The sequence below is a fragment of the Mya arenaria genome, chromosome 10 (genome assembly GCF_026914265.1).
Source record: "Mya arenaria isolate MELC-2E11 chromosome 10, ASM2691426v1".
NCBI classification, from domain to species: Eukaryota; Metazoa; Mollusca; class Bivalvia; order Myida; family Myidae; genus Mya; species Mya arenaria.
Genome location: NC_069131.1, coordinates 49145297 through 49217385, shown reverse-complemented (window position 1 = coordinate 49217385; position 72089 = coordinate 49145297). Strand labels below are relative to the sequence as shown.

General features: G+C 35.8%; 1 protein-coding gene across 1 annotated transcript; it reads right to left on the bottom strand.

Moving 5' to 3' along the window:
- Window positions 1–19310: 19310 nt before the first annotated feature.
- Window positions 19311–49629, bottom strand: LOC128206214 (uncharacterized). The gene is made up of 5 exons (XM_052908534.1): window positions 49471–49629; window positions 45728–48708; window positions 41551–43619; window positions 27105–28420; window positions 19311–26881 (listed from the first exon to the last, which is right to left on the bottom strand). The coding sequence occupies exons 2-4, from the start codon at window positions 47991–47993 to the stop codon at window positions 27107–27109; spliced, it is 5649 nt and encodes a 1882-aa protein (XP_052764494.1). The 5' UTR covers window positions 47994–48708; window positions 49471–49629; the 3' UTR covers window positions 19311–26881; window positions 27105–27106.
- Window positions 49630–72089: the final 22460 nt, after the last annotated feature.

The following is a 72089-nucleotide window of genomic DNA, read 5'->3' as shown; positions in this document are numbered from 1 at the left end:
CATGAAACGGTTATATTTTTTCCGTGATGATAACACATTGTAGTATGATCAAATCGATTACTTTGACCACGTCTGACATGCACCTTCCGAATAATCGACATATATCGTTCACCTTTGTAAAACGCTATTTGATATAATGCGTTATTGCACTCTCCAAATCCAACTGGTATCTTATAATACAATGAAAATACAGCGAAAAGCCCAGTAGTAGAAAATTCGAAGGCAAGCGCCCAGACCAAAATAAACTGGAGTCACAAGCATATAAAACAACACAAAGAAATACAAACAACACAGATAGACCACACAATCATCGAAACAGCTTTTCCGATAGACCGACGAACGTCATCATAGTGCATACGCACTATTCTCAGTCAAGCAACGCCGTTCGCTAAGTTGTGCGTGTGTGAGTCATTTGTAAACCAATATCAATTTGGCTTTACATCGATGGGTATAAATTTCCGATTGTATTCCGCTTCATGCATTTTAACATTTCTGAAAAGGAAGGTAGAGTTAAAGGATTAAAATTAATAAAGTGATTTTGCTTTTTAAACATTTAAAGTCTGTCGTAAGTAAGTATTTTATCTTATTTAAATAATTACAATAATTCTGTGAATCAGTCTCAATTGGCAGTGATTAAATTATTTAATATGGGCTATTTCATTTCTAAAATGGTTTCTGGTGTGTTTTAATTGAAAAAGAATCGAATACAGTACCGTTAAGGTTCTTATAACAGCACTTAGTTTTATATTTATGATTTTTTTTTTAGATTTCTTAAACAATAGTGGTTTGTTCAAAACACCTCATACTGGTTGGACTCCAAACAGAAGACGTTTAAAGCCAGATGCTGTTCCCAGTATTTTTGACAGGCAGAAGAAGACACCAAAGAGGTGAGAGCTTAAGAGAAAGATACTAGCACCACACGAGAACACATCAATACAGTTAGAACTTGTCTTTCACACTATCAAAGATCTCGGCTACGATATAAGGTTTCTTTATGGCCATTCTCACACCATACAAAAACATACATTACTCAAGTACTGTCACTGCCAACTTCGAAAGGCTTAAAATTCTGCCTACAAGAGTATTTTTGATATACACAGGTATATACATTCTAAATATTCAATTTCATTTAAAAGTGAGTTATTCAATTTTCAAAGTCCTTTACCATGTGCGGTTAAACATAATTCTAAAGCAATAATTGAATGATCTGATTTGTAACACAAATATCTGTTTCACATTTCTTCACAATATTTGTCATTTTATTTGATATAAGAAATAAGTCAAGTCTACCCTGCTGAAAAGGTTTTCGCCTTCACCAAGTGTAGGTTCTTTTCGCTCCATGTAATTCTCTGTCTGGATCTAGTATTTATTTTTCAGAAATAATATATAACAATATTTTCCTGGCTTTAACATTATTGTGTATTTTTTATAGTTTTTATAGTCTAAATCTGTGTTGAGCACTAAGTTATAGTCTCCAGAAATAACAAACCTAACAATATTACTCAGTAAATATTTTGTTTTGAAAATCATACTAAACAGATCTGGACAATCTATGTTCGGTGGGTATAAATTAGCTAACAGATAAGACTATAAGTATCTTCCATGGCCGAGAGTGTAAGATAGGTTCATTCCGACCCGAGCGTTGGGTGTTTTGCGGAAACGAGGTTTACCGAGTTTCCGCAAAACACCCTGCGCGAGGGTCGGGATGAACCTATCTTACACGAGCGGCTATGGTAGATGCTTTTTCTCCCACCTCAGTTAAACAAAATTGTGTAAAAATGTATTTTTTGCTGGAACTATTTTGTGCGTAGTAAAAAAAATGCGTATGGATATTTGATAATTCGTGGTTGTCATGGATATGCTCGCAGTGATTCAGGTTATGTTACTAGTCAAATCGGTCTTTAAATAGTTCGGAGGAGAGTGGAGCATTATTTCCTGAAATATGCGTGAAAACTGTTTTATGGTGACATTTGAAGCGAGAAATAGTTATTTAGCATTCTAAATATTGCCACAAGACAAGGTTTCCATGATGAAACAAATGACTGTCTTCAACAAGGGAGGTAATTACAATGTGGCGACAATTAAAAAGGAGTTCCATTCGGGCATTTTATCTTCGCCCGTGGGCAAGATAAGAATTTCTAGCATGGTTAAATTATTGGATCTACTTATCTGAGGTGGGAGAATATCATTATACAATAATTCGAACAAGAGAAATTTCCATTACTGTGCTTATCTACACTTTTAATTTTAATGTCTAAATTATTTCGAAATAGTATAGCAACTCCCCTAGCATTTACTTTCTCATGGCGGTAAAAAACATTCTGCATTCCATTCTGAACAAATTGTATTGGTTTGTCAAGTTCATAAAAAAATGAATTTCTTTAATACAGACAATATAAAAACTTGTTTTTCTCTAAGTAAATTAAATATATCAAGGCGCTTTTTTGTATTATTTAACCCTATACAGTTGTAAGAACATATGTATGAATCAGAAATACTTGGGGTTTACCAGTTAGTTTATTGTTATTTGCTTTATTATTAAGTTTCCTCAAGTTAATGCATACTTTGATAGTATTTATCATTTACGTTTTTTCTTTATTCAGGATTGTTGGGATAAAAGTGAGGTTTGTGCACGTAAACTGGTTTACCCCCCCCCCCCCGGGATACACGGGATTTTTGGCCCGAAACCAATTTTTGAGTGAAAATGGGAAAAAAAGAAATTTCTGATAGACCTGTTTTTCAGGGGAAAAAAATGAATGGAAAATTCCTAATTTAGACGAAATTGTGGCAAAAACTAGAAGGGCATATGTTTAAGAAACACCAGGAAATTTAAGTTGACCCATTTACGATATTTCCTTATTTGGGAGTGTTGGTATAAGAGTGAGTTTGTGCACACAAACTGGTTTAAACCCCAAGTATATTCACATTATACTGACCGTTCAAAGGCGGAACCTAACAATCCTTGATAAACATACCTAGTTTTTTATATAGTATATATCCACTGTGCTGTTTGTGGAGTTTTATGCTGTTGTTCCATGTTTCTTGTTTGTGATTTTTTGTTTTTGCGTTCTATGTCTTTGACGTTTACCCTGTGCCATTAAACGGGGTTAAACTTTTGGCTACTGAGCTTGTAAGTATAATGATTACATTTTCTGTTTAAAAAACTATACGAATATACATAGTGTTTAAAACTACATTTATATATTATGTCAACTAATACAATTTTCCTTATGTTTTATTTCATCCAAAGAAGCAATACCATATATTAAGATTGATAGGTTCAGATTTAAGAATAACAATGTAGGAAACAACACTAGATTGAATATCAAATGAAGCTTATACAATCCATGATGATGTCAATTAGTTGAACAGTAGGATCGATAGGTAGACAAACAGGAAATTAGATACAATGCTTATCAAATTCCTTTCTCCCAAGAAGGGATTGTATTTCGAACCAGTCATAGGGGCAAACCTTCGCCGATCTCCTGTATAACAATGAACTGATTAATTTACTAGGAAAGATAAACTAGGCATGTTTTTACATCTTAATACACAACTTGGAACACCAGAAATCGTATACGATATAGTTCTAATGTCGTTTTCCGTGAGTGACGTCAACTCAATGCTTGGTATTTGCAAAACATATGTTCAAAACGTTGAAGATATAGATATAGCGCTAACAATTTATCTATGATATTAATTAATAAAAAAAATGGACGTAGTAGATTTACCTTAAAACTGGAAAGTAAAATCATTCATTAAACGAAAGACGATAACTATCTTTGAATTAATGGTGACGTATCTTTCAGCCTTTGCGACATAATTTAAGCTGCGTGGTACGTTCACCATTATCTGCAACATTGGTGCGCACTCGGATTCATTGAGCATATTTGACATTAAAAACAATGATTTTAGCTGTTGTTATCTCCACGGTTTTGTACGGCTTCGAGCAGTTTTTTAAATATTCCAAAGTAAAATTTTACTGAAGCCGGAACAAACAAGTTACAACGTCAATTATACGCAATAATTGATTCGTAACTCTACTCTTTTTTTATTTTATTTCATTTTAAGCCTTATTCACATTCATGATTTTTAAAAAAAACAAAACATGTAAATAGTTTTTAATGTCTTAAGCTGTTGTCATTGCAAATATATTAATGGTGCAATCGATGCATATATGTTATCTAATTGACATATTTATGGCGGTCACGTGGTATATACGGTTGATCTGTAAGAAACAAAGTGTACGATAATAAGATAATCTGTTTTTGATAAGCGCTGATGATATTCCTCTGTTACGATGTTTTTTCAAATTTACAATATATAGCACACAAGGTACGCATTTTAGACTAGTTAAAAGGAATTGTTATCACTGTTATTGATTATTGTCACAATCAAATGAAATACTTAAAACTTATATGCTGTTTTACTTTGAAAGTTTCGAAATGAGCATTGGAAAAGTTATAATTATTACAACATTTCGTCGTATTTGTCATAAACTTTGTGCCCTGTGTATTCCGGACATAATTTGTACATCCGTTAACCGAAAAGTTTCATCAGGTTTACAAGCTCAATGATTTTACCTTAAGCATATGCATTAACTGTAGAAACTGTTAAATCGTCTGGTAACTATGTGAAGAATCGCTCCAAATGAATCTTTCCTTTATGTTGGGAATGTGATGACCATCATTTGCACAACTGTGCCGTTTATCAAACAAGTACCTAGCTAATTAAGTGTTTAAGATAAGCAGGTATGTGGAGCTATTCCAGAAATATACAGAATGTTGTCGAGATAAAGGCTTCTTGATATTTTGTTTAAATTGTTACAGTCGGGTATTTTTCCACCAGAATTCCAGTGGAAATTGATTTTTTACGTTAAGGCATCAACGCAGGAAAGTATTTGAAGAAAGCTTGTCCGAACAGTTTGCAGCTCTATTGTTCAAAGTGTTCTAATGGATGAAACTGGCGCAACTCTATGAATAGTTTAAAAGAGGCACACCAACTAACTCCCCTGTGTCGGATGCTGAAGTCTGTTTTGTGCACTTCACAAGTAACCTCTTCAGCGTTTTGTGAATACGATAGATTGACTGATTGCCCAGCCTTATCTGGTTCTAGATTCAAAATGTGGGATGTCATATTGCTAAATGTATTTGGTGCATTTATGTACCATGTGAAAATAAAAGTTTATACACTTGATTTTAAACAAAGATTGTTGTGGTTATCCACGCTATGCTTAACTAATTATTATAATTTTTCGGCCTAGAATTGCCTTAATGTTCATATAGGCTGAGTTGTATTTAATTTAAATTTAATTCATATATTTTGCATTATTCGAGTATGCTATTAGACTTAATTATTGACTTTTATTGTTAATAATATTATCTGTTTTTCAAACTTTTGACTTTAATCGACTGCAAGTTTAAAAGTCACATTTGCCAGAAAAGCAGTTTTTGCTATCAAATCTGATGAAAGACCCTTTGATCGCTGTAATAACAAAGAACTTTTTAAACTATTTGACTCTAAGGTGGAGCGGAAATCAGGGGTTGCAGCTACGCCCCTGAAATCGAGCGAGCTCAACGTTCATTAGGTAAAAACATTCTCGGTCTAAATATAAGCACTAATAATTGTATGGCACTATGTGAATGTGGTCGTCTTCCACTTTGCGTGATATATTATTCAAAATTATTCAAAAACACTGGTGTAAAATTTCGCATATGCAAAATAATCGCTACTCCAAAAATAACTACTTTATGTTAAAACGTCAAGACGATATTGGAAGAAAACATTGGGAAACAAAAGTTAAAGAAACATTATTTCAGTATGGGTTTGGATACGTCTGGTATTGGCAAGACGTAGTCGACATTAACACTTTCAACGCGCAATTTAAACTTCGTTTAATCGATTGTATGACTTAGGCGTGGCATGACACCGTGTTTGTGGGCTTTGTTTGCACATAGAAAGAATTGACAGAATATGTGCGTCCTTCTTAAGCAACGAAGCTGGCTAAAGCCTTGGTTTGTTCGTGGTCAGAATTGTTGTGTAAAAACTAAACTATTGCCATACAGATAACATTTTTACCTAAAGTGAATAACGTTATTTTGTCAAGAGAAGTGTTCACCTTTGTGTAATTCACTTAAAAGTAAAAATGTTATCTGTCAGTCCATAACTAAAAATATGTTCAACATATTGAAAGAAACTTGGTACCAATGTTGCCATAGACAATATGCATATTAGTAGCAAGGCCTAGAACCCTTGACTGAAATAATTATTTACCTAGATAAAAGTATTGTTATGCACCTTTTCAGCTCGCTTCTTTTTAAAGAAAGAAAAATAGTTCAGTAATTGTGATGGACTTGTTGTGATCATCATCAGCATCATGTAAAAAACTTCCCGTTGGCCATTATTACAAAAACAACATTTGAATTAGTCAAATGAAACTTGAAACAGATGTTTCGAGAAAATATGTGAACATAAATATCAAGGCCAATAATTCTTGACTTTTTTATTTGTCCAGTTATGCCCCTTTTTAGAAATAACAAAAAATGAGCGTTTGCTCTGAGGTGATCTTGATATACTAAAATATAACAGCTGAGCAGTTGAGTTCGCTTTGCAGTTTGATCTGCAGTGCTTCTGTTTGAAGTTTACAAGCTGAGCAATAAGCTTGAGGTATATTTTCTTTGGTAAATCTTGTTTGCAATGAAGGAATTTAAAAAGAACTAGGATTACTCCGTTATGCTTTGATTTTTTTAAGTTGAAAAGTTCAAGTTATTGCTTTATGTTCATTTTCTTTCTCTACTTTTTCTGGAGCCAAATTGACGTCAAACTTCACTTACAGATCATTTTAAAGAAAAAGCAATGCTCAGGAACCTTTACCCTGGATACAATATATCTTAAGTAATTGCCCTTTGTTCAATCAAGATGCAGAGTAGATACTTCACTTCATTTGAGCGGAGAATTTGGCAGTCTTCAATTGCTCTTGTATAATAAAAGTGAGTATATATATCATATTAATACAAAAGATAGATATTTTCATTCATATACAAATATTTTTCATTATTTCCGAGGTGAGCCGGCAGCAGCGGGGCATGAACAAGCTGTATGAGGTCGATCGATCTGTTCCAGTTCCAAAAAGAACAATAATCCATGACAACCAACAGCCCCATATCAAAGAGCAGGGCATTAATGCGAGTGTAGACTCTTTGGGCTGTAGTATTTTGATCCAGTAGCTGCAGTCGTTCCTGAAAAAAATGCATGGCGTGCTATTGGGTACAACAACGAAACTTTTTACACTCTGATCTGGAAATACATCATCTAAGAAAAAGTACTACTTGGGTCAGCACATTCAGGAAATTTACAGGAGGATCTTTAATATGAAGCCAGCTGTACAATGTCTTAAAGCCAGCATCATAGAAAGACTTACTTATGAAGATGGGAGGTTAAAGTGAATCTTTTATTTTCTTTCGGAGAAAAACCCACTTATATTTTATAAGACCCATTTTATTCAAATACTTCTATCTTAAAACTCACTTCTAAAATATAAAGACCCACCTTTTGTAAAAGACTCACTTTTTGCTCAATCATATAAATAAAGACCCGCTTAAACCTACCTTTTGTTCAGAAAACTCTAATTTATTGCGATAAACCCACTTTCAACTTTCTTTTGAACACAAAACCCCACAATAAACACACAATTTGTAGACCCCCCCCCAAAAAAAAAACGCATTAAAGTTAGTATAAGTGGGATTTGGTACAGAACTCTTAACTTTGGTTGGGAAGGGTTGTAATAAGATGAATTTCATGCACAAGCAATGTTTTCTGTACTAACAGCTGGATCTTGATAAAAAACTATGGTTCTTGGGCATATTTAAGTATCATTTGTTTTTATAAAACAGAGTTTAAAACAAACTTCATTTCATTTTCAACTTAATTGCAACACACTATGGAGTTTTACAAGAGTTTATTCAATACCTATGAAAAGAGTTATTTACTAATGCATTGAATCAATCTAAGCTTACTGAAATGCATCAGTTTGTCAAATTTGTGCTTTTCTAGTCCAGTCATGTATATAAATATTTACCAGAACATATCAGTTCAACAATATACAAATTGTGATCTTGGATTTATTGACAGTCAAAAAGAAACCGAACGAAACAGCAACAACTGAAAGTATCTAGTTTTAAGTGCTTACTTTGGCACAAAAATTAAAAGAACGATGTTTTGCCATTGTCTAAATGTTGCTCAATTATTTCACGTTTGCTGTAAATATCCACCTAGAATAATTTACACACAAACAAGTTTGACATGGGTGACTAACATCTTCATTATCTTGAAATATGGACTCGGTGCTGCATCGACTCCCAGTTTCAGATTGTTTGAGCACTTCAGGCTGCTGGCACATCAAAATCTGCAAATAACATTAAAGCAATGTTTTAACAGAATAAAACTACTATCTACTACTGTGATGGTATGCAAAATTCTAGTTAACAATTATTTTAGGCACACATAACTATTTATGTAGTAATCAATTTGATATAGTGTAGATTTCATGCATTTAAAGATCAAGACAAAATTGATGAAATGTATTACGTTTGGATATTTTGCTATGAGTATTTAAAAAGTCCAAATTAACCCCCCACTAATTGACTTCAAAGTAGCATGTTTGAGGAGTCAGAACTACACATGCTTAGAACATTTTCGTACATAAGGACATTTTCCATTCTCTGGAGGCGGTATAGAATTCCAGACAGAACCATTTTTGAGCAGCATTTTTGTCCTTAAATGTCCTCTAGAGCTTCAGCAACCAGGTGGCTATAAAAATACATTTGAGTTTTAAACCGAATTTTTAAATGGATTAAGAAATATTGAGGGACAAGTCAAAAACCTTTATGTAACTGGTACACTAAACCCATTTGCCTTGAGATATTTCAAGTATTTCGGTTTTAAACGCTAAATGACTGATTGAATACGAAATAGAGAAGTGATGAGAGCTAGATGTAGTATTTCTTTAAAATAGGATTTTTGTTTTATTGTGTTGCCATGATTGTTGAAGTAGATGTTTTCTTGTTCATAAGCTGAAATCAAATGTACACTAAATAAATCATTAATCTTCACCATAATGAAGTTATGATTAACTTCTTAAAGAATAAGTTCTCAATGCAATGCTCAAATAAAAGAGCAAACCAAATAGTTTCACAAAACAGACAAACATGAGCTGTGTTTGAGGTTGTTATTTCATTAGAAAATGATATAATGTCAAGCCCGCGGCCAGAAATAATTGACAACCAGCATGCAAAAAATCATTTAGGAATGAAACAAAAAGGAAAGATAATCTTAAAAAAATCAAACCCGCTCAAACAATGCTACAATTGTTTTACATTTTCAAACAGTGTTAGTGAAATACTAAAAAATTACCGTATGATGTCTACTCAAATTTAAGTTCGGCTCGTCTATCATCATCCCCATCTCAAACCTGTCGCAAACAATAACAAAGTAATATGAAGTTATTAAGGAATTGGATTACTAAATAGATGCACTATACTTGGTTGATGAATTTACTAAAAACATCTTTTCATATGGATATTCACTAAAGGCTGAGGTTAGTGAAGTTTTGGTTTATACTATATTGTGGAGCTAGACCAACTTCCCATCCTCGCTCTGAGAATAAAGTTTTCTTGCATTTTGGTCTTGTGTTTCCGGTCACGTGACCAGTGCTGGAAAACCCCATCTTATACCCCATGTAAGATAAGGCACGCGCAACTACACGCCACTTTTTATTTCTTTAATTGTTTATGAAAAGTATTTTATGCCATTTCAATAAAGTGCACACAAATATATCATTATGCAAGACATAATTAAAATTTAAATCAATAATCGTAAAAACAAGACTTTAGAGGAACTATTTGACGCCAATAGTAATTTAGAATTACTGCGGGCACAATGCGTGGCCGGTAATTCAACAAGCCTCGTTAGCGACTTACGCGCGTGCCTTCGGGTAGGATTTTTCTATCCGTACTGGAAACACATGATAGATATTTATAGTTTGACTTAATGACCAAACTGCATTACTCAGCGTCTGATGAGATAAGCAAGAAATAATTATTTTCTGTTCAGAAGGTAATCGTTATTATCCCTAATGACCCTATGTGTATTGTAAATCAATTACATTTCTTACCGGGGTTTATTTGTACAGTAAAACTGCGATTGCTCGAGGACCCTACTGACAAAGCTAAAACCTTGTGTGATCTGATGTTTTGAATAACCCAAATGTATTTTCAAAATGTGTAAGTTTAGTTTGGCACCCATTACGTTTTGCGTTGTAGAATTCTTCCCAAACGCCCTTACCAAGTATTAGCTGTCAAACATAAACGTCGAAAATCGGTTTTTCACACTTTTAAATTTTTAATAACTGAAATTTTTTGTCAACATCTGCAAATGGTTTTGTTTTATTTGGGACATGCTTTTCGGAAAATGTGTTAAATAATGCCCTCGAGGTAATCATAAGGTTTTGCTCATGATATTTTGTATTTGGGACCGGCAATGGTGCTCAAAGCCTCAACTAATGGTCAGGACTGAGCTTCGACCTCGAATGACCGCTGGTTTTCGAACGACCGACAATTCGAATGACCGCAGTTTTACTGTGTATGCTTACTTGTTAATGCAAACATTGAATAATCGATATTTTGCATCTGTTTTAAAGGGGAAAAAGCTGACCCTTTATGTCATGCGTTTGTTCAAAACAATGTAGCGTAAAATAATATGATATTTCTATTTTTGGTGGATTAAAATAGCTAGTGACATTTTTGGGATTTTCCAACTAAGAACTCAACCATGTGCTATGAAGTTTGAATGCATGTTTGACCGCAGACACTCTTAATTGAAATTTGCAAAAGCCCGAAATAGTGACATAGCCGGTTTCGGGTGTAAAATATTTTCCAATGTTTATACTATATATCAATATAAAATGCAATTATTAAGTCACACTATCATAAAACATTGTAAACACGATCAAGCTACTTTCTGATATCGGACCAAGTATTTCGATTTACTATCGGACAATAATCGAAAGTTCATAATATAATTTAGAACGACATTCTTTATACTTAGTATGATCATTTAAATGGTTCAACCGAATCCGTACGTGTTATGCTTTGGTTGCTTTTTGCAACGGTAAGTAAATATCCATAAACTTTTTCTGTCTTAAATAATTTAACGAAAAAAACATAACAACAAAACACATACTTAATAATTGGACATCAGTTGTAAAATGATGCACACCACATCAAGTAAGTTATCTTAGCATTTTATCCATGTAAAAACATGTTAAATATTTGTTAAACAGCTTAACATTCAATAACCTGTAATATTGAAGATTTTATTAAAATATCTTATTTCATAAAACTTTCACAAAAAAGTAAAATTGTTAATATCAACCGACACCAAAAAGGTTTCAAAAACAGAATGATCCCCGGTATTTGCAGTTAAGACCAGACCCACTACACCATAGAGACAGATTATTGAGGTTTTATGATATAAATAAACAATAATTTTTTTGTAAGTTTTTAAGCAGAAGTGTTTACATTCACTGCATTTTTGTTAGAGTGACCTCCCGTGTCAAAATGAACTCAACGAGAATTTACCTGTAAGAAATTTTGGCACTTACTCTACTCTTACCGCATAATTAAAAATACGAAGTTGCCGGAAGATACATTAGCGTCATCGATTTTGGACAACCACCATCGATTAGCCGACATAGTTCTGTCAGCGACGATTTATCGATTGTACTCGATAATCGTTTCATCACTACAAACAGTATCCCTTATCACTCATAAGTGTAGCTAGTCCGGGGGTATACCGGGGGAAATTGGCCGTGTTTTACATTCCAGATGGCCTAGCAGTGTCGGGTGAATGCGGTGGTGAAAATAGCGGGTAGTGGGCCTTACCTGGGATGTTCCCGGGTTGCTTGGGCATTTGGCGGGGATTTTACCCACAGTTTGTCTCCGCAGGGCAGGGATGTAACCCGGGATTGGCTGGACCTATAGTTAAAGTACCCGCTATTCCCCAGCTCAGGGGGGGGGGGGGGGGGGGGAGGGGGGGGGCAGTGGTAACAATTGACTTGTGCATAAGTAGTTAATATAAGATTAGTCAGACACATGACTATACATAAATTACGACATACACGTAATACTATATGTTTTTATGTAACATATGCTATTGAAATGAAAATTAGCCCAATTACTGTTCATTTATTTAATTTACCAATTCGTTCAGTCTTAAAATGAGAACAGCATTGTGACTCACATATTTAGAACATACAGCCTAAGAAACGTTACTGGTATGTTTCTGTGTGTTATGTGTAATAATGCTGATCGTTCAGATAATTCAAAATGGCCGTAGCCGTCGGCATGACATCAACAATTTTTTCACCTGCTTTATGATCTTGTATAACATTTTTGCACCCTATTATCCCAAACAAACGTTGTAAAACCGATACTTATTCTGTCAAACAACAAATGAGAAAACTAAGTGATTCAGGTACAAAAGTTTAAATGGCAATATTTACATTGAGTCAGAAGCGTTTAGGGAAACGGAGAATTCGTACCCATTCAATATGGTACCACTGCCATATCTTACCATTCTTTCAGCCGATTTATCGACGAAATTTCCTGAAACGATAATGTAGTGGTTACAAGTACGAAGTTTAGGTAAATCCTGGAAAACCCGTACCTCGATGGGAACGTGAAGATAAATAAAACATGAAGTTTCTAGTGAAAAGTTTTCAAAATATGTAATTCAATAAAAACATAAAAACATGCATGAAATAAACTCACCTTTACAGATTGTGTCTGAATTCAAACTGGAAGTAGGATTTGTTATTAGTCCCAGTTCCATTTAAACAAAATGCCGCCAATGCTCACTTGAAATCTTCATCAAGTTTATTGTAGCGTTAAATACGGATAATATATTCAAATTTGATCCATAACCATTTAGTTTCAGTGATACAAAGTGAATTTGTTGGATGTAATAACTGATTAAATGACAACAAGCAGTATCGCATATCCATATATAAGTTCCGATCTAGAAAGAACATGTACCTCGGGCTTTTCCGTATTGAATTTTAAATGGTTAACGGAGGTCAAACTCCGACAAAACATGCCCTGCCTGCACGCACTTCAAATAAGCAAAGAATGACAATCTTTGCTGGTTCCCATTTTCATGGTTAAGTGGTGCCCAAATATTTGTATACCCATCACTGCGGCAAAAAGGAAAAAGGAAGTAGTTGCATACACAAAACCGTAGAAAAATTGTAAAGACATATGCTCCGCTTGCGAGGAATTGTATAGAATAACATTAGTTATTCCAGTATTATATTCAAATGTTATATTTATTTAAAGTAAAATGGATATATCAATTTACTTTGTTTTCATCACTCCAAAACACGATAGTCTTGAAATAAACCTAACAAAACACAGACTGCGATGCAATTTTTGGCAGACCAATTAAACTCTCTTTATAATATACGGACATGCATATGTGACTGACCATTTCAGCTCTATTGTGACATTACATCCAGATATGAATATGCGGCTGACCCATTCAGATTTATTGATCACAGACAGAGATACCTATGTTGCTGAGCCATTCAGCTCTCTTGATTAAACATGTTGCTGGCTAACCGTACTCTCGTAATCACCGACGGAGATGCAAGTGTAGCTGACCCATTCAAGTCTTTACATCGCAAACACTAATGCATATGAGGATGACTTTTTCAGCTTTCTTGAAAAAAAAGACGAATATGCATATCTTACTGGTCAGTCAATAATTTTAGTAACAGACCCGCACAGTAACAAACGGAGATGCATATTTCGCTGGCTCATTCAACACTATTGGTAACAGATGGTGTTGCAAATGTATCTGACCCACTCAGTTAAAAACGGAGATGCATATGTCGCTGACCCATTAAGCTATAGTCATAGCAGATGGTGATGCATGTGGCTGACCCGTTCAGTCAAAAACGGAGATGCATATGTCGCTGGCCCATTTAGCTCTAGTCATAACAGATGGTGATGCATGTGGCTGACCCACTCAGTTAAAAACGGAGATGCATATGTCGCTGACCCATTAAGCTATAGTCATAGCAGATGGTGATGCATGTGGCTGACCCGTTCAGTCAAAAACGGAGATGCATATGTCGCTGACCCATTAAGCTATAGTCATAGCAGATGGTGATGCATGTGGCTGACCCGTTCAGTCAAAACGGAGATGCATATGTCGCTGGCCCATTAAGCTATAGTCATAGCAGATGGTGATGCATGTGGCTGACCCACTCAGTCAAAGACGAAGATGCATATGTCGCTGGCCAATTTAGCTCTAGTCATAACAGATGGTGATGCATGTGGCTGACCCACTCAGTTAAAAACGGAGATGCATATGTCGCTGACCCATTAAGCTATAGTCATAGCAGATGGTGATGCATGTGGCTGACCCGTTCAGTCAAAAACGGAGATGCATATGTCGCTGACCCATTAAGCTATAGTCATAGCAGATGGTGATGCATGTGGCTGACCCGTTCAGTCAAAACGGAGATGCATATGTCGCTGGCCCATTGAGCTATAGTCATAGCAGATGGTGATGCATGTGGCTGACCCGTTTAGTCAAAAACGGAGATGCATATGTCGCTGACCCATTAAGCTATTGTCATAGCAGATGGTGATGCATGTGGCTGACCCACTCAGTCAAAGACGAAGATGCATATGTCGCTGGCCCATTTAGCTCTAGTCATAACAGATGGTGATGCATGTGGCTGACCCACTCAGTTAAAAACGGAGATGCATATGTCGCTGACCCATTAAGCTATAGTCATAGCAGATGGTGATGCATGTGGCTGACCCACTCAGTTAAAAACGGAGATGCATATGTCGCTGACCCATTCAGCTATAGTCATAGCAGATGGTGATGCATGTGGCTGACCCGTTCAGTCAAAAACGGAGATGCATATGTCGCTGACCCATTAAGCTATAGTCATAGCAGATGGTGATGCATGTGGCTGACCCGTTCAGTCAAAAACGGAGATGCATATGTCGCTGACCCATTAAGCTATAGTCATAGCAGATGGTGATGCATGTGGCTGACCCGTTCAGTCAAAACGGAGATGCATATGTCGCTGGCCCATTAAGCTATAGTCATAGCAGATGGTGATGCATGTGGCTGACCCGTTTAGTCAAAAACGGAGATGCATATGTCGCTGACCCATTAAGCTATAGTCATAGCAGATGGTGATGCATGTGGCTGACCCACTCAGTCAAAAACGGAGATGCATATGTCGCTGACCCATTAAGCTATAGTCATAGCAGATGGTGATGCATGTGGCTGACCCGTTTAGTCAAAAACGGAGATGCATATGTCGCTGGCCCATTAAGCTATTGTCATAGCAGATGGTGATGCATGTGGCTGACCCACTCAGTCAAAAACGGAGATGCATATGTCGCTGACCCATTAAGCTATAGTCATAGCAGATGGTGATGCATGTGGCTGACCCGTTCAGTCAAAAACGGAGATACATATGTCGCTGGCCCATTTACCTCTAGTGATAACAGATGGTGATGCATGTGACTGACCCGTTCAGTCAAAAACGGAGATGCACATGTCGTTGGCCACTTTAACTATAGTGATAACAGATGGTGATGCATGTGGCTGACCCGTTCAGTCAAAAAAGGAGATGCACATGTCGCTGGCCCATTTAGCTCTAGTGATAACAGATGGCGATGCATGTGGCTGACCCGTTCAGTCAAAAAAGGAGATACATATGTCGCAGGCCCATTTAGCTATAGTGATAACAGATGGTGATGCATGTGGCTGACCCGTTCAGTCAAAACGGAGATGCATATGTCGCTGGCCCATTAAGCTATAGTCATAGCAGATGGTGATGCATGTGGCTGACCCACTCAGTCAAAGACGAAGATGCATATGTCGCTGGCCCATTTAGCTCTAGTCATAACAGATGGTGATGCATGTGGCTGACCCACTCAGTTAAAAACGGAGATGCATATGTCGCTGACCCATTAAGCTATAGTCATAGCAGATGGTGATGCATGTGGCTGACCCGTTCAGTCAAAAACGGAGATGCATATGTCGCTGACCCATTAAGCTATAGTCATAGCAGATGGTGATGCATGTGGCTGACCCGTTCAGTCAAAACGGAGATGCATATGTCGCTGGCCCATTGAGCTATAGTCATAGCAGATGGTGATGCATGTGGCTGACCCGTTTAGTCAAAAACGGAGATGCATATGTCGCTGACCCATTAAGCTATTGTCATAGCAGATGGTGATGCATGTGGCTGACCCACTCAGTCAAAGACGAAGATGCATATATCGCTGGCCCATTTAGCTCTAGTCATAACAGATGGTGATGCATGTGGCTGACCCACTCAGTTAAAAACGGAGATGCATATGTCGCTGACCCATTAAGCTATAGTCATAGCAGATGGTGATGCATGTGGCTGACCCGTTCAGTCAAAAACGGAGATACATATGTCGCTGACCCATTAAGCTATAGTCATAGCAGATGGTGATGCATGTGGCTGACCCGTTCAGTCAAAACGGAGATGCATATGTCGCTGGCCCATTAAGCTATAGTCATAGCAGATGGTGATGCATGTGGCTGACCCGTTTAGTCAAAAACGGAGATGCATATGTCGCTGACCCATTAAGCTATAGTCATAGCAGATGGTGATGCATGTGGCTGACCCACTCAGTCAAAAACGGAGATGCATATGTCGCTGACCCATTAAGCTATAGTCATAGCAGATGGTGATGCATGTGGCTGACCCGTTTAGTCAAAAACGGAGATGCATATGTCGCTGGCCCATTAAGCTATTGTCATAGCAGATGGTGATGCATGTGGCTGACCCACTCAGTCAAAAACGGAGATGCATATGTCGCTGACCCATTAAGCTATAGTCATAGCAGATGGTGATGCATGTGGCTGACCCGTTCAGTCAAAAACGGAGATACATATGTCGCTGGCCCATTTACCTCTAGTGATAACAGATGGTGATGCATGTGACTGACCCGTTCAGTCAAAAACGGAGATGCACATGTCGTTGGCCACTTTAACTATAGTGATAACAGATGGTGATGCATGTGGCTGACCCGTTCAGTCAAAAAAGGAGATGCACATGTCGCTGGCCCATTTAGCTCTAGTGATAACAGATGGCGATGCATGTGGCTGACCCGTTCAGTCAAAAACGGAGATTCACATGTCGTTGGCCACTTTAACTATAGTGATAACAGATGGTGATGCATGTGGCTGACCCGTTCAATTAAAGAATAAGATGCACATGTCGCAGGCACATTAAGCTATAGTGATAACAGATGGTGATGCATGTGGCTGACCCGTTCAGTCAAAAACGGAGATGCATATGTCGCTGGCCCATTTAGCTCTAGTGATAACAGATGGTGATGCATGTGGCTGACCCGTTCAGTCATAAACGGAGATGCACATGTCGTTGGCCACTTTAACTATAGTGATAACAGATGGTGATGCATGTGGCTGACCCGTTCAATCAAAAAATGAGATGCACATGTCGCAGGCACATTAAGCTATAGTGATAACAGATGGTGATGCATGTGGCTGATCCGTTCAATAAAAAATGAGAGGCATGTGTCGCAGGCACATTAAGCTATAGTGATAACAGATGGTGATGCATGTGGCTGACCCGTTCAGTCAAAAAAGGAGATGCATATGTCGCTGGCCCATCTAGCTATAGTGATAACAGATGGTGATGCATGTGGCTGACCCGTTCAGTCAAAAAAGAAGATACATATGTCGCAGGCCCATTTAGCTATAGTGATAACAGATGGTGATGCATGTGTCTGACCCGTTCAGTCAAAAACGGAGATGCATATGTCGCAGGCCCATTTAGCTCTTTTGGTAACACGCGGAGTGGAATATGTTGCTGACTCGCTAAGCCACAAACGGATATGCATATGTAGAATACCCATTCAGCTCACGCACTACTTTCCCGTAGCAATCATTTGTTAATCGTAAAAAAAGACACTTGCGTAATGATACAAGCGCACCGATATTTATTTATGACTGGTATCACCAAAGTGCACTTTGTTAGATAATTTAATATATTTCTGCAATATTTTAAATAAATGTCCTTGCAGTTTCACTGATTGTTCCAAGATGGTAACCCAATCTTATATTAATATTTTCGGTTGATATCGTTCTCCTACAGACTGTGCTTGCATGTGTTGATTATCTTTTACCATTTGTTATCCATTTTAAAGCTTCATGTTAGAAACAGATGGTGATACATATGTGGCTGACCCGTTCAGTCAAAAATAAAGATGCACATGTCGCAGGCCAATTTAGCACTATTGGTAACAAGCGGAGATGCATATGTGGCTGACTCACTCAGCCGCAAACGGATATGCATATATGTCGCAGGCCCTTTTGACTCTATTGGTAACAGGCAAAGATGCATATGTGGCTGACTCGCTCAACCACAAACCAGTAGGCATATATGTCGCCGGTCATTTTGGCTCTATTGGTAACAGGCGGAGATAAATACATCGCTGACCCGCTCAGCAACAAACGGGGATGCATATCTCACAGGCCCATTCAGCTCTATTGGTTATAGACGCAGATTAATACGTGGCTGACGCGCTCATCCACAATGAATATGCATATGTCGCAAACCTTTAAGGCTCGATTGGTAACAGGTGGAGATGCAAATGTGGCTGACCCGATCAGCAATAAATGGAGTTGCATATGTCGCAGGCATAATTGCCTGACGTATGAACTTAGAAGTCACGCTCAATGGTCGGTCATGTCTGGTAAAGAAGTGGTATAAATGATATTCGCGAAATGTTGTTTACATGTAACAAGCCAAGTGGTAATGATTGTACCTGAATCTCCAGCGGAATGTTTCAATTTAATATCTAGGACGAGTACGATTCGGGGTCAAGTCGTAGGTCACTTTATCAAATATCAATGAGAACTTTTTTATAACACTCTTACGATGTCACAGCCTTCCACCATCGCCAAACTTGGTTTAACTTACTCCCTCATTAAGGTTTTACTCTGGAATTCTGGTCAACAAGCAGACCACTTGGTTGACTATTTGGACATTTGCGACAAGGCAATCGCTGTATCAAACCAATCCAATTGTTTCTCAACTTCTTAAAATATGTTATCACACGTAGGTTAACCAAACTTCCTGGCGGCCAACGTTTTTATTTATTATAATCAGGGTTACATCTTGTTTGTACACTAAGTATATAGACCATTAAACAAAATTTCAATCATACCTTTATTTCATACGTACAAATTATTATTATTTAGTTTTCAATAACATCATGCATACCTTTATTGACATTTATTAAAACACAACAAAAAAACCCACCATATATCGCATCAACTTTAAATATTATCTTTTGCTTCTTTCTGAAGCGTATCTTCTGTTTCAATAACTTACATATAAATTTTAGAGAATTATATACTTTAAGTATAAGTTCTGAATATCCATTTAAAAATATATCATTTACAAGAAATTGTTCTGACACAAATAAATGTTAATGCATAACAATATTTAAAGTTGCAACGTTACGTGCAGGTCTTTAACAACCAACTTATCATTTCAAAACATTGTCTATATTTAAAATATCCTCTTTATAATTATGTGAATTGTGATATAAATAACGAAAATACTCAAGTCAAATCTCAATCTCAGTCTCAACTCATTATACCACATAGCATTATACATTATCAAACAGTATTAAAAATCATTTATGTTTTTACAAGTGTATTCTATCATAGAATATGTTGATAAACGCTTTTGGTCAAGATTCCAAGGGCAAAATATTCTACTGACAAATATGAATTTGAGTTTCATTGTTTTTAACCGTTTCAACAATTACTCAAGTATATTATTTGCTCTGGATTTTGTTTCCTCTGAGCTATCGACACAATCTTTGTATCAATACATTGAATGAGTAAAAGGTCTGCTTTTATGTTGTAGATTGTGATGAAATTGAGTTTTGACTTAATCAGTTTCGTAATATTGGATCCTAGTGATTCAACAGTATCTGAGTAGAGTACAAAATTAGAAACAAATCAAATACCTTAAGGTGTTTAAAGAGTAATATAAAGAAAAACAAGTCATAATAACCAACAACCTACATAGTATTTTGGTTGATAAATTTCTACTTCCATTAGCAACACGCAAAACCAAATAAATTGGTAAAATTTGCACAAACGTAACCACGCATCAACATTTATACTCATATCTAGTTAATTATTGGGTAATAACACAACCAGTCCATTATCATGGAGCACATATCCATAATGCATGCATTATCAAGGTAAATACATGCATTATCAAGGTAAATACATGCATTATCAAGAAAAATACATGCAATATCAAGGTAAAAAACAGGCATTATCAAGGTAAATACATGCATTATCAAGATAAATACTTGCATTATCAAGGTAAACACATGCATCAGTATGGTAAATACTTGCATTATCAAACTAAATACATGCAATATCAAGTTAAATACAGACATTATCAAGAAAAATACATGCATTATCAAGATAAATACATGCATTATCAAGGTAAATAGCTGCATTACATGGTAAATACATGCCTTATCAAGATAAATACATGCATTATCAAGATAAATACAGGCATTATGAATGTAAACACATGCATTATCAAGGGAAATACATGCATTATCAAGGGAAATACATGCATTATCAAGGTAAACACTTGCAATATCAAGGGAAATACTGTCATTATTAAGGTAAACACAGGCATTATCAATATTAACATAATCATTATCAAGGGAAATACATGCATTATCAAGGGAAATACTTACATTATCAAGTTAAACACAGTCATTATCAAGGTAAATACATGCATAATTAAGGTAAATACATGCATTATCAATGTAAATACATGCATCGTCATGGTAAATACATGCATTATCAAGGTAAATACATGCATTATCAATGTAAATACACGCATTATCATGGTAAATATATGCATTATCGAAGTAAATACATGCATTTTCAAGCTAAATACAGGCATTATGAAGCAAATACAAGAAAAATCAGTCAATTAAATGACAAAGTACATGTATTTTAAACATAAAACAAAATTAAACACCTCAAATAAACAAATTGAAACCAATCATAATTATGCTAAAAGAATACAAGCTCTCTACAGTATAGTATATACTAATCGCATAGTATATACAATGTATAGTACTGGAACATCAGACAAAATACAAAAAACAATCAATGGTGCATCTTTACGTTACAATCTATAAGCCATAAACAAAGTGTACATGTAAGTATTTAGTTGAACTATAACTAACATTCAGAAATAATCTTATATTTGAATCGTTTACATCATACTGAAATACATGCATTCGTGTATAGTGCATTCATCATTCGTGTAGTTCAGTAGATGCAAAATCCCCGATATACAGTACTCATTACAAATGATAAATATCATCTTCCTCAAAACTTGAAAAGACTCTCGACATGTAGGTCATTTACAACAAAATGTACACTTCACAACACCTACGATATACCAACGCTCACCGTGCAATATCCATTATAATCTATGCAAGCAATCAATCAAAAGCAATGTAAAAATGGCAGAATGCTGCATATCCAATTCATTAAACGAAACATCAAACAACATCCGAGTCATTCACAAGACATGTAAACTACCTAACACCCAGAAAATCCACGACCATGTCTACATACAGAATGCGAGTCATCCATAACACATATTAACTAGTTAACATCCACGATAATCCACGACCATGCCTACAGACAACATACCCGTCATTCACAACATATATAAACTAGCTAACATCCACGCTAATTCACGACCATTCCTACAGACAACATAGCCGCCATTCACAACATAAATAAACTAGTTAACATCCACGATAATCCACGACCATGCCTACAGACAACATACCCGTCATTCACAACATAAATAAACTAGTTTATATCCACGCTAATTCACGACCATGCCTACAGATAACATCCGCGTCATTCACAAAATAAATAAACTATCTAACACCCAGGAGTATTCACGTCTATGCCTACAAACAACAAACGCGTCATTCACAATAAAAAAAACTAGTTAACATCCACGATAATCCACGACCATGCCTATATACAACATACGCGTCCTTCACAACATAAATAAACTAGTTAACATCCACGCTAATTCACGACCATGCCTACAGATAACATCCGCGTCATTCACAACATAAATAAACTACCTAACACCCAGAAGTATTCACGTCTATGCCTACAAACAACAAACGCGTCATTCACAATAAAAATAAACTAGTTAACATCCACGATAATCCACGACCATGCCTACATACAACATACGCGTCCTTCACAAAATAAATAAACTAGTTAACATCCACGCTAATTCACAACCATTCCTACAGACAACATCCGCGTCATTCACAACATAAATAAACTAGTTAACATCCACATTAATCCACGACCATGCCTACATACTACATACGCGTCATTCACAACATAAATAAACTAGTTAACATCCACGATAATCCACGACCATGCATACATACAACATACGCGTCATTATCAACAAAAATAATCTACTTACCGTCCACGATGATACTTGACCATGTCTCAAACATACGCGTCATCCAAACCTAGATATTCACGATAATTCTTGCAAACCATCAGTTGACCACAAAACGGGATTATATTTTGTAAATAGGGCAGATGGTTGCAATATTCAAATGATTAAATGAAAAACGAACGACATGCGCGTCATTCAACACATAGATAAACTACATAACATCAACGATAATCAACGTCATTCAACACATAGATAAACTATATAACATAACGATAATCAACGTCATTCAACACATAGTTAAACTACATAACATCAACGATAATCAACGTCATTCAACACATAGATAAACTACATAACATCAACGATAATCAACGTCATTCAACACATAGTTAAACTACATAACATCAACGATAATTAACGTCATTCAACACATAGATAAACTACATAACATCAATGATAATCAACGTCATTCAACACATAGATAAACTACATAACATCAATGATAATCAACGTCATTCAACACATAGATAAACTATATAACATCAACGATAATCAACGTCATTCAACACATAGATAAACAACATAACATCAATGATAATCAACGTCATTCAACACATAGATAAACTATATAACATCAACGATAATCAACGTCATTCAACACATAGTTAAACTACATAACATCAACGATAATCAACGTCATTCAACACATAAATAAACTACATAACATCAACGATAATCAACGGCCATGCTTACATACAACAAGCGCATTATTACAAAATAGATAAACTACTTAACATCCACGCTTGTCCACGACCTACCTCCATACAACAGGCGCGTCATTCATAACATAGATAAACTACTTAACACTCACGCTAATCCATGTCATTCATAACATAAATAAACTACTTAACATCCACTCTTGTCCACGACTTACCTACATACAACAGGCGCGTTATGCAAAACATAGATTAACTACTTAACATTCACGCTAATCCATGTCATTCATAACATAGATAAACTACTTTACAACATCGACCATGTCTACGTACAACATGCGCGTCATTCAAAACATAGAAAAAGTACGTAACACCCACGATAATCTACTACCATATCTACGTACAACATGCGCGTCATTCAAAACATAGAAAAAGTACGTAACATCCACGATTATCTACGACCATGTCTACGTACAACATGCGCGTCATTCAAAACATAGAAAAAGTACGTAACATCCACGATAATCTACGACCATGTCTACGTACAACATGCGCGTCATTAAAAACATTTAAAAAAGTACGTAACTTCCACGATAATCTACTACCATGTCCACGTACGACATGCGCGTCATTCAAAACACAGAAAAAGAACGTAACATCCACGATAATCTACGACCATGTCTACGTACGACATGCGCGTTATTCAAAACATAGAAAAAGTACGTAACACCCACGATAATCTACTACCATGTCTACGTACGACATGCGCGTCATTTAAAACATAGAAAAAGTACGTACCTTCCACGATAATCTACGACCATGTCTACGTACAACATGCGCGTCATTCAAAACATTTAAAAAGTACGTAACACCCACGATAATCTACTACCATGTCTACGTACGACATGCGCGTCATTTAAAACATAGAAAAAGTACGTACCTTCCACGATAATCTACGACCATGTCTACGTACAACATGCGCGTCATTCAAAACATTTAAAAAGTACGTAACACCCACGATAATCTACTACCATGTCTACGTACGACATGCGCGTCATTTAAAACATAGAAAAAGTACGTACCTTCCACGATAATCTACGACCATGTCTACGTACAACGTGCGCGTCATTCATAACATAGAAAAAGTACATAACATCCACGATAATCTACGACCATTTCTACATACAACATACGGGTATTTCATTTCATTGATAAACATTGTAACATCCACGCTAATCCAGGTCCTTGCGGAAATTACAAGATGTGCGCTATTTACATCATAATATCATCTCCGAAACATCCATGACGACATTGCAACAGTCAGACTTATTACAACATTTGTATTGCTCATTTAGCCCAGCATTTACCATTCCTTTGAAATTGATCAAAAGCTCTTTAAATGTTTCGTTATATAATCATAATATATATAAGGAGCCGTATGTAAACAAAGTGTACTAATTATATTGGCGATAATATTGGCATAAACTAATACAAACATAAGGATATCTATTTTGTTAATTATTAACAAATGTACAACAACAAGCTAAATACCACGGTGTTCTTTTAGAAATATTAATGTTTAGATAACTAATCATAATGTACATAAATCTTTTAACATTAACACTAAACATTATGAAAATAAATTTAAACAACACACATACATTCCGACATTTCGAAATAAATCATGATAAAAACGCCAATTTCAAAAAACAAAACTAGAATGTCAATTGATTGGTGTAAATCTTGAAGAAGTAGGTATACATGCCTTAAAGGATATTACTTAAAACATTAAGCTTCTTGTATTTGTTTGCAATATGTTTAATGTTAGATGTTGAAAAATGAAACCAAGCTTTAGTTGAAACTAAAACATACACGCCATTGACACAAATATATTATCATTCGCTGATGCGAATTAACTACTAAAACAAACATACATTGTTTGACGATGTTAGTTTACCTCTGAAACAAATTTATTGTTCTTTGATTCCAGTTAACCACTGAAACAAACATCTAGTGTTCGCTGATGCTAGTTAACCTCTGAAACATCCATCTATTGTTTACTGATGCCAGCTATCCACTGACACAAACATCTAGTGTTCACTGATGCCAGTTAACCCCCGACACAAACATCTAGTGTTCACTGATTCAAGTTAGCCACTGACACAAACATCTAGTGTTCACTGATGCCAGTTAACCACTGACACAAACATCTAGTATTCACTGATTCAAGTTAGCCACTGACACAAACATCTAGTGTTCACTGATGCCAGTTAACCCCCGACACAAACATCTATTGTTCACTGATGCCAGTTAACCACCGACACAAACATCTATTGTTCACTGATGCCAGTTAACCACCGACACAAACATCTATTGTTCACTGATGCCAGTTAACCACCGACACAAACATCTAGTATTCACTGATGCCAGTTAACCACTGACACAAACATGTAGTATTCACTGATGCCAGTTAACCACTGACACAAACATGTAGTATTCACTGATGCCAGTTAACCACTGACACAAACATCTAGTATTCACTGATGCCAGTTAACCACTGACACAAACATCTAGTATTCACTGATGCCAGTTAACCACTGACACAAACATGTAGTATTCACTGATGCCAGTTAACCACTGACACAAACATGTAGTATTCACTGATGCCAGTTAACCACTGACACAAACATGTAGTATTCACTGATGCCAGTTAACCACTGACACAAACATGTAGTGTTCACTGATGCCAGTTAACCACTGACACAAACATCTAGTGTTCACTGATGCCAGTTAACCACTGACACAAACATGTAGTGTTCACTGATGCCAGTTAACCACTGACACAAACATCTATTGTTCACTGATGCCAGTTAACCACCGACACAAACATCTATTGTTCACTGATGCCAGTTAACCACTGACACAAACATCTAGTGTTCACTGATGCCAGTTAACCACCGACACAAACATCTAGTGTTCACTGATTCAAGTTAGCCACTGACACAAACATCTAGTATTCACCGATGCCAGCTTACCACTGACACAAACATCTATTGTTCACTGATTCAAGTTAGCCACTGACACAAACATCTAGTGTTCACTGATGCCAGTTAACCACTGACACAAACATGTAGTGTTCACTGATGCCAGTTAACCACTGACACAAACATGTAGTATTCACTGATACCGACACAAACATCTATTGTTCACTGATTCAAGTTAGCCACTGACACAAACATCTTTTATTCACTGATGCCAGCTAGCCACTGACACAAACATCTAGTATTCACTTATGCAAGTTAACCACCGACACAAACATCTTTTATTCACTGATACCAGTTTACTACTAACACAAACATCTACTGTTAACTGATGCCAGCTAACCACTGACACAAACATCTATTGTTCGCTGACGCCTGTAAATCAATATAAGATGATCTGAATACCTATATATTATCCATATAGATTGATGCATATTCGTATCAAAACACGTTTCTCGGTGCAGTCTGATGACCTGAAACAGACAATATTTACATTATTTTTTTATTAAAATTGCACTGATATAATAACACTATACAAAGCTATTTGTTGTAATAACAGAAATGTTGAGTAACAATAATTACATTTAGGATTAATCATCATCATATTTTAAAACATGGATAAATTTACCGTGTAAAATAATGTTACTCTATATTAAAATAATGATAAATTGAGGTAAATCTAATGTGCTAATGTACCTTTAAACATTGGCTTTAAACGTAATGTACCAGCCAGATTTACGCCTGCTGGTAATGTACCAGCCAGTTTCACGCCTGCTGAACTCAATCACTTGCATGGCGGACTGGTTCTCCATCTCCACCTGAAGCTGATTCACCTCATCTTCCGGCTTTATCGTACAGTGCTTTAACTGGCATTCCAAAGTATGTCTCGACTGTATCACAATTCTAACGAGACGTCTGAGCACTTTTGCTGACACAGTCATGCGCCTCAATGTAATGCTTGTTTTATAGTCAGTTGAGGCGGCCTGTGGAATCACCACCTGGAGGGCGGGCTGGTTTCCCATCTCCTCTTGCTCTTGCGTTATGTCCTCATCTATTGTACACCACTCTTCTAACGTAAAGTGAACAGAATGTCCCGACTGTAACGCAACACTAACGAGACGTCTGAACACTTTTGCTGACACTGTCATGTACATCAATGTAATGCTTGTTTTATAGTCAGTTGAGGCGGCCTGTGGAATCACCACCTGGAGGGCGGGCTGGTTTCCCATCTCCTCTTGCTCTTGCGTTATGTCCTCATCTATTGTACACCACTCTTCTAACGTAAAGTGAACAGAATGTCTCGACTGTAACGCAACACTAACAAGACGTCTGAGCCATTTTGCTGACACTGTCATTTCGCCTAATCCAATGCTTGTTTTATAGTCAGTTGAGGCGGCCTGTGGAATCACCACCTGGAGGGCGGGCTGGTTTCCCATCTCCTCTTGCTCTTGCGTTATGTCCTCCCCTATTGTACATTCCGATAACGTAAAGTCAACATAATGTCCCGACTGTAACACAACACTAACGAGACGCCTAAACACTTTTGCTGACACTGTTATGCACATAAATAAAATGCTTGTTTGATAGTCAGTTGAGGCGGCCTGTGGAATCACCACCTGGAGGGCGGGCTGGTTTCCCATCTCCTCTTGCTCTTGCGTTATGTCCTCCTCTATTGTACACTTTTGTGACGTAAACTCAACAGAATGTCCCGACTGTAACGCAACACTAACGAGACGCCTTAACACTTTTGCTGACACTGTCATGCCAAATAATTTAATTTGTGTTTGATAGTCAGTTGAGGCGGCCTGTGGAATCACCACCTGGAGGGCGGGCTGGTTTCCCATCTCCTCTTGCTCTTGCGTTATGTCCTCCTCTATTGTACACCACTCTTCTAACGTAAAGTGAACAGAATGTCCCGACTGTAACGCAACACTAACGCGACGCATGAACACTTTTGCTGACAAACGAACGTTCTTCAGCTGAAGCTCTTCGAGGAAAAAGTGTGGCGCATTCTGAAGTGCAATATTAATCAACATATATCAAATAACAGACAGGAAAAACTAAGACCTGATACAAAAACTACATGTAGCCGGGATATTGTAAAATATACTTCATTTCGAGATGTGAAAGAGAAATGTTTATATTTGTGTCTTTATTTAATGCTACCGAGAACCGTTTCTATTCCGCTCCAAAACGCAAATATATAACAATTCATAGTGAAATTATCAATATCCAAACAATATTAACGGAAATGTGTACTTTACTTATAAAGAGTAAACGCTATGATTAATTTAGGCATTTCCTTTCGATATTACGAGGAAAGGTATAGGCCAAGGCAAGTGATCTAATTAATTGATTAACTTAAAGTCATAACATTCCTGAGGTGGTTTCATTCGTGTATACATATTAAGCAATAGTTATTTGGTGAAAGTAATGCTGTAGCAGTCTCAATAACAAAATACCACTCATCATGATGCGTAAAAAAAACGCGTTACTAATTGTAGTTTGATTATATAAGGGTACATCCGGTCAGTTTTGGTAGTCGTTAATAATTTTAAAACCGGCGAACATAACATGTATATTGATTATTAATCCATCAATCACACAGCTAGTGCATTATTATTATTATAATTATTATTTTAATCTGATGGACTATTTCCTTGGTAGGATAGAATGCTATGAAGTGATACATTTTTCGTGTCTGAAATAGGATTTATTTTTTTATTTTTAATGTTCATATTTCTTTTCTCATTTCTCTAAACTTTCGCGACACATGTTTTGTTGTTCTCTTATTAGAATGTATCCGTTAGCATAATTTACATAAATCATAATGAAGATAAATGTAATACAGAGGCTTTTAGAACTAATAATGTATATAACGCTTGAACAGTTCCATTTGTTTCAAATAAATACATGACTTTATTCTGCACCAGCATTACCAAAACCCAGAATAAATATATAGACCTGAATTTAAATACAAACCAAGAAATGATGCTCTTTGATAGCTCTTACATTTGCCAGATGTGTTTTCCTAACTGCATGGACATCTATTATGATACAACAGTTGTCTCTTGATTTGCATGTGTTTTACCCCATCAAAGCACTGTGTTTTGTTTATTGAGAACTACATTTTCAATGATAAGTTTGATTTATAGCTCAATACCAGATTATTAAAAATGGTGTATACACTACATTAAAACTGCGATCTCTCGAGGGCGCCGGTTCCCGACCTTTAACCTCGAACATTCCGATGTCTCGAGTCATCACGTGTTTTCATTTCAATCATGTATGAAATGCCTTAAAATCACTTAAGTCCTGTAGGAAATGGCTTTACAGTTAACACATGTATAGACGTATTATACCATAATTATATTCGGTTTCAAAGTGTTGTACTATAACGTTTTAAAGATTTGTCAGCAAAAATTGGTAAACATGTCATTTTCAAATAGTATCGGCCATCGTAAACAGTAATAATCTGTTTTCAGAAAAAAAATATTTCTATCTGTCATTGCAATTTTAACAATTTGCAAAATTGAACACCAGTCCTGTCATTTTTTTTTGCTATTTTTAGGAAAACCCTTTCGAGAGAATGTGTGAATTATGACCTCGAGTTATTCATAAGCTTTTGTGCATGATTTGTGTTTTTGGGACCGGCAATGGTGTTCAAGTGCTCGACATATTTAGGTTTAGAGTTATTGTTAGTGTATTTAATGGGACTAGACACCAGGTGATAAACTCGCAAGAAAAAGACAAGAAATATAATTATATAACTTAAATAAAATTATTACCGTTGTGGCTAACGCATTTAGAAAGGTTAACGGCTGAAAATGACAGCGGGTTGCTAACACGCTGAATGACTGATTAGTGTGTGAAATGATCACATGACTTGCAGGGTCTTTGGAAAAACCATTTCGCGCTTTTTATTAAGGTGGATAACCATTATGCACTATTTTCAAACGGTAAAACTCAGCTGAGACAGTGACATGATTGTTGCTTTTATTCTTCTAATCATGTTAAGATATGTATTTTCGGCCTCATACTAGCTCTAATTGACAAGTCAGGGCTTGTTTTGTGGAAATACTGTATTTGTCGATTTTGGGACCATCTGGCGACTAGTCTCTTCAATATGAAAATAAAATGAATCAAGTTCCTAACTGTGCCACTACCACGAACAATACGCCATTCTCGAGAGATTGCCTGTTCCAGATATCACAGTTTCACTGTATTTATTTTTATTACTTTTATAATTCCACCACATAGCAATAATTGATTGAACACAACAGCGTTAAGGTCGAAACGACGGTGACGTGAGGGCAAATAAAGGAGACAGTACTGAAATGAGCGGCAATGTGAGTGGTGACGTGAAGGAAAAAACAGCGTATGGAGGGGTAATAACTTCGGCAGAAATGGTAAAAAAACGAGGTAAATAGGTAACAGGGCGATGGGAGGGGTAACGATGGCGATTGCAGGGATATAAACAACGGCGATGGGATGAGAGGCAATGGATGCAGGAGTATAATCAATGGCGATTAAAGTGGTAACAACGGCAGAAAGTGTGTACACAACGGCGATGAAAAGGTAGTCCTGGCGGCAATGTTGTAACAACGGCGATGGGAGGGGAGGCAATGAATGCAAGAGTGTAATCAATGACGATTAATGTGTAAAAACGGCAATGAAAAAGCAACTCTTGTGGCAAGGGTGTAAATAACGCCGATGAAAAAAAAAATCTTGTGGCAACGGTGTAAATAACGGCAATGAAAAAGTAACTCTTGTGGCAACGGTGTAAATAACGGCAATGAAAAAGTAACTCTTGTGACAATGGTGTAAATAACGGCAATGAAAAAGTAACTATTGTGGCAAGGACATAAACAACGGCAATGACAAAGTAACTCGTGTGGCAAGGGAGTTAACAACGGCAATGAAAAAGTTACTCTTGTGGCAAGGGTGTAAACAACGGCAATGAAAAAGTAACTCTTGTGGCACGTGAGTAAACAACGGCAATGAAAAAGTAACTCTTGTGGCAAGGGAGTTAACAACGGCAATGAAAAAGTAACTTTTGTGGAAAAGGGTGTAAACAACGGCAATGATAAAGTAACTCTTGTGGCAAGGGAGAAAAAGTGACTTTGGTGACAAAGGTGTAAACAACGCTAATAAAAAGGTTACTCTTGGGGCAAGGAAGTAAACAACGACAATGAAAAAGTAACTCTTGTGGAAAAGGGTGTAAACAACGGCAATGATAAAGTAACTCTTGTGGCAAGGGTGTCAACAACGGCAATGAAAGAGGAACTCTTGTGGCAAGGGTGTAACTAACGGCAATGGAAATGTAACTCTTGTGGCAAGGTTGTAAACAACGGCAATGGAAATGTTACTCATGTGGCAAGATTGTAAACAACGGCAATGAAAAAGTAACTCTTGTGGCAAGGGAGTTAACAACGGCAATGAAAAAGTAACTCTTGTGGCAAGGGTGTAAACAACGGCAATGGAAATGTAACTCTTGTGGCAAGGGAGTAAACAACAACAATGAAAATGCAATCTTGGCGTACAAACAACAGCTAGGGGAGGGTTGGCAATGAATGCAAGAGTGTAAACAACGGCGATTAAAGTGGTAACAACGGCAGAAGATGTCTAAACTACGACGATGGAAGAGGTAACATATAGGACAGAAATTAAATCAATTTTGAAGAGAGACACACAAATAAATATTTAATATAAACGCAATATGGTATCACATCGTTAAGATCGAAGTACCTCGTCCGGACATTGTCAGAACATAGGCGAAAAATAGCAACGGCAGGCGACGGTTTACATGTTTGTTCATACTCAAAAGTCTCTGTCGTTGCGCTGCCGGAGTGAGTGACAGGCTACAACGTCAGCTGAACGACAGTACTCCGCTATAGATCCGACCAATGGTAGAACTACATAGTTCAATTGTTTTTCTCGACGGGGCTCTGCCAATATTTCTTGCCGTTGTTTATGTGTGCACAAGTGTAATCCCGTCGAGGTACATCGGTAATGTGTGACAGGCGCTTTAGACAATGAGAAATGATGACAATGATATTATAATTTAATACCCAGTTAACGTATTTAAGGTAATTGACCACAATCTAACGAAAATAATGAATGTTGGCCGATGATCATGAAACTTAGTAAAAACAATTGACAATGACAGTACCTTGACGTGTTGTATATATTTTCCTTATAATAAACCCATTATATACTGAGTAACAGCGCCCCCTAGAGAACACGTGTACTTTGATACAACCACGATCTTGCTAATCAAACACACCTTTATGTTGTTTTTAAGAACATTTAATGACAATTAAACAAATACATATTCAAATAATTCAAAGTAATATCTTTTTGAAAGGCGTACCATATAGGTTAATGCAAAAATATTTTCTGTAATTTTAATGCACTATCTTTACTTATTTGGCTTTAATGTTCAATGAAAACAACACATATAATTTTTGTTCATATAAGAAGATAAAAGCCTTTATGAATGTTTTATTACTTAACAGCTACGTGGCCATAATTGCTAAGTTAAAAACGTGCCAAGATATCGTTTATGTATTTTTAAGTGTACATAAATTATAAGTTGTTTAATTTCGTACGTAGACGTAAACTTTCGTAGATAGTTTTTGTATATGTACGTGAATCATAAGTTATTTCGTACGTAGACGTCGCAGACGCTAACCGTGCGCATTGATGTAACGTTATACAGTTCTTTTTTAAAGTTCACCGACTGGTTACACCAGTTATATAATCTCGAAAATGTAGCATACATCAGATAACACATTAAGTATGAAGTATATGTTTCTTTATAATATAAATATTTTGAACGTAGGTACAACAGTATTCGATGTTTGCTCTGCAATGCATTTTAAATTTGTTAAGACGGAGTTTGTATTACAAATTTACGGCGAGAGTAAAAAATCAATTATTATGTCACCATATACATTTGCTATGTTTGTGTATGAAATCATAAACAAATCATTAAATTATTGTCAAGTTTTAAGGCAAAACAACTGACTTTATTCTATAAGTGTGTTTACATTATTAAAGTAAAATTTAATGTATAATCAGATTACGGATGTACCATCCTAAGAATGATATGATATTTAACTAATTGGAGAATATTCATACCGAATAATGCTTTTTTAATGTTCAACGTAAAAACCTCTTGAGTCAAGAGTACTCATTAAAAAGCACCTGAATACCGCGTACCATGGGGCAGGGAGAGGGGGGTGGTACTACACCAACCAAATCATTGCTTACGTAAAGGTTTTGTGGCAATAGCTTTAAATTTTAAATAAACCAATATAATAAATTTTATCTTGTTTTTATCAAAGCATAATTTGCTAAAAGAACAACAACAAAAGCTCGTTTTTATATCACTGTAAGAAGTGAAAATGGTTTGGTGTTTCTTTAAAATGATTATTGTGAAAAAAAACAAAAAACAACAATATGTTGTCATGAGATAAACTTCCTTAAACATCGTACCGTTATAGTTGAATTATTTTAACTGTTCTGATAATATTTGCGTTTATTTATAGATTTAAAGTCAATATTCGTTCAAGCACATAAATAATGGATTATGGTTGAAATCATAAAATAAAGTTAACAATTGTTATATTTCTTTAAAGCAACTGTGCACCAGATGACCAATGCACGAAAAAAAGAAAATAGTCGAAAACTGGCATAAACTTGGTATTTATGTGAACAATGCTTTGAAACTAGTCTTACTAACTGAAGTACCACATAGTTTACAATTTATTTAAGTTTACCAGTTATTTCGTATTTTTCCATTAGAAAAGTTTACTGGGAATGTCTACCTAGTAGAATTATTCCTTATGCGCGATTGGCTAGTCGATGTTATCACGTGATATTACCATGTTAGGTATATACCTTAAACATACCACGCGTTTAGAGTAATCCTTCGTAGCTCAGTGGATACAGAGCTCAACTGCAATTTTGGCAACACGGGTTCAAACCCGGTCTCCGACACATTTTTTTTTTTACATTTTGGTACATTTTTACAATTATGACATCACAGCGTAACACAATGTATTAAAGAATTGTCCTGAGATTCATTACAGATTTGGTGCTAATCTGGTGTACAGTCCCTTTAAAACATTTTTTGAAAATCTTAGCAACAATACGTTTGATTGGTATAACATACTTGGTAAATCTAAACGAGATTCATCAACAAATCTATTTAAAGAACTAAAATGGCTAAACTTCTCGGATAGATGTAAATACCACGCAGCAGTATTAGTTTACAAGACGTTGAATAGCATGGCTCCATCATATATGTCAGAATTAGTAACAGTTTCAGACAATAATGTATATATGCTAAGATCAATGGCACACAAAGATATTGTTTTACAAACTAGACCTCGTACTAATTATATGAAAGCATCGTTTACATATTACAGCAGAATTGTTTGGAATAATATACCTTTGGAAATACGAGAATCAAAAAACTTTAATACGTATAAAATAAAGGTCAAACAGTACCTCATAGGAAACTTGTGATTATACAAATTGTGATGTTTTATTCATAATTATATTTAACTGAGAGTATCTGTCTAATATTGATTCAACATCATCATCATGTCATCATATGCATCATTATCGTCAGCATCAACAGCATACTTATAATCATCATCATCATCGTCATCGTTGTTAGCATCGTCTTCATGCTTGTCTTATGATTATTTGCCATATTTTCATTCTGTTTCAGAGGGCCATATCGAAAATAAGATTCTGTAGTTTTGTACATGATCTTAATATGTCACCTTCTTAAAATAAAGATATTATTATTATTATTATTATTATTATTATTATTGTAAAAACGATGAGGCTGAGCAATTTTGCTCAAGTCATAATTTTGATGAAGAAATTTCCAGAGTTAGACCAACCTATTTATGTTATTGAAGTACGTAGTGCAATAAAGCATTTAACACGTAATAAATCGGCTTGTAGCGACTGTATAATAAACGATTACGTTATTGAATGCGTTGACATATTAACAAGCCACTTTTGTAATATTTTAATAGCATTTTAGTGTCGGTTCTTTTCCAGAAAAGTGGACAGAAGGTGTCATTATTCCTCTCCATAAAAAGGTTCTATTAATGATGTCAATAATTACAGAGGAATAACACTTGTTAGTTGTTTTTCAAAAGTATTTACAACAATTTTAAATAAGCGCATCGAGTCATTGACTAAAATGCCTTTATTCTTGAAATATATCCGCTGAATGCCAATGGTTTATATAACAAGCCTATATTTAAACTTGATTTGTAACGAGAGCAAAACATTTGCAAAGGAAAACAATATTTTTCCATACCATTGGCATTCAGCAAATACAAGGATAACGCATTTTATATCTTGTTTAATAAAAGAATACATACTTGTTACCAGATAAAAAACGTATCCAAAAGAAAACAAAACTTCATTTTCCATACGATTTGCATTCAGTATATACATGTTGATTATATGGATTACTGTTTGTATTTATATGATTCTATAATTCAGTATATAAACATAACTTTGCTTTCTTGTACGGAAAGTCATTGCCATTGAAAAAGTTATTGTCATTGGGGTAAAAATAGTAACAAATATATATAAATGTTTTAAAATCACAATGATCGGTATATGTCATGCTGTAACTCCAGCACCAACACCACCACCACCACCACCAACCACCAACAACAACAACAACATACTACTACTGCTACTACTACAACAACTTCTTCCACTACTACTACTTCTACTACTACTACTACTACTACTACTACTACTACTACTACTACTACTACTACAACTTCTTCCACTACTACTACTACTACTACTACTACTACTACTACTGCTGCTACTGCTGCTACTGCTGCTACTGCTGCTACTGCTGCTGCTGCTACTGCTGCTACTGCTGCTACTGCTGCTACTGCTGTTGCTGCTGCTGCTACTACTACTTCTACTACTACTACTACTACTACAACAACTACTACTACTACTACTTCTACTACTACTACTACTACTACTACTGCTGCTGCTGCTGCTACTGTTGCTGCTGCTTCTACTACTACTACTACTACTACTACTACTACTGCTGCTGCTGCTACTGTTGCTGCTACTACAACTACTAGTACTTTTACTACTACTACTTAAACACTAATACGTTACTTATAATATGCAACAATAATATATCAGTTTATTTTTTGAGTGTCATTTATAACATTTCTTAACAGCACTCACTGCATTGTACAGTTGTAATTGTTTTATATTTATTTGTAACTGTAACTTAAAAAACTGTAACGTTTGCGTATATTGAAATATGTTCTGTTTTGTTATGTTTTGTATCAATATAACAATACATGCATGCGTCAGCAACCGTTAATAAAACAAAAAAGATATTAAAAGAACAACATAAATGGTTTTCAATGGTGGCAATAAAAGATAAGGTCCGATGCAAATAAAATGGATCGCTCTGGAAACCGATGACAATTTTTTTATGTAGCTCCTAATGTTTGACTTACGCGAATGAAGCAGATGCGCATAGTGAAACATGAATAAGAAATATGTTTTCGCTCTCAAATATTGGGGATAATTTTTCGAATCAATTCATGCCATTTGTATTAAATGTGAATTATGGGGTATACTAAACGCATGTTTTTCTACAAATACTACACAAGAGGAGTAAGGATTCGCTTGGTAAAGTTAGGAGGGGGAGGGGCAGTGCAACCCACTGCCATTTCGTCAGAGCCATTGTCCCGTCATCAGCCTATAAACCCTAATTTTATCAAATTTGTATTCGTGAATGACTGACTGAAAGACCGACTGATTGATGCTGGTGCACAATTTAATAAGATTTTCTTTTTTTCATTTTTGCTTATTAGGATAAAATGCAGAATTTTCGGTTGCATGTTTGGAAAACTTAACAGATTGGTTAACCCTCCACGATAAATCTAGCATATGTTTGTTTTTAGGGTCGATATATAATTTGCTGGAGGGTATTCCATGCAAATGTCGATTATGAAAGGTAGTCACGCCCACAAATTATTACGGGGTCGTGAGAATACCCCATCTGTATGTGTAATAACCTCCAAGGTTGAGCATGTCATCTTATATTGACGTAACTTATGTAAAGTTGATGTCTGGCCCTTTAAGAACCTTCTTGTGGCACCACATATGCATTTTAATTATTGTAATTGCCTTTTTTATTTGAACTTTATTTTTTGTATTGTAAACAATCCAATATTAAAGCTGCACTCTCACATATTGACGGTTTTGACATGTTTTAATTTGTGTCTTAGAATCAGCTGATATTGACATCACTGCCTTCAAATCAGTGATATAAAATAATTCACAATATAACAGATCACAATTGTTCGAAAACAGCCGAATATGTTAATTTTCATAAAGCGTTAGTATCGCTTTTTGCCATAAAACATCATTTTTACCAGCATTATGAAATAATGCAATTTAATCTGTAGTCAGCCTTTCTTATATCACTGATTATCAGACATTTACACACAATCTGGCTCATTCCAAAACAAAAATAAAAAAGTTGTCAAAACAGTCAATAAGTGACAGTGCAGCTTTAAGAAAATCATAAATATTTCTCACAAGCAATAGTATAAGTGTTATGTAAAACAACTTCCAGGTTTGTATTAAACAGATACAAAAGTGTATAAGCATTAGAAAGGATCAGTCTGGATATAAGAAGGCAATAGGTATACATTAGAGCTCCGAAAATGGACTTTTTGTATAGAGTTTAAGAGTTTATTCAGAATACATGTTAACACCAGCTGCGGCGAACTTGATAGTTTAATGTCCATAGAGACCTTCAAATTAACAATATTATAACCGAGTTAATGAAAAATAATTCTGAACTACTTTAGCATACTTTTTTATATCCTATATTCATCGTTTATTCTGAATATCAAAAAAGGTACTGGTTTTAAATTATCAAAATCTATGTAGCCAAAGTAACTTTCTTGAGAAATTTACTAAAATATAATAAAACATTTACATTTTATGATTATTTTTATAATAATGCCAATTTTTAGTTTCTTCGTACTACGTACCATTTTTTTTTGAGTCCCGAGTACTCCTGAAAACTCATTCAAACCTTCACTAAACATCCGACCTACACTTTTTAAGCCAGTTCTCTTTTATAGTTATCGCAAGAGATTAACAAAAGTGTAAATTAAATGTTCAAGTCTGTTGACCTATCAACTGTAATTGCTGGCTGATTACTTATATGCAAGGTAACTGACTGAACACACATAACGCATGTTTAAGAAGATAATAATAATATTAATTTTGAAGATATGAACACATAAATTCACCCATGTCACCTCTTTACCAGCCTACATTGAGCACTATTAATGATATTTGCTGAAAACAAACTGATTTGTTGTCCAAGGGAAATATTATGAACGAAGTTTTGAATCTTAAAGAAATTTTGTTTTGTTAAAAGTGGATTGTTGTTATGAGATATCGTGATGAATGGGAAGCATTGATCTAACACCGGTTTGACGGGAAGGGCCGCAATAAGTAACACGGGAACATGCCAGAGATGGACGAGAGGTTGCGATTCGGCGGTGATATTCTAAGGTGATTAAGTGATTCTAAGTGATTCTTAGCTGATATTGTGTCATGTTAAATTGATATAATGATTGTTTGCTCTTACGCGCGTAAGAATCAATTATACACATCTGTAAATATTCAAATTATATTCATAGGATATGATATATCGGCCAGGAATGAGGAAATAAAAAAATATGACATATTAAAGCTGCACTCTCACAGATTTACCGTTTTTACAACTTTTTTTATTTTTTGTCTTGGAAAGAGCAAATTTTTGCGTAGATATCTGCAATAAAATGATATAAGATTGCTGACAAAAGATCAGATCGTAGACTTTCATATTTCCGTTCGTAAATTAGTGTTTGTGGCTTAAACCGTTACTAATGGTTTAAGAAAATTGCATAAAACATCAATTTTTGAACTTAAATATAAAAATCTGCGATCTAATTTTTTGTAAGCAGTCTTATATAACTGGTTTCCATGGATTTTTGCAAAAATTGGCTTGTTCAAAGACACAAAACAAAAGTTGTCAAAACGTTCAATCTGTGAGAGTGCAGCTTTAAAGTATATATATACACATACATATATATGCATATACCATTAGGTTTTCTTTTATTTATTTACCGACCGGTTTTGACACATGCCTTATTGGGCAAATAATAATAGCTGTGTATTACGTATTTTAAACGTACACAACTTCAAAATGATGACGTCATTGTTTCAGGTAAAGGTTGGTTATTAGCGACAATCTAGATATCACATCATTGATGTGGAATTTAGAAAAAAAAAAACGGATATATAAACTTATATGCTCGGTCTTCAAACAAAAAGCCAAATAGCCGCTGAGCATAATGTGTCTAGTTGATTCATGAACTGTTTTACGACTGCGCAGTTTATCTCCTGTTTGTCATATGTATATTTCTTTCAATAACGTATACCAATATGACACATTTGTACTGTGCAAGTTATATTTTTTTAAAACATACCATGTTTTTAAAGTAAAAATAGCGCATTTAATTACGTAAGTGCAAATTAATACAGACTAGTTTAAGAAACCATTGAAATGTTTTAATCATATACACGCATCATTTTACGTAAACGTTTCATAAATAATGTGGACAACACATATGCTATCTCAACAGACATATTGAAATATATCTGTGTTATTGCTGTTTTTTTTTAATTTTTGTTGAATAATTTCTGTCGCTCATCCCCATACCAAACACTTCAAATTGGTGACGCTGTTCATACTCGGGTAGATAAGAACTAACCTTTAATATTTGCTTAGTTATTATTCTTTATATAATTAAAGGCCCATGTGATTAAGCTAAATATAGCTAGTATACACCCTTTGCGGCTTAAATGTCAAGTTCAAGTGTAATGCGTGATTTTATTATACTACTCTTAGACCATGAATATGAAACAGAGGCTATTTATTTGTTTCTCTGAGATATATATTATTTGATCGATTGTGCACCAATAGATTTCCTTTTATTTAATGTTATAAATTAATTTAAAAGGACCTTAATCTACAAAAGCACACCAAATGTAATGTTACGTCACGTCATGTGTGTGCTAGGTGTGCGCTGACGTTTCATGCTGAAAACTAAACGGGTCATTCTGTTTTAATGTATCCGATGCTCAAATGAGTTAATTTATTGAACAATTGGCAACAATGTTAAATGCTGATGCATTGTGACCCCATTGTGGTAGAGATCAAAGCCTTTTGGTTACTATTGTCAAAATCAAACGACAGAAAATACCTTACAGCTGGGACCAAGAAATACTTTACCTTAATCCTATATTACATATTAGGTTATGGTATTTTTAATCCATTTTCAATCTGAAAACGGATCAACTCAAATATTAACGTGAAGCCATGTACAAGCTTAGTGCGCGCTTTGGCTTCACCTGTCATGTTTTCATTATATTTTAAGGAACCGATGCACAATTATTTTTATTAATTTATTGTACCATTGGCAATCCGAAATGCTTATTGATTATTAGTTTAAACACGAAAGACAGACATTACATTGCAGATAAGTTATTGGTAACTTCTCTTGATGTTCTTTATTTCAACTAAAAATGGACAAAATGACCTATTTAGTAATCTTATCATGACACAATTGCGCGTGCTTGTATAAATGAAATCGGTTTATGTTTTGCATATTTCGTCTTTACTCGATGAAATAATACGGGGTCACAATGCATATTTTATTCCCATTACGGTATATAGGAGACCGTCAATAAGTGAGTCTCTGAATTATATTAAGAAAAGGAAAGTAATAAATTGAATAGCTAGTCAATTCGTTTCAAAATAATTCAAAGTTGCTTATAATAGCTGTAGTCGGTAGAACAACAACTGAAGCATAACTAAACTCGTAAACATATACAATTACAATTAGTTTAATGTATGCAAATACTTGAATACAGAAGTATCAACCAAAAGTGTACGTTGCTGTGGGCTACCGAACGTGGAATATATTTCTATAACTTATTTGATTTTTTTGACTCGCAGCTTTTATAATTGTTTCAAAGTATCACTTACCGGAACTGTTGTGATTGTGTCGTCACCTTGTAGTAATGCTGCCATCAACTTTGGTGCTCGTTGTTGTGTCCTGAACCTGATATTTAACCGCTTCAGTTTTTGCAGTTGTAGATTAACAACGTCAGAGAATGGATGTTCTCTAAACGCGAGGTTCTTGAGGTATTTGAGATGTCTAAGGTCCACAGGGTCAGATTGTGAATCATTTTGTCGACTCGATTTGCTCCAGCTGAGGTCTAGCCGTTCGACATTTTTAATCTTTGACAATATATCCATGGCTTCACATTCAAAACCGACATTTTCCAGTACGAGCGTTTTCAAACAACTTAGATCTGAGCATTGTAATGAAGATTTCAGTTTACTTGCTTTTACTTGTCCGTAGACGTTGAATTGTATTTGGCATTGAAATAACCCATTCAAATTCAAGTTGATATCTTCAAATGGAAAGTTTTTTAGCACAACAAACTTTAGATTCTTGAAACCCACTAAATCTAAAACAGTTGGATCGTCTTTGTTCTGCAGAGTAAACGATAGGTCGTTTTTTCCATCATTTCTAAATGATACGAGACTGGATTTTCTGTCATCCAAGCACAGTTTAAACATTGATTCTTGATTTATTGTGAGCGTATTAAATCTTTCAAGCTCGACGTGCTGCAAGCATAACTCCGCCCCGACATGTTCGTTTTTCTCTGCCTCAGCATAGCCTCGAAAAATCATGTCCTGGAATGACGGGTATTCCCTAATTTTACCTATGTTTTCACAATTCTCAGTAAACAGCTCATTGAGTGTTTTCGAAAACTCTTCGGCTGCTACTGGACTTAAACCGCACAGAAAAAGGAATACCTGTTCTAAAGCAAATACACTTTCCTTCCTATGATTGGAGTGTATGTCCTTCACAATCTTGCATGATGAGGACAATTCCGAACCGCGTTTTGACAGAAACACAGCTGCAAGGTATTCTTGGAATGTTTTGTGAAGAAATTGATACTGGGGAAAGCGTTCTCCAGGCACATTGCTGGCAGACATGATACCGGATTCTAGCGATGTATCTTTATACTGCTTAAATTTCTCAAGCTGTTTCCCCTTGATGTTAAACACCAGGGATTCATCTTCATTTTTAGAAAGCAGTTTTTCAAATGCTATCTCGCTCAGTACACCAAATAACTTTTGTGGATCTATATCCGTCTCTTTTTTGTCACGCATTTCATGCCATCTTTCATCAAAGATTTTCTGGTAAAGAGTAGAACGAGACATGTTTTTTCTTAACTTACTCCTTTGCCAGAGCCAAACAATATGAACGAGTACGACGGGATTTTCGCTAAAATGCCACAGCTTTTTGTCTTTTAATTCCTGGATGCAGGACTCGGGGTCTTTGTTTGCTTCATGGATCGTCTCTAACTTCCGAATGACACTCCAAACAAGTTTGTCCGGATTCTTTACTCCATCTAATTTGACATGTTTACCAATCTGCGTTGGACTCACCTTTAGTACAGCCAATTTGTACGGCCGTGTTGTGATTAATGTTGTGCAGTTTCTCCAACATGTTTCAACATGAGGCATTTGACCCTGCCATTCGTCCAAACCATCAAGCAGGAGAAGACAGTGCTCTGATTTTAAAATTTCTCCCAGCAGCGAGTGCTCATTTTCATAGTCTGAATCAATCTTCTTTAGTATATGTTGGACTATCATGTTTTTAATTTCACTTTCAGTTTGAACTTCGCGAAGTATGATATAGAAAAGGAATTCAAACTGTCGTACATTTGATGCGACCGGCTCCTTCTCAACATTCTCATTTACTTTACACCAGTCATGCACGATCTTTTTACACAGTGAGGATTTGCCTTTTCCAGGTTCACCCTCGATGATGATCTTTTTAGCAATTGTGCCATCACTTGTCGAAAATAATTGGCTTACTTCAGAAATATCTGCCTCAGTTGTCTTGCCATTTTCGATTTTAATTAAGGTAAGTCTTGGGTTTTCGTAAATATTTTCAATGGTTTCGTCAATGTCGAGCCGAACGGTCAAATGGCTTGTATATGGTTTATAGTGCTCGATTAGCTGTGCCTTTAAGCCTGGAAATAGAAATAGCCTATCACATTAAATCAAGAAAAATGATTAGTGTATCAATATTGCGCATAGAATACATTGAAAATATCTAGAAGTGCAACGAAACCCCAACGCTTCACATGAATGAAGACTTATGCACATACATATGTTTGGTTCCTGAATTGATTGTGATAGTTTAGGTAAATGCAATTGGCTGAAAAAATAGGGTCAAAACAAGAACACATCAGACAATTTTCTGGAAATGTCATTCAAAATAAGAAATAAATCATTTATTCTAGAGACGTTTACACATTTAATATATGGTTAGTTTGTAGGCTTTTTTAATACAATTTTCGAATGCTTTATTTAATAAGTATATGTGAAGAGACCTACATGATCTAGTTCTGCGTATACAAAGTCAAACCTAAAAAATCATATTGCTCAAATAAAGGGTAAACACACCTAGCCTTTTTTATATATGAATATAAAATAAAAGAATTACTATTTTAAACGAGATCATGGCAATAACTTAAAGGGCAAATGTTGTAAGATACACATGGAAATTTGATGACGTTTAACCATTTACGAAATTACTTTATTCGGGATTGTTGGAATACGAGTGAGGTTGTGTATACAAACTGGTTTAAACCCCTAGTATATATAAATTTTACTGACCGTTCCATGGCGGTACCTAACAATCCTTGATAAACATACCTAGTTGTTTTTATATAGCATGTATGCACTGTGCTGTTTGTGGAATTTTTTGTTTTTCTTCCATGTTTCTTGGAGTTTTTTTGTGTTCTATATCTTTGGCATTTACCCAGTACCAATAAACCGGGTTTATTTTTAAACTTTTGGCTACATAGCTTGTTTCTGTAGTTTTTCACATAAGAATTGCAAACAAAAATGTGCTTTTTGAAATGCTAATGAGAAAAGTAATCATTTTCATGTATCGGTACGTTCCATAATTTGGGGATCAATTCGATATTGCCTTAAATGGGCGTTGTTTTGGACAAATGGCGCATTGCTAACGAAGAGCGTTTTTATAGGGACCAATTATGAAATTTTTTGGTTGTAATTCAGATATCCATCATAGCACATTTGGATGATTAAATCATGGAATCATTATGTATTCTAAGAATCATAGTACTCGGAGTTGATTTAATAAGTTGAACTTATCACAGTATATTAACTAAGAGGTTGACAATATCAAAAAAGAACTCTGCATTTTGAGATAAAACGCCATATATAACTACTTGATTACCCATTATTAGCAGTACGCAAGAAATTAATTTAAAAAAAGAATAACACAAATTATTTTTATTAAAATATTAAACCTGAGATATGAACTATTCTATATGACATGTAATACTTGGAAAGCTCAGGAAAAACCAAAAAAATATTTCCACTGGGGTCATGTATAACTTTGAAAGAATAAATATGATTGAAAGATACTGAAACTATTTTTTGTAGGAATTAAAATGGAATGAACATATAATGTGTATCAAATAACAAATTGTGATTTTTCAAACACACATTATGAGTTATACTAATGACTTTAGAATGAGAAACACTATATCATGATAAATTGGTTTACAACATATTAGAAAAGTTGGTAGAATTCTTGTGACACTTTTTTATTTATATGTTTTATTATGTTGCCCCCCCCCCCCATAGATCAACCAAAAACAAGAATTAACACATAGCAAGTTTCGCAGGCAAGAACAAGTCTAGACTTACTGCACGTTCAACGACAAATGTGACAAATAAAAATTCTGTTTATTTCCTTGATTTCTTTTTTTATTTTTCCTTTACTATTAAAAAAACACATAGGATAACAATATTGCCATTGGTCAACTCTTAGGTCAGAATCAAGATAATAGATATTAAAATATAAATCTGAATGTATCTCACTTCTTTTAGCTGTGTTGACTGACACTAAAGCTTGCTTTTTTAATTCTCGTTAAAATTAAACATTGACGAAAGATTGGCAGGTATATTTTGCTCTGATCAATTAGCATGTGCCCATATAACCCACTATGAACGCGACATAATTATCAACAGAATCATATCCAATAAAGCTCATACATATTTTTCCAAGAAAATAAAGAATTGTTTTTTTGAATAACCATACCTGACTTTGCTTTCGCCATGTTTTCTGCACTCTTTTCAATTTTGGGTCTTTGATTTTCAATTATTATGTCTATTTCGAGTTTTCCTTTCTCAAAAACATCTTCAAGTTTTCTTGCTTCCACCGCGCCTTTTTCAATTATTTCTTTTTTCACGACTTTTGTGGTTTGTAACAGTTCTTTTCTTCCGTCCGCAGTTGAATCTACAAGTTTTCTTGTTTCCATCTCGCTTGTTACAATTAATTTATTCCTTCCGCTCATAGTTGTGTCCAACAGTTCTTCCCGTCCGGCTGCAGTTGTATCTTTAAGTTTTCTTGTTTCCATCTCGCTTGTTACAATTAATTCATTCCTTCCGGTCATAGTTGTTTCCAACAGTTCGTCCCGTCCGGCTGCAGTTGTATCTACAAGTTTTCTTGTTTCCATCTCGCTTGCTACAATTAATTTATTCCTTCCGCTCATAGTTGTTTCCAACAGTTCGTCCCGTCCGGCTGCAGTTGTATCTTCAAGTTTTCTTGTTTCCATCTCGCTTGCTACAATTAATTCATTCCTTCCGGTCATAGTTGTGTCCAACAGTTCGTCCCGTCCGGCTGCAGTTGTATCTTCAAGTTTTCTTTTTTCCATCTCGCTTGTTACAATTAATTCATTCCTTCCGCTCATAGTCGTTTCCAACAGTTCTTCCCGTCCGGCTGCAGTTGTATCTTCAAGTTTTCTTGTTTCCATCTCGCTTGTTACAATTAATTCATTCCTTCCGCTCGTAGTTGTTTCCAACAGTTCGTCCCGTCCGGCTGCAGTTGTATCTTCAAGTTTTCTTGTTTCCATCTCGCTTGTTACAATTAATTCATTCCTTCCGCTCGTAGTTGTTTCCAACAGTTCGTCCCGTCCGGCTGCAGTTGTATCTTCAAGTTTTCTTGTTTCCATCTCGCTTGTTACAATTAATTCATTCCTTCCGCTCGTAGTTGTTTCCAACAGTTCGTCCCGTCCGGCTGCAGTTGTATCTTCAAGTATTCTTGTTTCAATCTCGCTTGTTACAATTAATTCTTTTTTTCCGACCATTGTCGTTTGTAGCAGTTTTTCGTTTCCGTCTGCAGTTGTATCTTCCAGTTTACTTTTTTCCATCTCGCTTGTAAAAATTAATTCATTCCTTCCGCTCATAGTTGTTTCCAACAGTTCTTCCCGTCCGTCTGCAGTTGTATCTTTATGTTTTCTTGCTTCCACCGCGCCTTTTTCAATTATTTCTTTTTTCACGACTTTTGTGGTTTGTAACAGTTCTTTTCTTCCGTCCGCAGTTGAATCTACAAGTTTTCTTGTTTCCATCTCGCTTGTTACAATTAATTTATTCCTTCCGCTCATAGTTGTGTCAAACAGTTCTTCCAGTCCGTCTGCAGTTGTATCTTTAAGTTTTCTTGTTTCCATCTCGCTTGTTACAATTAATTTATTCCTTCCGGTCATAGTTGTTTCAAACAGTTCGTCCCGTCCGGCTGCAGTTGTATCTACAAGTTTTCTTGTTTCCATCTCGCTTGCTACAATTAATTCATTCCTTCCGCTCGTAGTTGTTTCTAACAGTTCGTCCCGTCCGGCTGCAGTTATATCTTCAAGTTTTCTTGTTTCCATCTCGCTTGTTACAATTAATTTATTCCTTCCGCTCATAGTTGTGTCAAACAGTTCTTCCAGTCCGTCTGCAGTTGTATCTTTAAGTTTTCTTGTTTCCATCTCGCTTGTTACAATTAATTTATTCCTTCCGGTCATAGTTGTTTCAAACAGTTCGTCCCGTCCGGCTGCAGTTGTATCTACAAGTTTTCTTGTTTCCATCTCGCTTGCTACAATTAATTCATTCCTTCCGCTCGTAGTTGTTTCTAACAGTTCGTCCCGTCCGGCTGCAGTTATATCTTCAAGTTTTCTTGTTTCCATCTCGCTTGTTACAATTAATTCATTCCTTCCGCTCGTAGTTGTTTCCAACAGTTCGTCCCGTCCGGCTGCAGTTGTATCTTCAAGTTTTCTTGTTTCCATCTCGCTTGTTACAATTAATTCATTCCTTCCGCTCGTAGTTGTTTCCAACAGTTCGTCCCGTCCGGCTGCAGTTGTATCTTCAAGTTTTCTTGTTTCCATCTCGCTTGTTACAATTAATTCATTCCTTCCGCTCATAGTCGTTTCCAACAGTTCTTCCCGTCCGTCTGCAGTTGTATCTTCAAGTGTTCTTGTTTCCATCTCGCTTGTTTCAATTATATCCTTTTTCCCGACTTTTGTTGTTTGAACAAGTTCTTCCGTCCGCATTAGTATCTTCAAGTTTTCTTGTGTCCACCTCGCTTGCTACAATTAATTCTGTCTTTCCGCCTATTGTTGTTTCCAACAGTTCGTCCCGTTCATATGCAATTTTTTTTTAGTTTTCTTGTTTCGTTTTCGCTTTTTACAATTAATTCTTTTTTTTCCGACTATTGTCGTTTCCAACAGTTCTCCGCCTCGGTCCGCAAATGTATCTTCAAGCTTTCTTGTTTTCAGCTCTCTTGTTGCACTTATTCCTTTTTTCCGACATTTGTCAATTGCAACAGTTCTTTTTTTTATCCGCAGTTTTATCTTCAAATTTCCCGTCCGTTATAGCTTCTTTTAGTTTCTCCTTTCCTTTTGCAATTGTTGTTTCAATGAATTCTTGTTTTCCGGACTCAGTTGTGTCTTTCAGGTCAAAAATGCCTTTTTTGGTTGTTTCGACTTGAATTGTCTTTGCATTATATATACATGTACTTAACGTTTCTAGAGAACTTTTGAAAACAACTTTTATTTCGTAGATGGCGCGATCTCCTTGTACCCAATTACCGGAAAGTAAAACACCACCGAGCCTCTCAATGTCACCCTCGATCTCACTTGCTCGCTCACTCCATTTGCCTTCTTCAGCATTTACCAAGTCGTTTATGTCTTGAATGCCTCTGATTGCAGTATCCGCGATAATATAGCTTATCTGGTCCGTGTTTGGATCGTCAGTTGTGGTCTTTAACTGGAACCATGAGCATGTGAAATAACTGATAAATTCATTAACAATTCATTCAATTGATGAACATAAACTAAACTAAAAGATTAATCAGACATATGATATTATGTGCAATGCATATATTAAGTTAATTTCCATAAGTACGAATATTTGAAACTCAAACGCTCTTGCTTTCACATGAAAAGTTTATAATAAGCAAGGAATCAACAAAACTATATATATTGTCAAGCTTTTAAGTTTGTATCAGCTTTTTCATTTGTATGTCTGCCTGTCTGATTGTCCGTATTTTAACATTTCTATTTCTAACTTCCCATTATCATTGTATCTTCCAAATGTCCCTTGTTCAGACTGTTTTTCGTGTTATATATATATATATATATATATATATATATATGTGTGTGTGTGTGTGTGTGTGTGTGTGTGTGTGTGTGTGTGTGTGTGAGCGTGTGTGTGAGCGTGTGTGTGAGCGCGCGCGTGTGTGTGTGTGTGTGTGTGTGCTATTTCATTCGTCTATCGTGTTCTATGGGTATTTTATCATCAGTCTAACTTATTTTTGTCCGTCTATCTAAATACATGTCTTTAACTCAGAAGCTATCCGTATCTCTATCTCATATTTCTTTTCAAATTGTCCATGTGCCTGTCTGTATATAACATATTCCTCTGTGGTCGGTTTGCCCGCCTGTCTGTCGTTAATTTATTTGTCGCTATCTTTCCCGTGTCAATCATGTCGACAGTATTTCAATCTACACTCTTTGTAATTCATATTACCTCATTCAGCTGTTTCCTTGCTTTCAGAACCTTTGGATATCCTTGGAATTCGGGGTCGTTCAGCAGAGCATACAAGCTCTCTATACACTCAATTGTGGCTTTGTATGTCAGAAAACTTGAACTTTTGTCTGGCAAATGCCGGATCTCGTTGACATACTTTAGAGCCTGAAAACGTAAATGATTTTCATCATATTGATTAGCATACGTCATTTGAATTTGTTTTGCTGAAAATATCCGGTATAATTCGCACACTTTGATATGTACGCCGTATATTTATTTATTTATATATTTTCAGCATGCATCAACCGGATGAATTGACTTTCATAATACATTTTTCATATCTAAATATATTCGGAACCTAATTTTTCGAAATATGTATTATTACCTGCTCAGATAGTCTCGAATGCATTGAATTGAGAAGAATGTTTCGGCTGTAGATCAAACGGTAAACTGTGTGATCTCAGGGCACGAGCGGTGTAAAGTTAATGGCGAGTGGTAATGTATTGCAAGGCGCTAAATGAAGCGACATTTAAAAGAAGTGCGATTTGTTCGATGAAAATTTAAATGGCTGCGTCGAATAAAGTATGATCCCATTTTACTCTAAGTTGGTTAACCAACTGCCATATTAACCATGTCTTGTGTCTAGACTGGTTTCAAATGTCATACGATCAGAAAAATAATAATCAATAATTGTCGTCTGATGACCTTCCAGATTGTTTTGCATTACTTTAAACGTAAAGGACATGCATTTTTATATGATGTTTTAAATTCAAAGGTTGAATATGGAAATAAAAATGATTATGTCAAATGTGATATATTTTTGGAAAATTTAGACTGAGATGAATACTGTCCGTATTTCCACCGTTTTGCTTATTTAAAATACCACGTGTGCACCAATTTTGTATTTAAGTATACTTCATACGTGTACATCATGATCATTACGTTTCGTTTTGCAAATGAAAGATTAGGTACGAGACCTGTATTCTTATATTGAACATAGATTTCATAAAGGATATCAATACAATAACTGATGCTATAATTGAAATTACACCCTCCGTTGAGTTCGCAAGTTTGTTTTATGAGTGAAAGTAGAAGATCTGGTTCACTCTCGCGTGACCCGTATACGAACGTGTTTTAAATTGACTGTGATATTTTTAAGGCAACTTTTCTGATAAATTTTAAAAAGCTTTTGTTTATAACAATGTGACCAGATCACCTAGTAATTGACCCCAAAATACCAATTTTCGAACTAAATCGATATAATATCAAAATTAATCATATTGACAATGACCCAAGTTTAAATAACAAAATCATTGCGAAATATTTTAAAAGCATTGGATTAAAATTGTGGTCTCTATTGTTCAACATATTTGCTATCAGATTAAATTTAGTGACATCGTTTTTGTACCGAGATTAGCCTTACTCGAAAATGATCGAGTTTTAATAAACCAATCATTATGTCTATTTTTCTAGAAGCATTGGCCTCAAATTAAGTTTCAAATGTATAAACAATATTTTATACTTAATCACGGCATTCATCCTAACCGTTATGCATCAGCATTGTACAAAATCATGGCAGAGCGGACAGTTATGTTAACATTTGTATTAAGATTTGTCCTAGTGACTTAGTTCTTGACCTAAGATATTTCTTTAACAATTTTATCGGGATTTCATGATGGGAATTAAACTGACGAATTTTTTTAATGCATTGGCCTTACGTTGAGGCTTAAATTGTGTTAAAAAGGTAGGGTTCGACTTAACCGTGTGATCTAGTTACTTCCAGAGATGACCCATAGTTAATATGGGCCCGATTTCATTACGGTAATAATTCTGACCAACTTCCATTAGCATTGGTCTACAAATGAGTCTTCTTTTCCATAAAAATTGTTGTTGCTTTCTCAGAGGTAATCTAGGGACTCTTTGTTAGCATTCTTTTTAATATGATTCGAATTCAAATTCGTCATAGATCTTATCAAAGTAATCGTTCTCACCATTATTTAGAACCATCCAGAATTACGATTCGTACTGGTCAAGTATTGAAACATTTATTGTGTAAATAAGGTTTCAGTAAGACATGACATAGTTATTGACTAAAGTTTAATCCTATTCAAACTTGATACAAGCTTCAGCAAAGTCATTATTCTGACCAAGTTTCATAACCATTGGTCTAAAATTTGCGTAATTATTTTGTCTAAGATTTTACCTAGTAAGAAAATTCTTGGCCCGGGATGACTTATGTTAGAAACTTACCCAATATTCATTAAAGCAATCATTTTGAACAATTATCATAAGAATTGGTCTTACATTATGAACTATATTGTGTTAGCAGGGATTTTGTCCCGCGATGACTTATACTCGTAAATGACAAGAGATTCAATAAGAACTATTTTGGCCAATTGTTTGAAGCATTTACCTGTTGTAATGACCTAGCATTTGACATTGGTCTACAATCAAGTATACCCTCTATTATGTAAACAGTGCATATATAATTATTGACTTTGTGACCTTAATTTTGACCCGAGATGATAAATATCCAAATACTTTCGAGAAGTTATCAAGGCATATACAACACATTTTGTTATCAAAACAATCATTTCGAACAATCAGAACCCTTGGTAATAATGAATGACCTGCTTTTCGTAAACAATATTCATCTACAACTTGAGCTAATCACCTAGCTATTTTACTAGAGCTGGTCCGTATTCGAAACAGATCGAGACATCAGCAAAGTAATCATTCTGATTAGTGTTAAATTCATCAATCTAAAAGTGTAGTCTCTACAGATTATAAACGTTATTATGGCAATTGACTTAGAGATTAAGGTATTGACCCGATCAGGGGCGAAGCTAGCCCTCTTTTCATATGGATTCATAATTGTGCTAAGGGGTTCGGGGGCATGCCCCCACGAAAATTATGAAAACCATTGTGTATTCTGGGCGTTCTGATGTGCTTTATTTAGAAATGGAAGATAGACAGTTGTTGGATCATGTAGGCATCCTGCAACTTTGGATTTTTATTTAAATGTCAGAATCATGTGGATTCAGCCGCGTACTCGCGTATAGGCAGCTACGCGCCTGCCGATATGACCCATATTCAAAATCATTCTTCTTGATTTTCAGAAACATCAGTCCAAGATTGAGGCTTTTATTTCGTAAAATAGATTTTTCTGAGATATGACCTGGCTTCTATTGTATCAGAGCCTATCCGAGATTTCATCAAGGAGGTCATCCTAATTAATGCTCACTGCATTGTTCTTATGGCCTTTAATGCGAAAACAATGATTAACTGACCTCCATTATGACACATGTGACCAAAATTTTGATTTTGATTTTTCAAGAAAATCAGTCTTACAATTTTTGAGAAGCGTATGTTTAAAATAACTTTCTATTTTAGACCAAGTGTTACAAACTGAAACACTAAACACTATGATATGGTGCGGTTAAGTTACAATAGCATCGATGCATAATCGTGTCGTCAAATATCGTTATATGTTAACCTTTGTTAACATATATGAAGCACATTGTTTATATCAGAATTAGAATGCAAAAACTGTGCCGAATTTCTCATTGTTTTTTTCTTTCTCAATTATCTATTTGTTAACTATATTTGTCATAGCTCACAAAGGCGAATAGATTTTACAATAAACTTAAAGTTCATTAGTCGAGGTTTGTTTCATAAAGCTATTGTCCGCTTCAATGCAGTCATATTGTGTCAGGGTGTATAGGGTATCAGGGAATAATGTGCCATTAAGCCATTCGGAACAGAGGACAACTTCTCATGTTTTGAGTTAAAAACTTAATAACTAAAAGCCTGTTTTAGAAAAAAAAAATCTGCATCACTTTATTCATTTATGACATACTTATTACGAATACTCGATTATCATTGACACAATATTTTATATTTTATTAATTAAAAACATTATGGTTTTATTATGAAGTATTTTAAGTATGAAAGTCTTCGTCGAATATTTTACCCCTGGTGCACGGCCAAATTGGTTTAATTGAAGAATTATAACAAACTAAGATATCATTTCTTAATCATATACCTCACATTACAGTCTTGAAACAGTAGGTATATTTTTTAAAGTGTAAGACACACGCATGTACGCACGCACTGGCACACACACGCGCACACGCGCGCACACACTCACACACACAAACACACAAACTCGCACACACGCACACAAACACACAAACATTTAAATATTGACACGCACGCTCGCACGCACTGGACTTGTTTCTGCAGTTTTTCATTTAAACATTGGCACGCACGCTCGCACGCACAAATCCACTGGACTTGTTTCTGCAGTTTTTCACTTAAATATTGGCACTCACTTTCGCACTCACGTACACACGCACTGGACTTGTGTAGTTTATCATTTCAATATTAATACCAGCACTTATAGCAATTCAAGATGATGCACACACCTAGGGCAACGAAACCTGATACTCGACCTTAGGACAACGATACATGTTACACACACTGATGACAATGTAATATGAAACACACACTTAGGACACCCAGGCATGCTGCATGTACTAAAAACAACGAGACATAATATACGCACTAAAAACATAAATATAGGATATTTCCAGTTATGACATCAATACTTTATACCAAAAGTAAGTACAAGGCGACTTTTCACATGAACTAGGGACAACAATACCATTTACCCGTACTGAGGACAATGACATGTGATGCATGCACTAGTGACAACGAGCCAAGGTACACGCAATAAGAACAAGAAACATGGTAAATGTACTAGGGAGGGCGAGGCATGATACACGCAATATGGAATGCGCGACTCGTTGTTCCCACTCAGATAATCGTGACATGATATCCTCGCTCGGGACAACGAAACTAGGTTTACAAAATAAAGACATTGAGACATGATCACGCACCATGCACAACGAGGCGTTTTACACAAACTAGGGACGAGACATAGAACACGCACATTAAACAAGTAGTCACTTAAGAAATTGCATTTTAGATGTAGACAAGAACTGTTGCTAGTTTTGATGGTGTTTCTATATAATCCAATGGTGAGGATAGGTTATAGAAAGCAAACGTGGTAAGTGGCTTTGGTTATCAACCCAGAGTCGGTTCTACGATTTGACGTTAGAGGGGGCATAACATAGGGACGCAAACTTTCGACTTACCACCCATCCCTCAGAACCAAAATAAATAATTTAAAGTGTTTGAGATTTGGCAATTTTAAGACTGAAATATTTCTTTTTTCTCAAACATTGAAATAAAAATAAAACGGACGTTGAACCCGCACCCCCCCCCCCCTCCCCTAGGTTTGCAACCTCCTAGTACGCATGAGACAAATTTAGTTTATTTGATGGGACCAATCGATTCTTTAACAATAATATAATGCCAATTCAATTAAGACAATGTCAGGGACAGAGTGCCTTGATGCGATAGTTCAAAATAAGTCGTTTCAATTACGAAAATTAAAAGCTTTGACGAAATTTGATATGATTATAAAGACAAGTATACATCTGGGCGCTGACGTTATCGACAAGAGATGTACATCTGATCTGCCTTTAAATGAAGACTCACTTCTTGGATTAGAGAGCTGACCAAGAGACATCAGTGAAATTTATGTATTTAAACACTTAAAATGTAAAGAGGTATATCAAGTATCTGAATATCTTTATCATACCAGTACACCGAAAACTACAAGCGAGTGTATTTTAATGTATGGTAGGTTATTTTTTATCCCTAGTACTTTCAAACAGACGACCACAAGCATGGTATGAATAATATTACCTTAAGTACTTTCATACCGATACCCACTTCCATGGTACGAAAAGTATTACACCTGATATTTTCATTCACACAACAACTACCATGGTATGTAATGGTTTTTATTTGGCCCTTTTATACAGACGTCCACTACCATTTATCACAATTAAATACATCTGGTACATTCATACAGAAGACCCCTTCAACGGTATGTAAAATGTTAACAGTTGCCATCTACCATGAACCTAAACTGTTACCCTTGGTACTTCCATACAAACAACCTCTGAAACGGTATGTTAAACGTTACCATTGGTACTTTCAAACAGACGACCACTGATATGGTAAGTTAAATGTTACTTTTGGTACTTTCATACAGACGACCACTGATATGGTAAGTTAAATGTTACTATTGGTACTTTCATACAGACGACCACTGATATGGTATGTTAAATGTTACTATTGGTACTTTCAAACATACGACCACTGATATGGTAAGTTAAATGTTACTATTGGTACTTTCATACAGACGACCACTGATATGGTAAGTTAAATGTTACTATTGGTACTTTCATACAGACGACCACTGATATGGTAAGTTAAATGTTACTATTGGTACTTAAAAACAGACGACCACTAATATGGTAAGTTAAATGTTACTATTGGTACTTTAATACAGACGACCACTGATATGGTAAGTTAAATGTTACTATTGGTACTTTAAAACAGACGACCACTAATATGGTAAGTTAAATGTTACTATTGGTACTTTAATACAGACGACCACTGATGTGGTATGTTAATTGTTACTATTGGTACTTTCAAACAGACGACCACTGATATGGTATGCAAAAAAGAACAAAACGTACATTCATACAGACGGTCACCCCCATGGTTTGTTAAGTGTAACTGTTTGTTCTTTCATACAGACGACCTATACCATGGTATATACAATGTTTCACATGGTACTCACATACAGATTACCACTATCATGATATATTAAAGTCCTAGCACAATTGCCAATATTTAAATTTTAACTTTAAACGCGAATTCAATCATTGTTTAAATGTTTACATGAAATAGAAGAAATATGTTCACATATACACTAACTTACCAACCAACTATCCTTTTTTCTTTCCCATGAATATAATTGCATTTTTGTATGATTTTAGTCTTCGGGTTCTTATATTATTGCATATTTCACATTGTTTGAACTTTTCTGAGCTTAAAACTTGTTTTACTCATTAGCGTATCGGCATGAATTCCTCTATTATATATTAACAAGATTTGGCCTTTTGTGATCAACCTCTGCAGTTTCTGTCCTTAAATAATCCACAATGTTAAGAGACGAACTAGTTTGATTGCTCAATACTTTTATAACAGAAAGTACTCTCTGTAAATGTTAATATTGCCATTAAATGTACAATTACTACAAAGGCAGTATAATGCGGTTGTTTTGGGTATATATGGTAATTTATGAAATTCTGGTACTCTTAAAGCAACAAATATGTGCATGTTTAACAGAATATTCTCAATCGAATTTTATAGTTTCGAAATTGGTCGACATGCATTAAAAGCGCATGAATGCTTCCAACTTTCCAACGCAATATGTTTCGTGCACTTGTCATTTAAACAATAGTACATAATGTGTGGCTAAGGTTTCCCTCCTTTAAAATATCAACAGTCGTATTGGTCATTGATGATATCACCAATTCTTGTCATTGGCCATATCAGTCAGTATTGATCACCCTTAGTACAGATGGCTATTTGGGTCAGTGATGATCACCCCTTATCGTAGGTAGCCATATCGGTCAGTGATGATCAACTCTTACTCTATATGGCAATATCCGCCAGAGATGTCACCCCTTCTTCTAGATAGCCAAAAACCTCATTGATGAACATCCCTTAATGAAGGTTGCCATATCGTTCTGTGGTGATCAGCACTTAATGTAGATGGTCATATCAGTTAGTGGTAATAACCCCCTACCTTGGATGACCGTATCGGTCATTGAAAATCACCCCTTACTGTAGATTGCCATATCGGTCATTGATGGCCACCCTTACTGTAATTAGCCATATGAATGAGTGATGATCACCCGTTACTGAAGGCAGCCATATCGGTCTGTGATGTTTACCACTGAATTTAGATGGCAATTTCAGTCAGTGGCGATCGCTCTTAACCATAAGTGGCCATATCGGTCAGTGATGATCGTTCCGCACTGCAAGTGGCCATATCGGTCAGTGGTGATCAATACTTATTAAAGGGGTCTATGACGGTCATTGGTCATCACCCCTTATTGCATGTGGCAATATCAATCAGTGATGATTACACATACTTGTTGTTGGACATATTGGTCAGTGATGATCACCACTGACTATAGGTGGTCATATCGGTCAGTGGTGATCACCCCGGACTGTAGGTGGTCATATCGGTCAGTGATGATCACCCCTAACTGTTTGTGGCAAGGTCAATCAGTGATAATCACCTCTTACTGTAGGTGGTCATATCGGTCAGTGATAATTACTCTGTATTGTAGTTTGCAATGTCAATCAGTGATAACCACCTCGTTCTGTAATTGGCTATATCGGTCAGTGGTGATCACCCCTAACTGCATGTGGCAAGGTAAATCAGTGATCATAACTTCTTATTGTCGGTGGTCATATCGGTCAGTGATAATAATCCCGTACTGTAGGTCATATCGATCAGTGATGATTAACCCTAATTGTAGGTGGCAATATCAATCAGTGATAATCACCTCTTACTTTAATTGGCAATATCAGTCAGTGGACCCCTAACTGTATGTGGTACGGTCAATCAGTGATAATCACCTCTTACTGTAATATGCTATATCGGTCAGTGGTGATCACCCCTAACTGTTTGTGTCAAGGTCAATCAGTGATAGTCACCCCTTACTGTAGGTGGACATATCAGTCAGTGAAGATCACCCCGTACTGTAATTGACAATGTCAATCAGTGATGATTACCCTTTACTGTAATAAGCAATATCGGTCAGTTGTATTCACCCCTTACTGTAGGTGGCCATATCGGTATATGATGTAGGTGGCCATAACAGTCAGTGTAGGATATTGGTCAATGATTATCACTCGTAACTGTAGGTGGCATATCGGTATATGATGAGCGTTCCTTGATATAGGTGGACATATCAGTCATTGGTGATCGCACCTTTCTGAAGTTGGCCAGATTAGTCAATGGTGCTCATCCCTTACTGTGGGTGGTCATTTTAGCCAATGGTGATTTTTCCGTACTGCACGTGGCCATATTGGTCATTGGTCATCACATCTTCTTAAGTTTTCAACCATTACGAGCATATTTTACTAATTAATTTGAAACCAAATGGTATTCTAAAATGGCATTCATTGTATAGAAAGAATCTGCAACCACGCTGTGCCAAAACGCTTCAAACATTCCAATAGTCTAATCCCTAGAGGTATTTGTGTGCGTTTTTGTCCAGAGCGTTTTTTTTAATTATTTGTGTATGGTGGTCTCATAAAATCATTTTCAGCGAGGGTTGACAGCTCGCGTCATGCAGTTTATCATCATAGCCAAGACAACAGCCAACATGACCGCCGTAAGCCTATTTCTTACTAGGTTTACTATATGTTTGTTGTATTATTATATCTATTTAACACAGACATATATTGGCTTTTATGTTTGTAGTAAGTTATGTATATATGTCAAGCTTTAGAAATTACTACCCATTTGTGTCAGTAATGGTCAATGTCACGGTCGGAATTTTAAAAGTGCTTAAAAATCAGTAACTTTGTCTGTAATATTACAGACACACAGACTTAATTACTTCAAGTCTTCTACAGCTGTTGACCTAATTTCAGTTTGCCAATATAAAGGATAGTCATGTTGATATCTATTTAGCCCATTCATTGTATAAATGGTTTTCAAATGAACAAAAACAAAAGCCATTATCACAATGGGTTATTCAATACATACTGCGGTATTCAGAGGTAAAGCCCTATGCCAAAGCATGATTGAATCTGTAATAGATACACCGGTATCTCTCTGGTATAACAATGTCAGCAATTTTCAATTGTGTTCAGGTGTTTACAAAGACACTACTAAAGATAAAATTATTCACAGAGTAAAAGGTTATATCTGAGGGAGCATTCTGTAGATTTGAACGATAATTAAAATGAATATGCTTCAACTTTAATACCACTGTAAAAGAACACGGCGAAGTCAGTGCAAGTTATGAGTATCAAACTTGAGAATTTAAAAGGCCTTTCTGAAAATGTATACAATGTTGTTTTTTACTATCCGCGTTTGGTCAAATTAAGTCCTGCACTGAAAGTATATACAATGTGATATTTTTTACTATAAACGTTTGGACAATTTAAGTGCCGTACTAAAAATATATAGAATGTAATATTTATGAATGTCCACGCATGGAAAATTTAAGTCACCTTCTAAAAATATATACAGTGTGATATTTATGACTGTTTACGCTGGACAATTTAAGTGCTGTACGGTAAATATACACTATGGGATATTTTTGACTATCGACTTTTGGACAATTTAAGTCCCGTACTTAACATATATACACATATACCTATCTATATTGGCACCGCCTCAAAATACTATAATTGAGTTCTCTTCTCTGCTGATATCATCATAGCAAACATGTAATTTTCGAAGAAATAAAATATAAATTCCTAAAGCGTGTTGAATCATCATTACTTAAAACCCTAAGATGTTCCAATGGCAACGAGGATATTAACACAAAGTTGGATTTGAGTTTAATAAACATCATTGGAATGAAATTGTGACATTTAGGTGATTCATACAATCGCACATTAATTAACAGTGTCTCCGATCTTTGATATGAACTAACCAGCGGTAGACACCAGATGTTCAAAATGGTGAAGTAGACAGGAAAACTTACGCGTGGGGTTAGACAATAAGGATGAAATACAGAAGAGAGTGTTACTCCTACAATAGCTGGCGAGGTGGTCAACGATAGTTTATACCGGACACATGTGAATATTTAAAGACAACGCTAGCAAATCTAAACGACTACGTTGCACGACAATAGGTGCTAAGAAGTCTACAAATTTCGTCAGGCGAAACAAGATGCCAATGGACTGCTTGATACATAACACACTCGACTCGACGCATAGAAAAGCAAGCTGTATCTTAGATGAAATCATATCTGGATGTTGAATACCATAAGTACTCAAAACGGACAACGGTACACCGATGAATCGTAATGAATTTTCACAGTTTGCTTCAAAAATGGGATTTAAACACATACAGATAATTCCAATTTTGCCGCAAGTAAATACAGGTATTGAACGGTTTAGTAAATCCATCTTCAAGTCAGACCAACAGCAACTACAGAAGGAATTCTATGGAACCAAACAATGCGACAAATTGCCGCCCAACACCGCATGCAAGTACAAAGCAAACTCCAAATAAACTTTTTTTTTGAAGACCCATGATCACAAATCTACCGCAAACAAAAGAAAAGAAAAAACTTGCAATGCAACAACAGACAAACAAATGACCTCAAAGCTGAACAGAACATGAAAACATAATACAGAGAAAAAACGACAGGCAAAATACTCAAACTTAAAAGTGTAAAAGAGTACTTGCAAAACAAGAAAAAAGACGCAATTAACTCTCGACACCATTATTGTATTGTAGCAATATTAATGCTAAAACATTTTTTACTAAAATCTGGTGACCAGTCAAAACTATTGAGCAATAGATTTAAAATATTGGAAAGAACACACTCATTACAGTACTATGGAATTTCAGTGATAAGATTTTATCCTGTATTTTCAAGCCGCACAGATTAACTTGACATTGATATCTTTTAACTCTTGATAATTGCGAAAATGTTGAAATCGTTCACACGTGCAACGGTGTGTATTTTATCCTTATTCAACCTTTATCAAATATGAACAATTAATTAAGTCTTGATAAATTTGTTTAATCTGAACTTTGAATTAAACGGTTATTACGTTTTTGAAAAACAATTATTATTTTATAAGCCATGCAAATTTTAATCTTAGTTGAGGGAGGATGTAGTGTTTATTGCCATTTAAATTTCAACCTGTGAAGCAAGCCTAGATGGAATGGCACCGCCTCGAAATATTGTAACAAACATGTAATTTTAGAAGTATTGAATATTATATAGTCCTATTTAGTGCGTTGTATATTCATTTCTCAAAACCCTCAGATGTTAGACCTGGCATTTGCTTATGTTACAAGTTATTGGTTTTGTAGCACGACATACACATTCATCATTGATGTAATATTTATTATAAGAACTCATTTATCGCCATATTTCATTAGTATAATGTATTTGAGACTTAAAACTATTGTGGTACCTAGTGTACCATGAAGTAATTAATTCCTGGTGCATGGCCAACTATGCTCTTATTATGTAATATAAACCAGTTCGTTCTAAATTTCAGATCTACTATATAAGTACTACACAATACATACAAAAGTATTTGTTAACATAGGAAAATATCTTCATATCTACGCAATTTTCAAGGACAATTAATTGCCGGTTCTAAAACACCGCGTTCAATAATGTTCGCATCAATACAAAACAAATAAAATATGTGAAGAGGAGTAATATTGACCGAAACCAAACATACATTCAAATACCACAAATACAAGCGCTTCGTTTTGAATTTGTGACTATTAGCATAAACAACTGTAGACATGTTACCGCCTTAGCGTAAGAAGCTTGCCGCTGGAGAGTAGTTCATACTATCCCTGGTAGCAGTTGAAAGTTACTCGATTTATTCTTATTTTACCCAAGAATGAAGACAGCTTATGATATCAATCACTTTCGGGCGTTTCATTGTCGTAAAAATCAATAGTGTGGCAATTTTGAAAGGCCAGTAAAAGGATTCGCTCGTTTGGCTCGAAACATAACTTGACAGGTGAAAGGCGGACACTTGTTTACACTGGATTAAACCCACCCTATTCGTTATCTAATTTTCTACATGCCACTTCGCTGTCTTGGATCAGCAAGTCACTAAATACGTTCTATAGTTGTATGGCTATGTAACATTTAACCTTTGATACTTTAGTTTCACGCTGATTTAAGTTGAATCTAAACAAAGATGGTAATGCAGATTATTTTAATGGTAGAAAATGGTAACTTTAGATCCTCGTAAAGAATGTTTTTCGTATGGTGTTTTTGTTTTGTTTTTGTGCTGATGTTTTGTTAATTACATATCTGATTTAGACGTGCAATCCTATATGTGCTTGCCCCACGATTGGCTAATAAAGTTTAGATATATTTTTCTTTTTAGAGGAACATTAACGTGAAATAAGAGTAATTTGTCATTAAATGTGTTTTTCTGATATATATGATGAGCTTTGTAACAACAATTGCTTTTCTAATTAGCGTTTATATCAGGTTACAAAAGTCGATTTAAATTCCTTTATGTTTGATTAACGAAATTCAATGTGCCCTACCTATACAATTGATTTCATTGAAGTCTGTTTATAGCCGAATAAGTTCATTTACCTCATATGGAGACACCTAGTACAATTGGAAATAGTATCATTAACCACAACTGTTAAGTACATGTGCAACTACAGCATTGAAATAACAGTATGATACGGTTATTTTGGGTATACTCTTTGACTATAACTAGGAGCTTTTTAATAGTGTTTAATCAAGTAGGTTCGGAAATGTTATGCTCTGCAATAAGCGTTGCACGTACCAAATGCCAAAGTGCTTCAACATTTCAAACGTTATATTATTAATTATTAATTTTTATATAGTGTATGTACGAAAATTACAAATGAAAATGTGTTTCAGTCTATAATAGCAACACGTTTCCGAATAATAAAATACAAAAATATTTCCTCTTCGCTCACCAATAGGTATAATGCATCATCTAAAATCCGTATACCAGTATTTATTATTTTTCTTATTCAAACAATCAAAATGCACTTTTCTTTTCTGAAAGCATCATGTTTTTTCGACAACTGGTTGCAAAATTCTAAGTTGACGATTATTGCAGACAGGCGAAACAAATTCTCGAGTTTCGGTATTTTTGGCTTGCTGCTTTCACTTGCAGTCTTATAACATTTTAATTAAGAAATGGTCCGAATAGCTGCCGCGAAGGAAATGCGCCATGTAAATTGATACAAAAGAAGTATGTCCGTTCATAAATGTGGTTAAAATTGCTTATTCTGTAGGATTTAAAACTCAATATTCAATACTAATAAAAATATAAATGGAATTCAACAACGGCTTTATTTTTGTGAGCTTGTCAACATGGTATAGTGTTCCGATTTCGATGGTCTTGAACTGAACCAGGGTGTTAGCTAAGGGATCTCATAAACTGCTTCAAAACGGACACTGAATCATGAACGGCTGTCACCTTAAACAAGCTCTCATATTGAACTACATAAAGCTCATGTATTTAATGTTCAGCAAACAAATATGATAAATAATTGCCTTTTAAAGCTGCACTCTCACAGATTGAACGTTTTGAAAACTTTTTTTTATTTTTTTTGTCTTGGAACGAGCCATTTTTTTGCGAAATGCATGGAAACCAGTAATATAATACTGCTAACAAAAAATAAATCGAAGAGTGTTGTATTTATGTTCAAAAATTGATGTTTAATGCATTGTTCTTAAACCGTTTGTAAATATTTAAGCCATAACACATTATTCTTTGAACGGAAAATGAAAATCTGCGATCTGATCTTTTGTCAGCAATCTTTTAAAGATATTTACGCAAAATTTTGCTCTTTCCAAAAGAAAAAAAAACAGAAAAAAGTTGTAAAAACGGTATATCTATGAGAGTGCAGCTTTAAAAGAATTTGCAATACTTTTTTGGAAACATTCTTTGTCTTGAATCAACTTATTAAGGCGAAGTTAACAAGCGCAATCTGTGCAGAAGTTGTCATTGTTTTTATCTCAACAATCAATTAGGCAACAATGGTAATTCATAGCTTATAAAGGCGAATAGACTGAACAAATAACTAAAGTTCCTAAGGCGAGGTTAGTTTCATAATGCTATTGTCTGCTTCAATGCAGTCGTATTGTGTCAGGGTGTATAGAGTTTCCTAAATAATGAGTTAACAAGCATGTGGAATAGGAGACAAAATAAATAATGTGTTTGTTAAAATCCTAATAACTTAAGTCCTGTTTAAAAACGCATATAATTTCTACATTACTAAATTATTTTATAACAGACTTATCATAAATACTAGGTTATCCTGTACACAATAGTTTAAGGCTTTGTGTATGTGTAGATTTTGTTTAGTATTAAAGTCTTTGTCAAATCATTTTTTAAGAATTTTAACAAACTAAGATAAAACAATACATTCATAAGCCTGACCTCATGGTTGGCAACATGTATCTGTTTTAAAGTGACAACGCAACTTGGTCAACGTAATAAGGAAAATGAGAAATGATAAACGTATTTAGGACAGCAATAAATGATACGCTCTCTAGGTTCAAGGATACTTGATGCACGCATAGCACTTGGAACACGAGACTTGGTATAAGTTTAAAAAAGATATATGTTGTATGTGGGGTTTTGTGTCATTGTTCCATGTTTCTGGTTAGTAGATGACTGATGTTTTATCTTTTCTATGTCATTGGCGATGACCCTGTGAACGGGGTTTATGTTTAAACTTTCGACTACTTGACATGTTTCGGTAGTTATTCATTAAAAAAGGATGCCAGTAATAATGATAGTTCAAACAGATGTATACACTTAGGACAACGTTTAATGATACACGACCTTAGGACAACAATACATGATACACGGCCTTAGAACAACGATACATGATACACGACCTTAGGACAACGATACATGATACAAGACCAGAGAACAACGATACATGATACACGACCTTAGAACAACGATACATGATACACGACCTTAGAACAACGATACATGATACACGACCTTAGGACAACGATACATGATACACGACCTTAGAACAACGATACATGATACACGACCTTAGAACAACGATACATGATACACGACCTTAGGACAATGCTACATGATACACGACCTGAGAACAACGATACATGATACACATATGTATGACAATGTGATATGACACACACACTACGGAGAACAAGAACAAAAATATATGATACGAGGACAATATATTTAATAATTCCAGTTAGGACCATGATATTTAATACCAACAGTTAGGACATGGCGACTAGGCACAAGCACTAGGGACAACAAGACCATGTACATGTACTGAGAACAATGAGATATGATTATGCACTAGTGAAAAATTCACAATGAAGACATTACGATATGAGCACGCACCTTGGACAGCGAGAGGTTGTACACAAACTCGGGACAAAAGGACATGGTACGCGCACATTAAACAACAAGTCACTTAAAAAATTGCATTTAACATGTAGACAAGAACTGTTTGCAAAATGATTGCATGCATGTCTAAGTAATAAATACTTTTTCTTTGGGAACGAGGACTAAAGATCCGAATTTAATCATTTTAGATTGCTTGTAGTTTTGATGGCGTTTCTATTTAAGTTAATGGTCATGTTAGGTTATATTATGCAAACGTGGTATGTGCCTGTGGGTGTCAACCCAGGGGCTGATCTACGATTTGATGTTAGAGGGGGCATAACATAGGAGCGAAAGCTTTTGGCTTGCACCCTTCAAAATGTATTCAATTTAAAGTGTTTAGGTGTTGACAAGTTTAAGAACGAAATCGTGCATTTTGGGCGTATTTTATTTTCTCTTTTCCTACATTGAAATGAAAGGAAAACTTGGACGATTTGGGGTGGGGAATATGATTTATCCTTGGAACTTTTATACAAACAACCACTAATTTTGTAAGTGTTTTCATACAGACGACCACTTCCATGGTATGTAAAATATTATCTTAAGTACTTTCATACAGACGAACACTTCCATGGAATGTAAACTTTTAACTTTAGAATTTTCATACACACGATAACTTCCATGGTTTGTACAATGTTTTCATAACTTCTTTCATAAACGACCACCTCCATGGTATGTAAAACATTACTTTAAGTACTTTCATACAGACGACCAATTCCATGGCATATAAAACATAACCTTAAATACTTTCATACAGACGACCACAAATATTGTATGTGTAATATTACCTTCATACAGACGACCACTTCCATGGTGCGTAAAACATTAAATCTGGTATTTCATTCACAACAACTACAATGCTATGAACACAATACCACTACCACGGTAATGCGACTCTTTCATACAGATGACCCCTGAAAATGTATGTTTAATGTGACTTTCGTTCTTTCAAACAGAGGACCACTGATATCGTATGTTAAATGTGACCTTTGGTACTTCCATACAGACGATCACTGATATGGTATGTTAAATGTGACCCTTGGTACTTCCATACAGACGACCACTGATATGGTATGTTAAATGTTAACCTTGGTACTTCCATACAGACGACCACTGATATGGTATGTTAAATGTTACCCTTGGTACTTCCATACAGACGACCAAGTATAGTATGCTAAATGTGAAAATTGGTACTTCCATACAGACGACCACTGATATGGTATGTTAAATGTTAACCTTGGTACTTCCATACAGACGACCACTGATATGGTATGTTAAATGTTACCCTTGGTACTTCCATACAGACGACCAAGTATAGTATGCTTAATGTGAAAATTGGTACTTCCATACAGACGACCACTGATACAGTATGTTAAATGTGACACTTGGTTCTTCCATACAGACGACCACTGATATAGTATGTTAAATGTGACCCTTGGTTCTTCCATACAGACGACCACTGATATAGTATGTTAAATGTGACCCTTGGTTCTTCCATACAGACGACCACTGATATGGTATGTTGAATGTGACCCTTGGTTCTTCCATACCGACGACCACTGATATGGTATGTTAAATGTGACCCTTGGTATTTCCATACAGACAACCACTGATATGGTATGTAAAATGTGACCCTTGGTACTTCCATACAGACGACCACTGATATGGTATGTTGAATGTGACCCTTGGTTCTTCCATACAGACGACCACTGATATGGTATGTTAAATGTGACCCTTGGTATTTCCATACAGACGACCACTGATATGGTATGTAAAATGTGACCCTTGGTACTTCCATACAGACGACCACTGATATAGTATGTTAAATGTGACCCTTGGTTCTTCCATACAGACGACCACCGATATAGTATGTTAAATGTGACCCTTGGTTCTTCCATACAGACGACCACTGATATAGTATGTTAAATGTGACCCTTGGTTCTTCCATACAGACGACCACTGATATGGTATGTAAAATGTGACCCTTGGTACTTTCATACAGATAACCACTGATATAGTATGTAAAATGTGACCCTTGGTACTTCCATACAGACGACCACTGATATGGTATGTTAAATGTGGCCCTTGGTTCTTCCATACAGACGACCACTGATATAGTATGTTAAATGTGACCCTTGGTACTTCCATACAGACGACCACTGATATAGTATGTTAAATGTGACCCTTGGTACTTCCATACAGACGACCACTGATATAGTATGTAAAATGTGACCCTTGGTACTTCCATACAGACGACCACTGATATAGTATGTTAAATGTGACCCTTGGTTCTTCCATACAGACGACCACTGATATAGTATGTAAAATGTGACCCTTGGTACTTCCATACAGAAAACCACTGATATAGTATGTAAAATGTGACCCTTGGTACTTCCATACAGACGACCACTGATATTGTATGTTAAATGTGGCCCTTGGTTCTTCCATACAGACGATCACTGATATAGTATGTTAAATGTGACCCTTGGTTCTTCCATACAGACGACCACTGATATAGTATGTTAAATGTGACCCTTGGTTCTTCCATACAGACGACCACTGATATAGTATGTAAAATGTGACCCTTGGTACTTCCATACAGACGACCACTGATATGGTATGTTAAATGTGACCCTTGGTACTTCCATACAGACGACCACTGATATAGTATGTAAAATGTGACCCTTGGTACTTCCATACAGACGACCGATGATATGGTATGTTAAATGTGACCCTTGGTTCTTCCATACAGACGACCACTGATATAGTATATAAAATGTGACCCTTGGTACTTCCATACAGACAACCACTGATATAGTATGTTAAATGTGACCCTTGGTACTTCGATACAGACCACCACTGATATGGTATGTAAAATGTGACCCTTGGTACTTCCATACAGACGACCACTGATATGGTATGTTAAATGTGACCCTTGGTACTTCCATACAGACGACCACTGATATGGTATGTTAAATGTTAACCTTGGTACTTCCATACAGACGACCACTGATATGGTATGTTAAATGTTACCCTTGGTACTTCCATACAGACGACCAAGTATAGTATGCTAAATGTGAAAATTGGTACTTCCATACAGACGACCACTGATATGGTATGTTAAATGTTAACCTTGGTACTTCCATACAGACGACCACTGATATGGTATGTTAAATGTTACCCTTGGTACTTCCATACAGACGACCAAGTATAGTATGCTTAATGTGAAAATTGGTACTTCCATACAGACGACCACTGATACAGTATGTTAAATGTGACACTTGGTTCTTCCATACAGACGACCACTGATATAGTATGTTAAATGTGACCCTTGGTTCTTCCATACAGACGACCACTGATATAGTATGTTAAATATGACCCTTGGTTCTTCCATACAGACGACCACTGATATGGTATGTTGAATGTGACCCTTGGTTCTTCCATACAGACGACCACTGATATAGTATGTTAAATGTGACCCTTGGTTCTTCCATACAGACGACCACTGATATAGTATGTTAAATGTGACCCTTGGTACTTCCATACAGACGACCACTGATATAGTATGTTAAATGTGACCCTTGGTTCTTCCATACAGACGACCACTGATATGGTATGTAAAATGTGACTCTTGGTACTTTCATACAGATAACCACTGATATAGTATGTAAAATGTGACCCTTGGTACTTCCATACAGACGACCACTGATATGGTATGTTAAATGTGACCCTTGGTACTTCCATACAGACGACCACTGATATAGTATGTTAAATGTGACCCTTGGTACTTCCATACAGACGACCACTGATATAGTATGTAAAATGTGACCCTTGGTACTTCCATACAGACGACCACTGATATAGTATGTTAAATGTGACCCTTGGTACTTCCATACAGACGACAACTGATATAGTATGTTAAATGTGACCCTTGGTACTACCATACAGACGACCACTGATATAGTATGTAAAATGTGACCCTTGGTACTTCCATACAGAAAACCACTGATATAGTATGTAAAATGTGACCCTTGGTACTTCCATACAGACGACCACTGATATTGTATGTTAAATGTGGCCCTTGGTTCTTCCATACAGACGACCACTGATATAGTATGTTAAATGTGACCCTTGGTTCTTCCATACAGACGACCACTGATATAGTATGTTAAATGTGACCCTTGGTTCTTCCATACAGACGACCACTGATATAGTATGTAAAATGTGACCCTTGGTACTTCCATACAGACGACCACTGATATAGTATGTAAAATGTGACCCTTGGTACTTCCATACAGACGACCACTGATATGGTATGTTAAATGTGACCCTTGGTACTTCCATACAGACGACCACTGATATAGTATGTAAAATGTGACCCTTGGTACTTCCATACAGACGACTGCTGATATAGTATGTTAAATGTGACCCTTGGTTCTTCCATACAGACGACCACTGATATAGTATATAAAATGTGACCCTTGGTATTTCCATACAGACAACCACTGATATAGTATGTTAAATGTGACCCTTGGTACTTCGATACAGACCACCACTGATATGGTATGTAAAATGTGACCCTTGGTACTTCCATACAGACAACCACTGATATAGTATGTTAAATGTGACCCTTGGTACTTCCATACAGACAACCACTGATATAGTATGTTAAATGTGACCCTTGGTACTTCCATACAGACGACCACTGATATGGTATGTTAAATGTGACCCTTGGTACTTCCATACAGACGACCACTGATATAGTATGTTAAATGTGACCCTTGGTACTTCCATACAGACAACCACTGATATGGTATGTTAAATGTGACCCTTGGTACTTCCATACAGACGACCACTGATATGGTATGTTAAATGTGACCCTTGGTACTTCCATACAGACAACCACTGATATGGTATGTTAAATGTGACCCTTGGTACTTCCATACAGACAACCACTGATATGGTATGTTAAATGTGACCCTTGGTACTTCCATACAGACAACCACTGATATGGTATGTTAAATGTGACCCTTGGTACTTCCATACAGACGACCACTGATATGGTATGTTAAATGTGACCCTTGGTACTTCCATACAGACGACCACTGATATGGTATGTTAAATGTGACCCTTGGTACTTCCATACAGACGACCACTGATATAGTATGTAAAATGTGACCCTTGGTTCTTCCATACAGACGACCACTGATATAGTATGTTAAATGTGACCCTTGGTACTTCCATACAGACGACCACTGATATGGTATGTTAAATGTGACCCTTGGTTCTTCCATACAGACGACCACTGATATAGTATGTTAAATGTGACCCTTGGTTCTTCCATACAGACGACCACTGATATAGTATGTTAAATGTGACCCTTGGTACTTCCATACAGACGACCACTGATATAGTATGTTAAATGTGACCCTTGGTACTTCCATACAGACAACCACTGATATGGTATGTTAAATGTGACCCTTGGTACTTCCATACAGACAACCACTGATATGGTATGTTAAATGTGACCCTTGGTACTTCCATACAGACGACCACTGATATAGTATGTAAAATGTGACCCTTGGTACTTCCATACAGACAACCACTGATATAGTATGTTAAATGTGGCCCTTGGTTCTTCCATACAGACGACCACTGATATAGTATGTTAAATGTGACTCTTGGTTCTTCCATACAGACGACCACTGATATAGTATGTAAAATGTGACCCTTGGTACTTCCATACAGACGACCACTGATATGGTATGTTAAATGTGACCCTTGGTTCTTTCATACAGACGACCACTGATATAGTATATTAAATGTGAACCTTGGTACTACCATACAGACAACCACTGATATGGTATGTTACATGTTACCCTTGGTACTTCCAAACAGACGACCACTGATATGGTATGATAAATGTGAACCTTCGTACTTTCATATGGACGACCAACGCTTCGTACTTATATAGAGATGTCCATGTATATAGTATGTTGAATGTGACCTTGGTACTCTCATACAGACGACCATTGATATGGTACCTTAAAGTTAACCTTGGTACTTTCATACAGACGACCATTGATACGGTACCTTAAAGTTAACCTTGGTACTTTCATACAGACGACCATTGATATGGTACCTTAATGGTTACCCTTGGTACTTTCATACAGACGACCATTGATACGGTACCTTAATGGTTACCATTGGTACTTTCATACAGACGACCATTGATACGGTACCTTAATGGTTACCCTTGGTACTTTCATACAGACGACCATTAATACGGTACCTTAAAGTTAACCTTGGTACTTTCATACAGACGACAATTGATTCGGTACCTTAAAGGTTACTCTTGGTACTTTCATACAGACGACCATTTATATGGTACCTCAATCGTTACCCTTGGTACTTTCATACAGACGTCCATTGATATGGTACCGTAATTGTTACCCTTGGTACTTTCATACAGACGACCACTGATGTAGTACCTTAAATGTTACCATTGGTACTTT

Coding starts and splice junctions, on each gene's coding strand:
- LOC128206214 (XM_052908534.1), bottom strand. CDS start 47,993: ATGCGGACGGAAGAACTTGTTCAAACAACAAAAGTCGGGAAAAAGGAT. Junction 43,620..45,727: donor CATGGCGAAAGCAAAGTCAG/GTATGGTTATTC, acceptor TTCTATTTCCAG/GCTTAAAGGCACAGCTAATC. Junction 28,421..41,550: donor ACACAATCACAACAGTTCCG/GTAAGTGATACT, acceptor ATTGCACTTCAG/AATGCGCCACACTTTTTCCT.